Source organism: Tenrec ecaudatus, chromosome 3 (genome assembly GCF_050624435.1).
Source record: "Tenrec ecaudatus isolate mTenEca1 chromosome 3, mTenEca1.hap1, whole genome shotgun sequence".
Taxonomy (NCBI): Eukaryota; Metazoa; Chordata; class Mammalia; order Afrosoricida; family Tenrecidae; genus Tenrec; species Tenrec ecaudatus.
Window position 1 is genome coordinate 118,536,234 of NC_134532.1, and position 72,089 is coordinate 118,608,322.

The 72,089-nt window shown below is 40.6% G+C and overlaps 2 protein-coding genes and 1 pseudogene across 2 annotated transcripts; 2 read left to right on the forward strand and 1 right to left on the reverse strand.

The window, feature by feature from the left end:
- Nucleotides 1-1,316: 1,316 nt before the first annotated feature.
- SLC9B1 (solute carrier family 9 member B1) lies at nucleotides 1,317-29,721 on the forward strand. Its single transcript, XM_075543539.1, has 9 exons — nucleotides 1,317-1,485; nucleotides 2,654-2,796; nucleotides 4,055-4,182; nucleotides 8,325-8,500; nucleotides 10,702-10,808; nucleotides 16,554-16,703; nucleotides 18,914-19,022; nucleotides 19,528-19,664; nucleotides 29,503-29,721. The coding sequence occupies exons 1-9, from the start codon at nucleotides 1,329-1,331 to the stop codon at nucleotides 29,719-29,721; spliced, it is 1,326 nt and encodes a 441-aa protein (XP_075399654.1). The 5' UTR covers nucleotides 1,317-1,328.
- Nucleotides 12,921-14,227, forward strand: LOC142443073 (epithelial splicing regulatory protein 1 pseudogene; annotated as a pseudogene).
- Nucleotides 29,722-50,493: 20,772 nt separating the features above from the next.
- CISD2 (CDGSH iron sulfur domain 2) lies at nucleotides 50,494-68,777 on the reverse strand. Its single transcript, XM_075543976.1, has 3 exons — nucleotides 68,543-68,777; nucleotides 53,908-54,122; nucleotides 50,494-51,495 (listed from the first exon to the last, which is right to left on the reverse strand). The coding sequence occupies exons 1-3, from the start codon at nucleotides 68,643-68,645 to the stop codon at nucleotides 51,406-51,408; spliced, it is 408 nt and encodes a 135-aa protein (XP_075400091.1). The 5' UTR covers nucleotides 68,646-68,777; the 3' UTR covers nucleotides 50,494-51,405.
- Between the last annotated feature and the right edge of the window lie 3,312 nt (nucleotides 68,778-72,089).

Here is a 72,089-nt window from a genome sequence, read left to right on the forward strand (position 1 = left end):
TATGTTAAATTTAGGACTTCAAGGTTCCCAAAGCATAAGCCATATTTCATATATGAATTCTCAAAGATGATTTTGTCACTCAGAGATAAGCTAAGACACACACGCTGCCTTGTTCTCTTCCTGTTTTACGAGAATGCTATTTTCAAGTCTTTTCTTCTTTTCAACAGTTCAGTTCTTCAAAGGTTTTCATTTTGCAGGGTGCCCGGAGGGTGGGGTGGGGTGAAGAGTCCTGATGATGCAGTGGTTAGCACTGGGCTGCTAACCACAAAGTTGCCTGTTTGAACCCACCAGGCACCTGTGACATCCATTTCCGTGAAGATTTACAACTCTGGAAACTCTTTGAACAGTTCTACTCTGTCTCTCTGTCTCCCATTGTTGCTATCCTATGGTTCAGCCCAGCAACCAAGGGCTAATGTGGGGGAGGGAACAGGAACATAAAGGATGATTGCATGAGGTCACAAAAATGGAGGATAATTGCACAATGTTGAGAATCATGGCCCACCCAGCTTGACACATATTTTAGGAGACACAATCCAATCTATGACAGTCGTATTTAGTTTATCCCTCTAATAGTTTCCTAAATTTATGTGGCATATTGCCCTCCTTCAGAAAAAAATAAAATTACTCTGCACCCCCGTGGCCATTAAAAAACTTTTATACAGTAGCCCATAATTCAGGATAAAGTGTAGGGAACTACTCTTGCAGCTCCACTGGATCATTTTAGCACCCCTCAGGAGGATGGGCTAGCCCACTTTGGGAAACGCAGGTCTAATACTTTGATACCAAATATCTGAATTATCTTTTCAATGTAAAGATTCAGCCTACTCCTATTAAAAAACCTGGTCTCCTGACACTGTGATCTTTAGTGAATTTGATAATTGTTACAACAGCTAGTCATTCTCTTGTTCTTGGTGAAAAACTTTTAAAATATAAAAGGAAATGAGTTCTATTATATTGCCACAGCTTTATTGAATTGTCAAATATTATTTAAAAATTCACATATAGTATGATATGTGAAATATATGCCAATAAAATATTTTTAATTTCTCATATAATGTTAAAATATTTTTAAATAGAAGTATTTTAATAAGACATTTCCATTATGTATGTATATATAATAGAATATACTAATAGCATATATGCGTACTTTACAATATGTGTTAGATAGATATCTCTCCAACCATCTAAGTAAATGACACACTATATATACCATTATATAGAGCTGAATATTAACATGATATAAGATAAATAGAATCCCCCTCTATCATATGTATATGTCTATATAAATATAAAGACTTGTTTGATTTATTTCAGGAGTTATTTTTGTTATGATTTGGTGTCTAATGTGGTCATTCTCTGGCTCTGAAGTTCTTCCTGGTGGAAGTTTATTTGGATTTTTAGCTATTTTTTATTGTGCTATTCTTGGGGGGAAACTTTTGGAAGTCATTAAAATACCTTCAGTGCCTCAACTTCCACCACTTCTTGGTAAGTATATAATCGCCTCTCCTTTCTGTATTATTAATTATATGTAAAGTATGAATATCTTTTAGTTGTATTTAATGCCATTTAAAATTATTTCAAGGTAATTCTAGCTATATAGTGCCTTTAATGTGTATTCACTACTATATATGTATATATATAGTTATTTTATATATTCCATACACACAGATTTTTACTAAAAGATATATTTCAAGTAATTTTTAAATCCTCATAATCTGGTTCTCGATATTGTTTTGTTTAATAGGACATTTGTGCTTAATTTTACATGTATTGTAGAAAAATAACACTCAAATAAAGGTTGAATTTTTCTGTAGAGAACTTGATTCACATAGAACTACAAGATTTAACTATTACAGTGACTAGGATACCAAAAAGTTGTATGGTTTTTTAGTAAACTGGCCACTTCCATTATATATAATCATAGATGTATTAGCTATCTAACACCACTGTACTCTATTTCTTCTTTTACCAGTCACTCATTACGCTCTAGCAAAAAAGATAAGTTAACGGAAGAACTGACATCGGATGTATCTCATATAGTCTAAGTACTCCATGTCGTTAGGACACTGTAGTGGAGATTCCTCATCCTTCCGTCTTGCCGCTAACTCTTCTAAGTCCAGACACTTTTGCAGCACTTCCTAGATGGCCATTGAATCTTTTGCTTCCTCTCTAAGACTTCCACCTCTGGCCCAGCTTAACCAGTTTCCCATCTGTGCATGTGCTTTGGCCTAGTTTTCTAACTGGTCTCTGTGTTCAACTCTCCCTTACCCAATTCACCAACATCATTACCTTTAACATTCAAAGTTCTCTGAGTAATGTCCTTCCTAAACTGTGCCATGGCGTCTTTCTGTGCCGGGGGGACTGGGGGGTTTCCATAAGCCAGCCCCTTCCCACTTCTTTTTCCCATTCTCATCCTTGCTCTTTAAATTCCAACAGTATTGAATTGGTTTTTCTACCCCATTTTGATTTATCATTTTCTTATCTCTATGCCTTTATTCATGCTGCATCCTCTACTTATTTGTAACCTGCCCTTCGAGAAAGTAGTAATAGACAGTATGTTTGAAGAGGAACACTAAATATTTATTTGTTTTCTGTCTCTGAAAAAGTAACTGAATCTAATATGCTTTGCTTTTTTGTGTTGCTTTGTTTTAAGGGATGTTATTGGCTGGCTTTACTCTCAGGAATATTCCATTCATAAGTCAATATATCTCCATTAACAGCACATGGTCTTCAAATTTAAGAAACACTGCTCTTACCATTATCCTAATACGAGCTGGGCTTGGACTGGACCCACAGGTAGACTTTCAAATATAATTTGAATCAAGTTAGTTTCAATACAGAGTAGAGTGGAAAAGAAAGTGAGTCATAATATTTGTCATCTTTGCTTCCAGTGACAGCTGTAATAAACTAGGATTACTGTATGAACAAATATTTTGCAAAGATATCAGCATCTTAATTTCTACTTGTGATCACCATTATTACTAATACTGAGAGAGGTCACTACGATAGGAGGTCTCTATGTGAAATAACCTTTCATTATTTGCTTGGAGATAAATATTACTCATGTAATACTTGAATTATTTGCAAACTTGTGGCTTTTCAATGCAGAATTATTTACCTTCCAGTTAGTAAAAGATAAGGTTATTCTGAGAAGTTATTTTTCTTTAGAGAGAATTTCAAAAATATTTTGTTTCATGAATTTTTATCCACAGAATTACATTGCTTAACATTTTTGCATAATTTTAAAAGGTAATATTTTAGCATATTCCTTTAAATTCTTCTACCTAGGAATGGCTAATCAATTGAGGTTTTAAAAAGATGGCTGTATGAATATAAAAGCTACTAAGATGAATATGATAAATGTAGAGATTTAGTTAAAATAATTGCATAAAATTTAAAATAAAATAAAAGCATAAACAATTATAGCCAATAACAATTTAGTATATTCTCACTTAGAAAATTTAGATCCATGAGAAATATTTTTACTGTTATATCTTTTCACTAACTTTAGTTTTTAAAGTTATTTTCTTTTTGGACATTCTGATATTTCCTCTTTATAATTATTCACTTAAATAATTTATCTCTAAAAGTTAACTAATGGAAATAAAACTACTGCCACTATTCTAGTAGCTAGGAAGATTAAATTGCAAATAATTATGTGCTCACAAGAAATAGATCTTCTTAAGTAATGAAAATACAATGAATAAAAGGTTGGTTTATTTTACCTTTTATTGTAAATTAGGGGAAGGCTTCCAGAGCAGGTCATAATTTTATATTCAGCAATTACTACAACCGCGTTTAAAAATGTGATATTTGGTAATCGATCGATGATAATATACAAAATGGGCTACCATAGAGTTAGAAGTCCAAAAGAACAACCTGGTTGATGAGACATTGTTAGTGAAGAAAATGTTAACAGTATCGTTCGGTATCAATATAAACATAAGTAACAAGCGTTTGATAAGTCTTAGTTCTTTAGGTCTAGAAATATTATTTGTGCATTTCTTGTGAGTCGGGGTAAAGTCATCTAAATGTGACTGTTTTTCTATTGCAGGCTTTGAAGCATTTGAAAAATGTATGTTTCAGGTTATCTATGGGCCCGTGCATTATAGAGGCGTGTGCAGCTGCTGTTTTTTCCCACTTCATTATGAAGTTTCCCTGGAAATGGGCGTTTCTATTGGGGTAACTCTTTCTTAGTTTCTTATCTGAAAATATTCAGCTGTTTGGTTTAAAATTATTGAACGATTTAGAATATTGTATGTACATTTCTTTCAAATTATTTTCACAGTGATGGAAACCCTTAGAATAAGGAGATTAGAAACAAAGCATAGCCCCAATCTACCATATCTTCACTTGCACATCTAGTCCATAAATGTGTAGTAGCAAGACAATTCCCTTCTTCAATTTATTCCCTATTTCCCATGTTCTAATCACTCCTCCTTTAGTTTTAACCAATCTAAATGTCTTTTCCTTATATACTTTTTGTTTATATTATATATATGCTCACATGCAGGAAGGCAAGTGAAAAGGATTGCTACAAACTCATAGCCACCTTTATTAAACAAAAGTATCAAAACGTGAGGGAACTCTCATAGTGGAGTGACTACGCATTTGAACTGCAATCCACAGTGTGGCCAGTTCGAAACCCCCAGCAGCTCTGCAGGGGAGAAGACTGGGCTTTCTACTCCTGTGAACAGTTACGGTCTTGGAAACCCCCAGGGGTCACTATGAGTCAGCACTGGCTGGCTGGCAGTTGGTTTGGTTAGCAGAATCTCTGTAGGCAAATTCTCTCAGTAATACACTTATAACCAAGGGTTCCTACACACACACACACACACACACACACACGCGCGCGGTCTAATGCAAATAGTGGCTTCCAGAAGAATCTGCTGCACCAGTCACATTCAAGGTAGAGAGGCCTGTGTGTGTGTATTGTTTGTTGTTCTGAATCCAGTCTAATTCATAATGGCCCTGTGTGAAACAGAACAAACCCTTGCCCAGTCCTGCCTCATCGTCACGATTGTTTTCATGTGGGGCCCGTTGTTGCAATGTGTCAGTGGATCTCCTCTTGGCTTTTCCTTTTTCGCTACCCCTCTGTTTCACCAAGCATGATGTCCTTCTCCAGGGACTCTTGATAACATGGCCAAAGTTTGTGAGAGCAAGTCTCACTTACTTGCCTCCAAGGAGCACTTTGACAGGACGTCTTCCCAAACCATTTTCTTTGTTCTTTCGGTAGCTCATGGTACCATCAATATACTTCACCAACATCATATTCCAATGCATCGGCTTTTCTTCCATTTTCCTTATTCAACGTCCAACATTCACATACATAGAAGGCAATTAAAAATGCCATGGCTTGTGTCCAGAATACCCAAGTCCATAAAGGAACATTCAAACTTTCAATGCTTTAAAAAGACATCTTATGAAGCCTATTTTCCCCATACAATGCTTTGTTTGATCTCTTGACTGCTGCTTCCATGAGCACTGATTGTGGACCCAAGCAAGACAAAATCCTTGACAACTTCCATCTTGGCTCCATTTATCCCGATGCTGTCTATTGGTCCAATATTGTGAGGATTTTGGTCTTAAATGGGTTGTACTACCTACTGAAGGGTGTAATCCTTGGTCTTCATCAGCAAGTGCTTCAAGTCCTCTGACTTTCCGCCAGCAACGTGGTGGCATCTGCACAGCACAGCCTTCCTCGGATCCTGACGGCACATTCGTCTTCACATAATCCAGCTGCGCTGATTTCTTGCTCAGCATACACACTTAAAACATGTAAGAGGATATAGCCATGATTCACACCTTTCCTGATTTTAAGCCGTGCAATATTCCTTTGATCTGTTCACACACTGCTTCTTAATCCACATACTCTGCATGAGCACAATGAAGTGTTCTGGAATTCCCATTCTTCTCAAAGTTATCATAGTTTGTCATAGTCCACACAGCTGAATGCCTTTGCATAGTCAATGAAACACAAGTAAACATCTTTATGGTATTCTCTGCTTTGAGTCGAGATTCATCTGACATCAGCAATGGTATCCCTTGTTTTCAAATCCTCTTCTGAATCCAGCCTGAACTTGTGGCAACTCCCTGTCAATGTACTGCTAGATTGATGGATGATCTTCAGCAAAATTTGACTTGAAGGTATATCAATGATATTGTTCTAGAATTTGAGTATTCTTGTTGGGGCACCTTTCTTTGGAATGGGTACAAATCTGGATCTCTTCCAGTCAGTTAGCCAAGTATCTTTCTTCCAAATTTCTTGGCACAGATAAATAAGTGCTTCATCAGTGCTTCTCAGACCATCAAACTCAAAACTCAAGCTCACTGCCACTGGCTGCCTTCTGGCATTTGGGCAGGAGGCTTGCTGGTAGAACGGGTTGCCTCTAGACCCTTTATCAAGGTTGGGGCAGCTAGGCTTGCCAGCACATGAAGCTGCTAGAGTTTAGTGCTTTGGGACTGAGGCTTACGGTGAAATGAGCTTTTCTCACAAGAGCTATTTATCACACTCGCCCAGGCAGAGCTCAAAAGCCAAGGGCCTGTCTGTAGGTATTGCTGGGAGGAGGCTGTTCTGACTACGTGCATCCTGAGCGTTTCAGATCCTGAATTGTAACCTGTTAAATTCGCTAATAAACCTCATAATTGTGAATATTGTTTTTGAGTTCTGTGTGGACATTAAAACAACTGTCAGACCCAGCAGAGAAATAGTGGGTGTCCTGGGCAAAAGGGTTGTTACCAGCATTGGTAGAAAGATCAGCGGTGAAGAAGGCGTATGACCTCCACTGCATAGGAATCATCCGCAGACGGATACTGATGATGGCAATTCTCTCTCCCCCGGCGAAGTTAGAGATCGGGTACCACCTCCACACCATTTTTGCAGAATGTTTAGTATGCTTATTTTAAGTTACTGATCCATCTTTTCTAATACCTTGACAGCTGATGAAAATTTTATCTTTGACTATGTATATTTCAAAGTTATTAGATCACAAAGATCTATGCTTATTATATCGTCCTAGTTAATTTTTAAATCAAATAGTATTTTCTCATTTTAATGTGTTATCCATCTTAATTATTCTTTGTCAAATATTAGCATTACTCTGTGGTTTTTGGTACACTCTTATTTGCACTGAAATTCTCCACCATTGAACTTTTTAACTTCTTTCTTAAAGTAAAATTCACATTTAGAAGTATAAGATACATATACAACTTACTGGAGCAAGAAAAAAATGGATACTTATGTAGTTACAAACCCAGATAAAGAAATCGGATATTTCCAGCAGCCCAAAAGGGCCTTTGTGTTCTCTCCTAATCACCGTGCTTCCTCCCTTCTCTGCCAAGATAACCACTACCTGAACTCTCAATGTGTAGTGATGAGTAAAGTCATACAGGGTATCTTCTTTTGTGTGTATGTACTTGTGCATGTATTCTTCTTTTACTTCATATTATATTTAAGATTCATCCAACCGTAGTGTGTGTGTCAATGTAGTTTTCCATCTTTTTGTTGTATAGTATACCAGTGTAGAAATATACATATACTTAATTTATCTATTTGTATAAATATGCTATAAATATGTTGTACATTTTATAAATATATTATATTTTTATTTATCTATTGTATTGTCAGGGGGTATTAGAATTTTTTCCTTTGAGGCTCAATATCAATAAGGCTTTTATGAACATTCTTGTATGTAGGTCCTAATACACATGTGCATAGATATGTAATTGTGAATGGAATTGTTGGGTTATTAAAACAAAACCACTGCCATCAAGTAGATTTTCTACTCCTAGTGACCCATTGGACCTAGTAAAAGTCCCTCCTGGGGTTCCTAAGGCTGCATATCTTTCCAGAAGCACAGTGGAGCACCTTTCTCCTGTAGAGCAGCTGGGGGCTCAAACTGCCCACCTTTTCCGTAGCACTTGAGCTCTCATACAGGGAGTTCTTGTCCATGGGAGTTCTGCTTTTGTGTTTAAGCTAGGTTGCAGATTTTCCTATTATTGCTTAATCTCCTTTCAGAGGCTTTAGGGATTGAAGGAGAGGCTGCATGTGTGCTCAGCCCAACCTCTTGAGCCATATTTCTTTAAAATTCCAACCGGCACTAAAGAATGCATGGAAAATTGTATCATTCATTAAACGGCATGATCTCACAAGCAGAGGTTTTATATTTGAAGTTATTGTAAAGGTTATTGTATTTTTTTTCTCCCTGCCCATTCCCCTCTTCCCCGCCCCCCCCCCCCCGTTATTGTATTTCTTGTACAGTTTACTACAAGTTGCTATTTGGATAGGAGGAATGTTTTGGTTTCCTTATTCATCTTTCTTTCAGTTTTGTAGTAGGTGCTGTCTCTCCCGCTGTTGTTGTCCCTTCCATGCTGTTTTTGCAAGATAATGGATTCGGGATTGAGAAAGGCATTCCCACTTTACTAATCGCTGCCAGTAGTCTGGATGACATCTTGGCCATCACTGGATTCAATGCATGCATGAGCATTGTCTTCACCTCCGGTAAACAGGACAAGACAACTACCAGCATATCCTTCATAGCCTTTCTTTTAGGGCTTTGACTATGGTTTCTGGTTTTACATCTTAATTTACATACCTAAATAAAGGGCAAAAAGAAAGCACTATTTGACAAGCATAATTTTTGTATTAACCATGTGTTTCAATTAATAGTTATTACTATATTCTCATACTCTTTTCTAATTTTATAGTTTTCATTAGAAAAATTGTAGCTGCAATGTCAGTAGTACTACTAATATTTCTAAGGGTTATTTTTGAAATAAGCCTTTTGGCCATCCTTGTGAGTAACTGGTAGCTCTATTTGTTAAAGCAACCTAAATACATGAGGAAGCTTCAAAAGTTTAATCGAAAAATGTCATTATTTAACTCCATTGATGCAGGAATTTTTAAAGCCCCTCATACAGATACATGGAACTCAGAGGACTGTATGCATTTTTGGTAGTGGCAGACAATCTTTTATACTACCTCTGCCGCCCACTGCCAGAAAGTCAAGTCCAGCTCACAGTGACCCATCAGCCAGAATAGAACTGTCCTACAAGGTTTCTGAGACTATAAATCTTGATGGAAGTTGATTACCATCTCTCTCTCTCTCTCTCTCTCTCTCTCTCACCACATCTTTCTCCGGAGGAGCAGCTGGTGAGTTTGAACCACCAGCCTTGGGGTTAGCAATGGAGCGCTTCACCTCTGTACCATTAGAGCTCCTTTTACAAGAACCAAACCTAATTATAAGAGACTCAAAGGGAGTGAGTGAAAAACAAAACAAGAAAATACATGCTTAGCTGATTCTTCTCAATCTCATGACTATCTACAATGATCCTTAAAAAGTTTAAGGGCTTTTAATGTTTTGTTATATATATTGGTTATTTCATACAGCTATACTTTGAAATATGGTAGGAATACACATCTGAATTTATTTTTGAGCAGCTAGTTAGCAATTCAAATTCTGTTGTGGACTACATCTTTCTCCAGTTAATGAAATATATTCTTTATCATATTAAAATTCCTATAAACACTGGGTTAATTTATTTCTCCTATTTAAATGTCTACTGAAATATCTTGTTAAGACAAGAACATAAGTGAACTTTCTTGTATGAATCAGTCACATGCTGCTGAGTGCCTTTGAGTCTCTATTAACCCACAGCGACTCCCTGTGACATCGTAGAAGTGACCTGTGGGATTCTTGAGGTAGATCAGGCATCGGGAAGGCTGCTAACCACAAGGAAGGAGATTCAAACCCACCAGCAACTCCACTGGAAAAAGACGCTAGCTGCTCCCCTAGTGATTTCCTCTCAACTACTTGCTTTGGCCGGAAACTTTACGGGACTAGGTTTTGGGGTATTTCACTCACAAAGCTAATGAGTGAATTCAAACCAGTAACATTTCTATTGGCAGTGAAGTGCTTAACCACTGCACCCCCAGGGATCCTAGTTACTTATGGTGACTTATACATGTATGGAAAGCTGAGTCGACTGACCCATGGACTAAAACAATAATTGACATTAGAATAAATATCTTTGCAGTGGTGTTTGTTAAATTGTTCTCTTTTAAAAAGTCATGTTTTTATTTTGTTATAAAGCATCAAAATGTCCTCAGAGAAGATACTGTTACAAAGATCTTACCAGTCACGTCCTGTGCACCAAAGCAGTTTCCTTATCAGTCCCCAACTCTTCTACTTCACCTGCTGTTTTAGGTTGTCTATGGAAGGGGACCATGTCACTTGCATATTATTTCTGCTTTCTGTCATATTTGTACAATGGGTATATCTAGTTTTATGTATATATAGACTGAGTGGAGAGTACATATTTATCCAACTTGTGTTTTCACATATGTGCTTATTAACTAATAATATTAAATATTTTTGATATGTGTAATATAAAAGAATCCCTGGTGGCATGGTGGTTACTGGTCCGGCTGTGATCTGCAAGGTCAACGGTTCAAAACCACCAGCCACTTCAAGGGAGAAAGACGGGCTGTCTACTCCCATAAAGAGTGAGAAGCTTGGGAACTCACAAGGGCAGGTCTGCCCTGTCCACGGGGTCGCTGTGAGTCAGCATCCACTCCAGGCCAGTGAGAGTACTATAAATGTTTGCCCTGCTTCCTGGGCCACGAGGATGTGCTCTTCCGAAGTGTGGGGTTCGTAAGAACAGTTCTCTGTAAAATATTTTCCTTCCTTTGTGCCCTTGCAGGTAATATATTCCATCATCTCCTCCTTTCCTTGATGGAGGTGTTTGTTGGTGTGGTGCTGGGAGCTCTTCTGGGATTTTTTATTCGGTATTTTCCAAGTAGAGACCAGGTAAATAGAAGATTATTCTGCTTTAGAAGTACAGCACCTATGGCAAATTGTAGCTGTAGAATATATATGGGAAAGTACATGTAGTACAAATGGGAAAGCGCATGGAATATAAATTTTAATTTGAAGAAAGCTATACCCAAAAGGAGCCACTACTCTGCTCAGAGCTGATGTTTAACATTGCGGAAGGTCCAGGTCATTGACCCTAGTTGAGAATGAAGAATTTCAGAAAAATGCACCTAACTAAAATACCCCTTTTCCAATCCACTCCTTTCTCCACCATGATACCTGTTGACTCCTGGCAATTATTCCTAATCTTTTTCCTCCCAAAACTTGTCCTCAAACTTTTGGAGGGAAATAGTTCCCAATTCTCTCTGAGTATTTTCTTAGGTTCCCCTATGCATCATACTATGCATCACACTATGCACCACACTATGCATCATACTATGCATCATACTATGCATCATACTATGCATCACACTATGCATCATACTATGCACCATACTATGCATCACACTATGCACCATACTATGCATCATACTATGCATCACACTATGCACCATACTATGCATCATACTATGCATCACACTATGCACCATACTATGCATCATACTATGCACCATACTATGCATCATACTATGCATCACACTATGCACCATACTATGCATCATACTATGCACCATACTATGCACCATACTATGCATCATACTATGCACCATACTATGCATCATAGAGTTGATTCGGGCTCATAGTGATGCTATATAGTGTTTCTGAGACTATACATCTTTAGGGGAGCTTTTTCCAGCAGAGCAGCACATGGAGCTTGAACTCCCCGTTACAGTTGGCAACCCAACACCTGACCCCCAGTGCCACCAACCCAACACCTAACTCACAGTGCCACCAACCCAACACCTAACTCACAGTGCCACCAACCCAACAGCTAACTAACTCACAGTGCCACCAGCCCAACACCTAACTAACTCACAGTGCCACCAGCCCAACAGCTAACTCACAGTGCCACCAGTTCTCCCCTGGGGACCAGATCACACTGACTCCCATAGCCCTTTAGCGTAGACATCGCTGGTACCCAAACCTTTCCTACCCTATAGGACTTGCCATTGCTCCTGTATTTCTGTAACTTCCATCCTCATTTCCCTGTAACAGTCTTTATAAACTAGGGACATACTCAGAAATTTGTTTTTAATACTTCATTGACTATGATATATGGAATTGCTGGCATGAGTCTTTCACTTATTTATAATGAAAGCATTTATAACTAGTCTACAAAACTTAAGCACCAGAATTGTAACACAAGATGAAAATAATTGTAAATTTTGTTACTTACTAGCAAATCTGTTATAAAATGTTAGAAGATATAAAGTAAACATTGTGGAAATTCTCTCTTTCTTTCTATAGAATTGGTCCATAGATTTCATTGGCTGTAATCTTTTCAGTAGCAGGTGGTCAGGATTTCTTTTTTTTGTATCAGCAACTCTTATGGGTTGTTATGACAGTAGATGAGTACATGGGGTCCCCAACCTTCAGAATCAACTTGAAACATTTCCATTCCTGGGACTAGCCCCTTGTTATATATATCATGAACTGATTTTAAAATTCAGTTTAGTTATTGTGCATATTATGTTGAAAGTGTATTCATTGCGTGGGATTGAACATGTATTATTTAATATGCATCACATCCAATCCCAATCAAAACCATATCAAACCCCAAACCCATTGCTGTCAAGACAATTCTGGCTTACGTCAGTTCTACCGGGCCATAGTGTTTCCTTGGCTTAAATATATTTTACATATATATTAATATATACTTTAATATATAGTAAAGATAATTGGGGGGGACTTTTCCAACTCTTATAACAATCAATACATCAATAGTGTCAAGTATATTTGTACATACATTGCCAGCATTCTTTTCTAGACATTTGCTTTCTATTGAGCCCTTGGTATTGCCTCTTCTTTTTTCCCTCCCTCCCCCTCCACAGCATCACAACACCTTGATAAATTACAAATTATTATTTTCATATATTACACCAACTGCTGTCTTCCTTCCCCCATGGTTTCTGTTACTCGTCCTCCTGGAGGAAGTGGTGTGTGGTTATGTGTTCAATCTTCCGGTATGGAGCCTCTCAAGTTGAAGATATGGGAACATAATTTTAGCAATGATTTCAGAGCCTATAATCACAGGTTTCAGATCCAGAGAGCGTACAGTGCAAATGTGAAAGGGGCTCTTGCAGCAAGATGGAGCTTATTGATGACAACACCGTGGTCAGGGCCCGAGGGCACCATGGCAGTCATCGCATCAAGACATTGCAAGATTCTTCAAAGGACTCAATGTTGCCAAGGGAGGTGCCGCACTCTGCCTGAATGCTCGGGGCGGAAGGAATGGCGAAGCTCTGGTTAGGTTTGTGAGTGAAGAACACCGAGACCTGTCACTGCAGAGGCACAAGCATCACGTGGGGACCCAGACCATTGAGATTTATAAAGCGACGGGCGAAGATGTTCTTAAAATTGCTGGTGGAATATCCAACGAGGTCGGCCAGTTTCTCTCCAAGGGAAATCAAGTCATTGTTCGATGCGGGGCCTGCCCTTCACGGCCACAGCGGAGGACGTGGTGGCTTTCTTTGGACAGCATTGCCCCATCACTGGGGGAGAAGAAGGCATCCTCTCTGTAACCTCCCCAGACGGGAGGTCCACAGGGGATGCCTTTGTCCTGTTTGCCGGTGAGGAATATGCGCAGGGCGCATTGAGGAAGCATAGGATGCGCTGGGTAAAAGACCCATGGAACTCTTCGGGAGCACAGCAGCTGAAGCCCAGCAGGTGCTGAGTGGATTCTCCTCGGCCCCTCTCATCCCGCGCCCCCGCCCATTGTTCCCGTACTACCTCAGCGATGTGTGCCTCCTACAAATGTCAGCGACCGTGTGCGCCCCCGGGGCTTCCCTGTGCAGCCACCATTGAGGACATCCGGACTTCTGGGGGAATTCTCCGCGGATATTCCAACTCATGGGGTCCACATGGTATTGAATCATCAGGGCCGCCCTTCTGGGAGATGCCTTTATCCAGAGGAAGTCTGCCGACAGAGCATTTATAGCGCGCAGAAGTGTCCTAAAAAAACGATGAAGGACAGATATGTTGAAGTCTTCCGGTGTTCACCCGAGGAGATGAACTTTGTGTTAATGGAGGGCGCTTTAAATCGAAATGGCTTTTCCCCACCGCCATGGAAGTTACCATGCTTGTCTCCTCCCTCCTACACATTTCCAGCTCCTGCAGCAGTTATTCCCACGGAAGCTGCCATTTATCAGCCCTCTGTGCTTTTGAATCCATGAGCCGTCCAGCCCTCCACAGCCTGCTATCAAGCAGGCCCTCAGCTCTTCATGAATTACACAGCGTACCATCCCAGTGTTTGAAAGATGTGTGGTGATCCTGCTACTGTCCAACACAAGAAAACTTCTAGCGACTTCAGGGGAAGTTTGTCTACACTCAGGCTGCAGTATGTTCAGCAAAAAAAAAAAAAAGAAAGTGTTTGGAAGAGAGGCCCTGTGCCCTATCTTTTGGTGGAGTGAAAAATTTGAGCCAATGAAGCCAAATCCTTTAGGAAGCAGCATGCAGCATACTTGGCTCCTTGCTGATTGCAAAATAGGTATTTAAAGTGTGAATTAAAAATGAGATGGCTTCCAGCTAAAGTGGCATCATAGATGCTTCCTAAGATTTAGGTATTTGGAGAAAAAGGGAAAAAAATAGTCCACTCTCGTCTACCATCTTTACAATGAACTTTGTTATGAAAGCTTTGTGGGGGTTTTGCATGTCCCTCTTTCTCTCCATCTCCTTGTCTTCTGCACAACCATGCCTCTTACTAAATAAGTAATTCAAGAATATGATCTTGGACTATTTAAATCACAAATTTATGAGAAGAAATTAAATAAAACTAAATCCTCAGTCTCTTGACCAATAGTTTTCAGGATATCTCATAGTTAAAAACCAGTCGAAACTATTTTTTATGTAAACACTGTAGAATCTATGAGAAGAAATCATGTCCCCTATGAAAAGAGCATCCGGGTTATCAAGTTTGATCTCTTTGTCAGCAGAAACCAAAAATGAAGCAGCTGCATGTAGTTAGTCATTGTTAGTTTGAACTGTAACTGAAAATTGTGGCTTCATATGTATTATTTTATATTGTGCTTTCATTGATGGTTTAGACCTTAATGAGAAAAAACTGCATAGTTTTTAATAACACAGAAAATGAGACTATTGTAGAAGGCAATATACTAACTGAAGTGAAAGCTTGTATATAGTAAGATAGCCTTAAACTTTTCCCTCTGATGCCTTAGCTGTCAATGAAAACGTAAACACAAAAGGGCTTAAGTGGAGAGCAAATGCTTTGAGAATGATTGGGGCAGGGAATGTATGGATGTGCTTTATACAATTGATGTATGTATATGTATGGATTGTGGTAAGCGTTATATGAGCCCCTAATAAAATGTAAAAAAAAAAAAGAAAAGAGAAAAAAAAGAAAATGATTAGGGCAAAGAATGTACAGATGTGCTTTATACAATTGATGTATGTATATGTATGGATTGTGATAAGAGTTGTATGAGCCCCTAATAAAATGTTTTTTAAAAAAATGAAAACGTAAACACATTAGGAGGATAGTCGGCGTGCTAGACTTAGAGGCAAACACTGATGCAGTTTGTGAGCACGGACTGATGCGGTCAGTGTTCAGCACTATGTGTTTATGCTACAAAGGTGCAGTATTAGACACCGGCTAGTTAGTACTACTGCCTCATGTAATTCCAAAGAGAAAAATGGGATTTGACTAAGTGCACATATTTTTTTAAGTTACTCCATGTTCTTTGCTTGGATGCAGTGTGATGCAGATTTCTGTGGCTGCTGTTTTCCTTTAGTTAGCATTACTTTTGATGAACACCTTGAGTGGAGAGCCAAACATTGCCCTCTTCAGCTGACTTGCAGTGGCCCTGCCTTTAACTTCAGTAGGGAAGACAAAAAGCAAAATCAAAACCATTTGTGTAAAAATGGCACTTAGGATCAGAAAGAAATGCTTTATACGTGACGCCTTTAAGTGCTATCTGCCTGAAGCTTTGCTCGGCAGTGATACTTCCTACAATCCTACTGAATTTTTGTAGAATTGTTACATTTGATAATAAAAGTTGCCTGTTTAATCTCAAAAAAAATTTTTTTAATCCCCAGAAGTGAATTTACTCGTTTTCGTCTGCTTCAGGGTAGGAGGAAGGTGGGGAGAGGAAGGAAAGACGAGTGAACTATTAGGTGTTGATCATTGTGATTGGCTCCCCCTTCTTTCCCTCCTCTCCCCACCTTCCCCCTACCTCCTGGTATCGCTATTCACATTCCTGTTCCTGGGTTCCGTGTGTTGTGAGCTCTATCTCTTATCTGTACCGGTGCACATGTGCCGGTCTAGCTCACAGTGAAAGGCAGGACTGGGGTCATGATAGTGGAGGGCGAGGAAGCCTCAAGGAACCAGAGGAATATTGTGTGTTTCATCAGTGCTTTACCGCGCCCTGAATGAGTCATCCCTTCGCTAAGACCCCTCTGTGGAAGGATGCCCCATTGTCTACAGATGGGCTTTGGATCTGGAAATTATTCAATGTAATATTCTGAGCCATGGTAATAAAGGGTCAGAAATAAAAATTTGGTAAGGTCAAATCTGCTATGCAATATTTCATGTGAGTTAACCTCTACATGTCTTTCTAATTCTAGGCAAGCGTCCCATGGAAGAGAGCATGCCTCATTTTGGTTATGTGTGTTTCCGCTGTCTTGGGCAGCCACCGCATTGGTTTACATGGAATTGGAGGCTTGTGCACACTCGTGTTGACCTTCCTGTCAGGGATTTCTTGGTCCAGAGAAAAGGTAAATATTTTAGCTGCATCAATTCACGTTTATAAGTAAAATAACTGTCTTTTTTATACCTGAATTCACTAGTTACAAAGTCCCTGTGTTCTATGTTTAAGATGTCCGTGAACTTTTATATGACTTTGACAGGAGGTTATGAATCATCCAAGTAAATGCAATGTTATAATAAAAGCCTGGAAATATGCTACTGTACAAGATGCAGTTGAATTATTGTATCAAGTTTTCTCAAATTTTCTCAAAGTGTATTAACATGATTATATAACCTTAGTAACTACATTTTTTCATACATTAAAATTTTAGTTCTATGATTAGTAAGCTTATAAGTGATGGAAATAGTACAGGAAGGTCACATATGCAGTAAACTGGAAAAGATGCATTTATTCCCCTTACTCACAGTTATCAAGCCTCCTCCCCAGAATTAGTCACTTCTGCTAGCCAATCCTCTTCATCTAGAAAGTTGGGTTTAGGGTTCATAATAGTGCTACCATGCACTGGTTCATTCATGTGTCTTTCTGAATCTGTGCAAGTGCTTCTGATGAATAGATTCTGAGAAATGGAAATATTGAGTTAAGAAATTATACATTGTTATTTTAATGGCTACTACCAAAATTGCTTTTCAAAAGATATTATTGTCATCTTTATATATCAAACAATCACCCACAAGGGATATTTATCACTACTTCTGGTCAAATTATAATCAGCATTCAATAAAGAATTAACTACAATTTTTATGTATGGTTAATATTTATTCTAAAATATCCTCATGAAATGTTAGAAGAGACTTTAACATTCTAAAATACCATTTTTCAATCATTTATTTTCATTGGTATTGTTAAAGACATATACAACCGGCCATGCACCTATCTAGCACTTCCTTCCCTGTGCACTCACAGGCACGGGCTCCAGTCTTCCAGCTGTGCAGCTATTGTCTTCCAGAAGTTTTCTTTCCATTATGAGGAAACCACTGCCCCCTAAACTCTCTTTTTCTTTGTCCTTTAGCTTTGCAGTCTAACTTTTCCACTTGCTGTTTTTAGTATTGTTTAAGAGCAAAAGTTGCACAACAGATTAATATCATTAATGTCAATATGTAAAAGGTTGAGCTGGCAAATGTTGTGTGATACATATTTCAAAGAGTCACTGCCACTGAGTCTATTCTAACTAGTTGAGACCACAGGATAGAGTACAACTACCCTTATGGGTTTCTAAGGCTATAAATTTTGATGGGAACCAAAAACCCCAACAGCAAAAAGAGAATCATTGCTGAGACGTCTTATGAACAATCAAACACTTCGTGGGATTTGAATCCTTGCTTTGGAGGTATAGGCCATGGCTGAGGACCATGGTTTCATGGGATTTTCTAGGTAATAGGCCTATTATCATGTTGTGTGCTTCTTTTCCACCTTCTAGTTCTTTACGTAGTTCCTGGGGTCTTAAGAGCTTAGAAGTAGCCATCCGAGGCACAACAATTGGTTTCCGTTGGCCTAGAGCAATGGTTCTCAACCTTCCTAACGCTGCAACCCTTTAATGTAGTTCCTCATGTTGTGGTGACCCCTAACCATAAAATTATTTTCGTTGCTACATCATCACTGTCATTTTGCTATTGTTATGCGGGATGTATTAGGCGACCCCTGTGAAAGGGCCCTTTGACCCCCAGAGGGGTTGCGAACCACAGGTTGAGAACCGCTGGCCTAGAGCAACAGAAGAAGAAGGAGATTCAGGAGTAGTAGGAGGAAGTAAAATGCATGGCTAGTTTCCTGTATGAACAGCTACTTCCTTTCCCAGGAGACCAGAAGAACTGGATGGTGCCTGGCTTCCATTACTGAGCATTTTGATCAAAGGTTCCACAGAAGAAACTGGACCAAAATGAAGAAGAGAATTTCAAATTCTCGTGGAATCTATATTCTTTGGAGCCATTGACAAACCCTCAGAACGATTGTCCCATGATCATCTTTAAACCTTAAACCCCTGTAGTTTCTTTAAGCCAAACACTGTTGACGCCAACTCATAGCAAACCTAGAGGACAGGGTAGAACTGCCCCTGTGGGTTTCCAAGACTGCAAATCGTTACAGAAGCAGAAAACCTCATCTTTCTCCTACTGAGCAACTGCAGTTAGTTAACACACTACACCATCAAGACGCCGACTGTAGCTTAATTAGTGAAATGCAATTCCTTTTATGTATGACAATAACTATATTTCTTTCTGACAGATTAGAGTCCAAAAAATTATTGCATCTCTGTGGAATGTTTTTCAACCTCTTCTCTTTGGTTTGGTTGGATCAGAAGTGTCTGTTTCATCTCTTCCATCAAACGCTATTGGTAAGAATAATTAGAGGCATCAAAAAATTTAAATATGAGAATCCTTATGGAAACAATGAATTTTATAATTATTTTCAGTATGTTTTCTAAGAGATACAATAAGCTTCTGCAGCAGCTCATATTGATATAGAACATATATTTCCCCTTCCTTCTTTGGTAGTCTTTGTTACCAAAGACAGCCCTGAATGTCTTACTTGAATGACCTAGGAAAATAGAGATAAAATATCTTCTGTGCCGAACCATTAGGTATCATCAGAACCGTTTGAATACTTTCATTTATAATAAAAAGTCAGCCTATTACAAATCATCTGTCTTATTTTTCATGATACCACTGCCATCAGATAATCTCAATCATATTAATAATTTTTATAATTTCTCATTAGTTAAAAAAGAAAGACACAATAAGACATTGTGCTTTCAAAATTTTTCAGAATAATATGTCTAGACCTAAAGATCTACTTCATACCAAGCGTGTTTCTACTTATATATATTTTTTACGTTGTAGGTGTCTGCGTTGCTACCTTGAGTTTGGCACTATTGGTGCGAATTTTTGCCACATTTTTATTGATGTGTTTTACTGGTTTTAATTTCAAGGAAAAAATATTTATTGCTTTAGCCTGGATGCCCAAAGCTACAGTCCAGGTGAGAATGTACTAACTCATTCTAATAATTTTCACTTTTTAATAATTTTTTAAAATTCTAAATGCAAATGTTATTTCAGTCACAAAGTCTGATCTCATAACCTTGCTTTCAAAATATTCCACTGATCATACCAAAAACCATTTCTTCATCCTACCCACCGTCTAGGGCAGGGCAGAACAGCCCCTGTGAGTTTTTGAGACTACCTCTTCATGGGTGCAGACAGCCTCATCTTACTCCCAAGAAGTGGCTGGGGGCTTCGAAATGCTGACCGTGTGGTTAGCAGCCCAGTGTGTAACCACTGTGCAACCAGGGATCCTCATTAATCATAAAGACTAAGTAAAATTAAAGACATAGTTTGAAGCCGCAGTTTTAAGAGCAATTTTTCTGAAATCATAAGGTGAACAGTAAATATTATCATTCATGGATTCCACATTTACAAATCTTCTACTTGCTTTTGTTTATAATTTCAAGAGTAAAACTCCCGGTACTTTCAGTCACTGCCAGCCCATGTAAAGTAGCCAAAAAAATCCTGAGTCTTCCAACCCATAAAATCTCAACTGAGTTCAAACTAGGTTATACTGCATTTTCGTTTCAGCCCCATACTGTCAACATGGCTCCTTTACTTGTTCTTCATGTTGTTGTTATGGTCAGGTGATGTCAAGTCGATGCTACCTCCGAGCAATCCCGTGTACAATGCCACGTGGCATCCCACCACAGCGTTTACGTTTGAGCCCGTGTTGCAGCACATCTTGTCAGGGGTCTTGCTCTCTTTCACCACCCGTCGACTTTACCAATCAGATGTCCTTTTCCAGAGACTGGCCTCTCCATGTACACTATACTGACCCGATATGCAACCGGATGAAACACTGCCTGATCCTTTTCTAAGTCTTTTTAAAATGCCCTGCCATCGCATCAATTCTGACTCGTAGACTCTGTAAGACAGACTAGAACTGTGAATTTCTGAGACTATTCCTATAAATCTTTATAGTAGTAGAAAACCTTACTTCTCTCCCACTCAGTCTGAATCAGTCTGTTTAGTGCTACATCTTTTTCATAGCTTTGTGTGCATTTTTGTTGGTGATTTTGCCTATCTAAAACTGTCCTTCAGAATAGTGCTAAGCTCTAAAAGGTCATATTGTTCCTTTAGAAGAAAATTAATATTAGGTAATTTTCGTTCAGGCATTATAGCCTGTTGGCCACGAGTTTACGTGAATGAATAAACCAAGTACAATAAGTATGGTATCTTAAGCACACATAGTCAATTGACCAAAATGTGACCGGAGGCTGACAGGAACCTCACCTGGCTGCTACTTCCCAGCAGCAGTGGCTCCGCACCGCGGACTCGGGCGCAAGTACCATAAACAGCAAGATGCGGTGGTTGTTGTTGTTGTTGCTCAGTGCCTTGAGTGGGTTCCGACCCTCACGACCCTGTGGGCATTGGGTCTTTCCGGATAACATGTCTCATCAACACTGCTTCCGAGAAGTATTCTGGCTGTATTCTTCCAAGACAGCATTGGCTGTTCTTTTGGCGCTCCATCACCCGTGCAATACTCTTCGCCAGCACCGCAAGTCACACGCATCGATTCTTCTGTGATTCTCTTTGGTCAAGATCCCGCTTTCACATGCATAAGAGGCGATTGAAAATACTCTGGTGACCTTAGTCTTCAAAGTATTATCTTTGCTTTTCGATATTTTAAGGAGGTCTTTCCCAGCAGATTTCCCCCCATGCAATGTGTCCTTTGGTCGCTTGACTGCTGCTTCCATGAGCGTTGGTTGTGGATCCAAGCAAAAAGAAATTTTTCATAACTTCAGTCTTTTCCCTGTTTATCATGATGTTGTCTATTGGTCCAGTAGTGAGGATTTTGGTTTTCTGTACAGAGTTGCAATCCATATTAAAGACTGTAGTCCTTGATCTTTATCAGCAAATGCTTCAAATCCTCCTCACTTTCATCATGAAAGGTTGTTTCATCTGCATATCATGGGTTGTTCATAATTCTTTCTTCAATACTGATGCTGCTCTCTGCTTCATATAGTATTTATACTTTAGCATGACAAACTGACAGACAAGTGGAAGAACTTGACTGTAGTTACTAATTCAATAAAATATTTTCTGAAGTACAAAATAAGTAAAGTATTTCTAAATTATTAATTCTCCTGAATACGATGATTTTAAAGTGGAGACAATCTTTTTAATATATATTTTTCCTATTCCTGCTACCCACCACACATTCTGGTAGTGTCTACGCAGATCAGAATAGTTGCAGTAGACTTCCCTGACTTTGCCTGATCTTCTCCTGGAGCAGGACAAATTTCTGTATGATCTGGTTTCTATTTATCTCTACAAAGACGCGATGCTCTCTCTGCCAAGATAGCCTGCTCCCACACCCTCTTCATGTCAGGAGTATCTGCCCAGCCTTCTGCTCAAGTGGGAGTCACATTCTCTGGTTACATGTGCACAGGCCATCTTGTAGTTCCCCAAATTCGGAGTTTTTAGGGTGCCATTGCGGGGTAAGTGTTGGGACGCTATGCGCTAGGTCAGCAGTTCAAACCCACCAGCGACTCTGTAACAGAAACATAAGGCTGCCTTCTCCTGTAAACATTTCCAAGTTTGAAAACCCTATCGAGCCATTCTCCTCTCTCCTAGAAGGTCATTATGAGTCTGAACCGACAAGGTAGCACTGGGGTGGGAGAGAAAAGTTTCTGATTACACAATTATTCATGTGATTGTTTCCCAAGTACTTAACACAGTGCCTAGCTCCCATGAATACTCAGTACATATGCTCAACTTGCCTGCACCAAGTAATGAAGATATGAACAGTGGAGTCTTATAAATGTGCCTTCTGATTCATGGCATTATTCTTTTACTGAAAAATATTTCAATGGTTGTTCATTTTACCTGTCAGCATAATGTCTTGATTTACTCAGATTCTTTTCTCCATTCTTATTCCAAAATAGAAACTTGTTCATTTCCATGCAACAAAGTTCTATGTGCATATCATGGTTAGGAAACAGACTGTGGGGCAGGCCGCCTGTGCTTACAATCCCCCTTCCCTAGTCCTGTATGTAGCCTAGCACCTGGTATTTAAAATATCTCCACGGGTCTCGATTTCCTCAACTTTCTTATGTAGGCTACAATTGTGTGATGGTATGAAAGCATTTTGCACACTTTGTGTGAAAGTGTTTGGCACAGCATAGTGCTCTGTTAACAAGGTTATTTTAACTTTAAGCAATATAAATAATAAGTTTCTGTTTTCAATCTCTCTATACCAAACTGATTCCAACCCATGGAGACTCACCTGTGCCAGGCGAATTGTGCATCATAGGGTTTTTCAATGACCAGACCTTTCTTCTAAGGTGCCTTCGGGAAGTGGGCTTTCATTGCCAACCTCTCCATTAGAAGCCGTGCAAGTTAACCGTTTGCACACACCACCCAGGGACTCCAGTCTCTGCTATAAACCAATTGCCATCAGATCAGTCCCAATGACAGCGACCCTCTTGGACAAAGTAGCACTCTCCTCCCATGGCAGTCCCCAGTCTGTGACCTGCCGGTTGGCAGCTGAGCACTTGCCCACTGGGTCACGAGGGCTTCCTAATCTCTGCTACAAGAAATAAAACATCTACTTTTAAACATCTATTCTCTTTCCTTCCAGCAGTTGTTGTTGTTAGCTTCTGACTCACAGCAACCCTGCGTACAACACAGCACCGCTCAATCCTGATTCGTCCTCATAACCACCGCCCTGCCTCGCTCCTTACGTCACTGCGCCCCTCCAGCTCACTGAGGGGCGTCTTCTCTTTTGGATCCTTGACTCTACCAAGCTGGATAAAAAGCAGAACGCCCCGGGCGTGGCGTCTTTGTCCAGGAACCCATCCCTCCCGATCACAAGTCGGAAGTGGTGAGACGAAGTCTCCCTCTTCTTGCTGTCAAGGAGGATTCTGACCGCACTTCTTCCCCACACAGCTGTTTGTCCTTCTGGCAGACCGTGATAGGTTTAATGAGGCTTCCGACACCGCGATTCAGAGGCACCAACTTCTTCCTTATTCGATATCCATTTTACATGCATATGAACCCATTGAAAACGTGTAACTTTCCTTATGGGTTAATGATTTTCCTGAAGCACAGAAAAGACACACAGGTAGGAGGAAAAAGTGCACCCCACTCGAGTCGCACAGTCTTACTCTGCTTCAGGCCGCTCCCACCTGCCAACTCAGGCTATCCGCTGTGCGAAGACGTCAAACGTGTTGCTTGGATGAACAAGACAAATAAACTGCTTATCCAAACAGAGTCACATTAACAACAATCAAAGATAATGTCAGAAAATAAATTAAATTAATTAGTTAAAATATATATAATGTCATACATGATTTGAAGGAACAAATAATTTTACATTTCAAATCTAGTAAGATTTTTCACCTTTCTCCTTTCTTCCTTTCAGTGCTGCTAAATAGGGTGAGTGGACCTTTGCCATTTCTCCTATTACTGTTGAAAGTTAGAGGGGAAAAGGTGAAAAAATTAGAGGAGAAACAAGTCATTTAGCTCACAAGTTTAAGTTCAGTTAAATAATTGGGTTCTTCTCAAGAAATACTATTAGCTATCAGTCAATAGGTTACTTGACCCCACAGACCGCCTGGGGTTGTCATGAAGTTAACATGAATTTACAAAGACAAAGCTTGAAGGGCGATGTCCATTTGTGCTATAAGTAGGATTAGTTTAGCCTCACCACGACCATCATCACTTATTAGAAGCATATTTTTTTACTGTTCTCATATGCTCAAATTCTCTTCTAAATGGTGATATGCTTTTCACTTGTCTTTGTGTACGATTTATAACCCCCAACCCACCCCCGCATCCAGCATAATGACTTTGTAGTCAACAAAAAGTTATTATATGAAGCCTGACATGGTTTTAGGAAGCTGATCTTAAATTGGGGATTTCTGTTGTTGACACGTTCCATATCAGAAGTAATGTTTATAATGTTATGCGGTTACTTTGAGCTCAATAGAAGATAAATATTTGTATTTAACCACTAGAAATATTAAGGCAATTTTATGCATTTATTAGTAAATTTAAAGAAAAAGAGCAAGCAAGAAATATGCTTTATATTATTTAAAATATGTATGTTTTTCATATGAGCTATCTAGGGAAAACATGTTGTGACCCAGTAGCATGTTATATACATGTGTTAGTCTGGGTAGACTAGAGAAAAAAATTCATAGACACTCTTATGTGTATAGGAAAGAGCTTTATATACAAGAGCAGTTGAATATTGAGAGAATATCCCAGCCTAATCCAGATCAACTCCATAAGTCCAATATTAGCCCTTATGTCTGTTATGAATCTATAAATTCCTTCAGATTCATGAAACATATGCAGTGATGCTGAATGTAGGATGATCACAGGCCAGTGGGTGGGAAGTCTTGTGGATCCAGTGGCGGTAGAAACATCTCAGTGCTGGCAGGGCTCCTCCAGTTCCCAGGGCACAGGGTCTATCAGCATAGTGCCATGTGTCTTGTCAGTAGAGCATCTCTCTGGGAGTGGCCCAAGAGAGAGAGGATGTCTCCTGCCTCCAAGGAATTCCCAGAATCCTCAGCTGCCTCATACAGAGGCCTCATTGGTTATATCTTGATTGACAGGTCAGACTCCACACCTTCCCTCGTAATCCTCTCAAGTTGACACCAGATTATGTAACTACCACAATACATAACCCTAAAACAATAAATAATGTTAATATTTTCTGTCTATAAAAAGAAAGCACACTAAATCATTCATCTCAAACTCTGAAAGTCCAAGTGCTAAATTTCCCTAACATCAACAACAAAAAACCAAAACAACTCACTGCCATCAAATCAATTCTGACTCATAGCAACCTTATAGGACATGGTAGAACTGCACCTGTAGGTTTCTGATACTGTAACTCTTTACAGGAGGAGCTTGTGGTTTCAGACTGCTGACAACCCAACACATAACCACCAAGCCTCCTGAGTTTCCATCAAGAAGGCATGAAATTGTTCAGTAGTCTAGTAGCATAGGGCCTACAGTCTCTTCCTACCCTGGGGGTAGGGGGAGGAACCCCTAAGAACATGTAGCCAGAATGTATCCATCCACAAGGCACATATGTACTGTTCTCCATAAAACAGTGTGCTGGACAATGGAGGCAAGTCATTTTGAAACCACCTGCTACTCCGAGGGAAAGAGAGGAGACTTTCTACTCTCATAAAGATTTGCAGTCTTGGAAACCTATTCTCTGCGCTATAGGTTCACTATACATCGGAATTAACACAATAGCACTGAATTTGGTCTAAAATTGGGTTTGGGTAAAAGACAGAAGGAACAGGAATGTTTTTGATAGATTTCAAACAAAGAATTGGCAAGGTTTAATGACAACACTAAAAAATAAAAATAAAACTCAAAATTATTTGCCAGGTTTGTAGATTTTAGACAATAATATTGTGCTTTATCAGTTTGGGAGGTCAATAAGGTCATTGGATCAGAAAAAGTTAATTTGTTTGAAATGAATAATATTTCTAAATCAATGATGAATAAATGTTGGTGTATTCTTTCCTTGTTATTTTTAATAGGAACATTAGAAAAGAATTTTCACCTAAATTTTTATATTTAATCCTTCATCATGTTGTACAATTAGGCACACTATTGTTTTTCCTTGATCAATAATGTGAACATGTTGAATTATTTATAGAAAAATGTACATATTTTAAAGAATGACTACTACTAGAAAAGTCATATATATGTTCCAGATAAATTGTTTTGTCATTTATGAAATTATAAGTAATATGAGGAAGCTTCAAAAGATTACGGAAAAAAGCCATTATCTTTCTATTTCATTTTTCCACTAACTTCGGAAGCTTTCTCATATTATTCTTAAATATTCAGTTTTACCCCTCCTTCATCCTTCTGAAAAGCTTTGTTATCCATATCTCTCTTCTATCTGAATCCTGTAATCAATTAAAATGAGGTGGGGTTCTAGTATAATATGAAGAAATTCCATATGAATAATTTAGAGGACAGCATTCTCTTGAAAACAATAGAGTCACGTAATTGGATACTGACTGCTTAAAATATTTGATGGGGAAAAACCTGCAGTGGAAGGGAGACAACGGTCGGTGTAAGATATGAAAATAATAATTTACAATTTATCAAGGGATCACAAGGGTGGGAGGGGGGCAGGGAGAGTAAAAAGAGGAGCTGACACCAAAGGCTAAAATAGAATGTAAATGTTTAGAAAATGATGATGGCAACAAATGTACAAATATGCTTGATACAATGGATGTATGGATCGTTATAAGAGCTGAAAAGCCCCCAGTAAAATTATCTTAAAAAACAAAATAAAATATTTGATGTATGAGTCCCTAGATGGCCCTGATTGGATGGCTTCAGCTCTCGCGGAAGCCCCTCAAGACAGGCCTGGCCATGTGCATCTAGTGCAACCAGGGTTCAGGAAAGCGGTGCTGAAACACACAGCACTTGTCTGCTTCCTGGAGGCTTCCTCACCCCCCACCATTATGACCCCATTCCTGCCTTTCACTGAGGACTAGACAGGAGCATGTGCACAGGTACAGATAAGACATAAGGGCCCACAACACATGGAATCCAGGAACAGGAATGGAAATTGCCATACCAGGAAGGCAGGGGGAAGGTGGAGAGAGGAGGGAAGGAAGGGGGAACCAATCCCGATGATTGACACATAACCCCACCCTGGCCCAGGGGGATGAACAGCAGAAACTGGGGGAGGGGATGGGGGGAAGGGAGACAGCAGTCAGTATAAGATATGAAAATAATAATTTATAATTTATCAAGGGGCCACAAGAGCAGGGGTAGCTGACACGGAGGGCTCAATAGAAAATAAATGTCTAGAAAATAATGATGGCATCATTTGTACATATGTATTTGAACCAATTAATGTATGGATTGTTACAAGAGCTGTAAGAGCCCTCAATAAAATGTTTTTTAAATAAATAAATAAATAGAACACCCGCCCCTGAAACCTTACGGGTAAACTTCTGTCTGACACACATAGGGTCGCCATGAGCAAGAAACTAGCTTTATGGCAACTGGAAATAGACACATAAATTCCGAAACTAAGGGACATTATGAGCTGTTTTTTAATAAATGCCTTGACTCGGCATTCTTGAGGCAAACAAGCCTCAAGAAATTTCTAGATTGTTTTCTTTTTATTAATGAATCATTTAATTGAGGTCTTTCACAGCTCTTGTAACAATGTATACATCCAATTTACCAAACACATTTGTACATAAGTTGGCATTATCGTTTTCACATTTTCTTTCTACTTGAGCCCTTGCTATCAATTCCTTGTGGACCCCTGATAAATTATAAATTATTATTATTTTCCTATCTTACATTGTCCTCTGTCTCCCTTTGCCCATGTTTCTGTTGTTGGTCCCCCTGGAGAAGGGGACGTTTATCTGTCTCCCATTCCTCCCCCCACCTTCCCCTTCCCCTTATGGTATCACTACTCCCATTACTTTTCCTGAAAGGTTTATCTGTCCTGGATTCCGTGTATAGAACGTTCTTATCTGTACCTGTGTACAGGCGAGGGTCTAGCCGGATATGTAAGGTAGAACTGGGGTCATGATAGTTGGGGGTAGGGTGGGGGGAGGAAGTATTAGAGAACTAGAGGATGTTGTGTGTTGTGTCTGTGCTATGCTGCACCCTGGCTGGCTCCTTCTTTCCTTGGGAACCTTCTGTGAAGGAATGTCCAGCTGTCTACAGATGAGCTTTGGATCTCCACTCCGACCTCTATCACTTGTATCAGTATATTTGTTTCTAGACTGTTTTCGAATAGGTTCTTTGGGTATGTTTTTAAAGGTGATGAGTCAATATGTTCTGCTTTATATGCCTGTGTTTATTTTTATTTTATATAATCTGCTCATTCTGGCCATTGCAGAACAATAACCATTAGTATCTGAGAATTTCAGGTACCACAGGTGGCATAGTTAGGTAAGGTTGGACTGCTAACCACAAGGTTGGCAGTTCAAACCCACCAGCTGTTCCTCGGGGAAAAGATGAGGCTATCTGCTCCCATAAAAAGTTCACAGGCTTAGAAACCCGATAGGGTTGCTATAAGTTTGAATCAATTTGAAAGCAGCGGGCTTGACTTTGGTAGAAGTTATTAAAATACCATGTTGAGTTATCTCTGAAAGTTTTAACTATTTGAGGTTCCAACCCAAAGCAAACTATATTTAGGGTCTCGCAGTATTACATGTTAGTGTTTGTCTCTTCTGGCTGTCAGGAGAAATGGAATGACTTGGAGGAGGGGACAAAGTCTCAGAAACTCATTCTATTGTATGAATATCTACTGTGAGCCAGGTGTTGCTTGTGTTCTCACATTTAATCCTCACCAGTATCTGTACCATACTGCCTTTGATGTATGGCAATGAGAAGTAGAGCAACAAATCCTAGGGCCTCGGGCCTTGCTATTTTAGGCTGTTTTTCTCTTACTGTTGCCAAGGACCTAGAGTCACGTGGTGAAGACAACGACCTGGTTCAGTTAGAAATTGTGAGGTTCTGAGGATGTGTGTGTCCAAGAAAATGTGCTGAAGTGCAGGGAAACAGAGGGTCCAAGTTAAAAACCAACCACCGTATGTCTGCACACTGAATTGTCCCTATTCCACTCTTTTTCTAAATATATTTAGTAGGTAGAGCATAGAATTTATGGGCATTTCATTGGAAATACTCAGGACTTTTTTCTAATACTGTAATAATTAGCTTAGTTTGCTCTAACAGAGCCATTTACTTTAATTACATGTTAACTCTATTTAACATCTTTCTTTATGTCCCCCGCTCCCTCTCCCTCAAATGCAGGCTGTATTAGGTCCGCTGGCTCTGGAAACAGCAAGAAACGGCGAGCACCGACATCTGGAAGGATATGCACAGAACGTGATGACATTAGCATTCTTAGCCATTCTGATCACAGCTCCAAACGGAGCTCTACTTATTGGCATACTGGGGCCTAAAATGCTTGCACGCGGTGATCCCAAACACTACAAGATGTCTGTGGATGCAGTGTTACTGCATCATTAAAACATGTATTTGCCATTATCAGCCAGATTCTTTTTCTCCTTCATTTTTTGAGCTAAGCAAATTTGATTCCCAGTTAAGAGTTTGTACCTTAAGTCGTCATTGACATTGGGTGCATTCCCACAATGCACATGTCAACACTCTCCCTTTTCCCATTCTGGGTTACCTGTTTCCCTTCATCCAGATTTTCTACCCCTTCCTGACTCCTCTCATCTTTACTTTTGGCCAAGATCTTTGTGAACTGACGTCATTGACCATTTGAAGGAACACCACAAGCCCCTTGGATATTATTGTTTATTTTATGGGCCTCTCTGTTGTTTGGAGGGAAGATGGTTTCTGGGAATTACTTCCATTCCAAGTAAGAAAGGTGACTTAGGGCCCCAGTCTTGAGAATTTATCCAGCCTCTGTCAGACCATGAATTCTAATCCTTCTTGTAAATTTTATTTTTTTTGTTCTACATATTTCTCCTGTTCTTCCCAGGATCCTCTGTTGTGATTCCAGCCAGCCTCATTGACGCTTGGTTCTATTAATAAATTATCTCCCGTGAGAGAAAAATCTAAAGTTATAAATATATGGCGACTACACATTGAACTTAGTATCTATTAATATATGATTTCCATATACAGATTACCTATGTTTTTTAAATTCTGAAGTTTATATAAACAATATTATATGTAATGATCTCTTAATACTTAGATTTTAATAATACATTAAATCTGTAAGTATTCTGGGATAGTTTTAAAGTATCTGTAAGGCCCGATTTAATGTCATAATGCAAACTATCCATAATAGAAAACTTAATGATGTAATGAAGCCAGTTATAAAGGGAAAAAAACCTCTAAATATTGAACTTAACAACATATTCACCAAATAGGAAGAGTGGGACTCTATCATTTTATTAATTCAGTTAAAATGTCACCAGAAAAAGAAAATAAATAAATAACCGGAATAAAATATGTCAACTAAATAACAATGACAAGATTTTAAACTCTGATGTCAATGACTAGCTCAATAAGCAACATGGAAGAAAAGAACTAGCGTTAGAGCTAAGGCATTCCTGCAATCTCTGAAGAGTTGAGGAACTGGCGACCTCTGCAATAATCCGATCATTTTGCACACTTCCTGTCTGGAATTCTTCTACAACCTGCCAACTGGACCTATTAGCTTATCCTGACTGCATTTCATACAGAGAAGACAGGATAATGGCAAGATTCTCCCAGAGTAAGGATTTGATGCGTGAAGGACAGTAGTCCCAAATGAGGCTTACCGCTTTGTCATTCACTCTTTCTTTAGTAAATGTTTTCTTTTTCTGTGTTTTGTCATTCGAATGTAAGTATAGTTTTGTTATTTTAATATATTCATTGTTTTTCAAATGCTTGTATTGATTTTTTGCAAATATTCGGGAAATGCATAGTGGTGTTTTATTTTTTAATACTTTTATATATACAAAGACATACATATATTATATATTGTATACTGTGTATATATATATATCATACAATTTACCTGTTGAAAGTGTAAGAGTCATGATTTTTAGTATTTCATATAGTGTTTGCAACCACCACAAGCAATGTTAGAAGTCTTTCAATCACCCTAAAAAGAACCCTTAACAGACTTCAATCCGGTGCACCAAGATGTGAATGCAACATACTGGCATGAAGCAGGGAACCTATAGAGAAGTCTGAGGGCCTGGCCCCAATCCCAACTATTTGGACAGCCCCTCCACCCCAGCCCCAGAAGAATTCACTTCAGAAGACATCACTGAAACAACTGTGGGAGCGGGACATGTCTGATCGGAGCACTTAGGAGCAAACAAGGAGGGAAGTAGAGTGAAACACATCCTGGTCCACCAAGCCCCAGGACAATATGCCTGCTCAGAGCAAACAATGCACAAAGAGGATCATAGGGCCAGCCTCACCACGAGACAGGACGTCCCTCACTGACCCATGGTGCTATGAGGGACAACACTGGAGACACAGTACGGGGATTGTGCCCAATCTGACCCCACCACACCAGGGCAAAACGCTAAGGGCGTGCAACAGAGCAGCAAGGGGAGCAAAGCAATGACATCCCCAGAGAATACTAAAAATAGATGTTGAGGCCAGGGTGTGGCACCCCATCAGAATCAACTAGAAAAAAAACTCCTAAAGGTCAATAAATGTACCTTGAATTATTTATAGGCTTTAATTTTTTGTTGTTGTTTTCTTTTCTTGTTTTGCTCTGTGCTTGTTTTGTCTTGTTTTTATGCTTATTATTGTCTCTACATGTCTATCTAGATAAAATAGGATAAATAATCTGGAGGAGAAAACAATGGGACCCACAGTTCCGGGGAGACATAGGAGAAAGGGAGGCTGGGGAAAGGAAGTGGGTGTTAAAAAACCCAGGGACAAAGGAACAACAAGTGGTCTAAAATCAATGGCAAGGGGGGGTGGGGTGGTAGGATGCCTGGTAAGGTTTGATAAAAGGCAGTGTAACCAAGAGGAATTACTGAGACCCAAATGGAGGCCGAACATGAGAGTAGGATAAGAGGAAAGTAAAAGGAAATAGAGGAAAGAACTAGAAAATAAAGGGCATTTATACAAGTCTAAATACAGACATGTACACATATAAATATATATATATAATGATAGAGAAATAGAACTATGTACACATATATTATAGGTTTAGTATTAAGGTAGCAGATGGACATTGGGCCTCTACTCACATACACCTTCAACACAAGAACACTTTGTCCCAATAACCTGGCATTCCGTGAGACTCACCTTCCCAGTCGCTGAAGACAAAGCGGGTGCATAAGCAAATGTGAAGAAAGCTGATGGAGTCCAGCTATCAAAAGATATAGTGTCTGGGGTCTTAAAGGCTTAAACAGGGGCCATCTAGCTGAGAAGTATAAAAGTCCACATGGAAGAAGCACACCAGCCTGTGTGTTCATGAGGTGTTGATAGGATCAGGTATCAGGCATCAAAGAACAAAAAGTTGTATCATTGTGAATGAGGGGAAATGCAGAGTGGAGACCCAAAGCCCATCTGTAGACAATAGGACATCCCATTACAGAAGGGTCACAGGAATACACAAGTCATTCAGGGTGCAGGATAGCATCGATGAAGTGTACAATTTTCCTCTTGTTCTTTAATGCTTCCTCCCCACCCACCCCCTGATTATCATCCCAATTCTGCCTTACAAATCCAGTTACACCAGAGCATGTACATGGGTACAGATAAGAGCTGGAAACACAGGGAATACAGGATAGATAAACCTCTAAGGACCAATATTGAGAATAGTCATACCAGGAGGGTAAGGGGAAGGTGGGGGGAGAAAGGGAGAACCGATCTGAATGATCTAACCTATAACCCCCTCCCAGGGGATGGACAAAAGGAAAGTGGGTGAAGGGAGACAATGGTCAGTATAAGACATGAAAAAATAATTCGAAATTATCAAGGGCTCATGAGGGAGGAACGATCAGGGAGGGAGGGGAAATGAGCTGATATCAAGGGCTCAAGTACAAAGAAAATGCTTTGAAAATGATGATAGCAACATATGTACAGATGTGCTTGACACAATGGATGCATGTATGGATTGTGATAAGAGCTGTAAGAACCCCCAATAAGAGTATTTAATTTTTTTAAAAAAAGGAAAATAAATAAATAAAAATGAACCCTTATACCAGTGGTTATCAACCTGTGGGTCGGGATGTTTTTGGGGGTCGAATGACCCTTTCATAGGGGTCACCTAATTCATAGCAGTAGCAAAATTACAGTTACGAAGTAGCAACAAAAATAATGTTATGGTTGGGGGGTCACCACAACATGAGGAACTGTATGAAAGGGTCGTGGCATGAGGAAGATTGAGAACCACTGCCTTATACCTACCCATTAGCAGTCACTTCCTCATTTCCTTCCAATCTCCCCAACATCTGGTAACTACTAATATTTAGGTCATAGATTTGCCTATTCTGGAAATTTCATACATATGAAATTAGGTAATGCATGATCTTTTACTTGGCATATTATTATTTTTTAAAATAATTTTATTGGGTGCTCATACAATTCTTATCACAATCCATACATATATATATCCATTGTGTCAAGCGCATATGTACATTTGTTGCCAACATCATTCTCAAAACATTTGCCTTCTACTTGAGCCCTTAATATCTGCTGCTCATTTCCCCCCTCCCTCCCCACTCCTCCCTACCTCATGAACCCTTCATAATTCATAAATTATTATTATTTTGTCATATGTTACACTGTCCGACGTCTCCCCCCCCCACCCTCTTCTCTGCTGTTCATCCCCCAGGGAGGAGGCTATACGTAGATTCTTATAATTGGTTCCCCCTTTCTACACCACATTCCCTCCACCCTCCAGGCATTGCCACTCTCACCACTGGTCCTGAAGGAGTCATCTGTCCTGGATTCCTGTGTTTCCAATTGCTATCTCTACATCCTCTGCTCTAGCCAGATTTGTAAGGTAGAATTGGGATCATGGTAGTGGGGGGGGGGGTGTGAGGAAGCATTTCCAGAACTAGAGGAAAGTTATATGTTTCATCATTGCTAGCCTGCACCCTGACTGGCTCATCTCCTCTCCACAACTCTTCAGTAAGGGGGTGTCCGGTTGGCTACCAATGGGCTTTGAGTCTACACTCTGCACTCACCCACATTTACAATTATATGATTTTTTGTTCCTTGGTGCTTGATACCTGATCCCTTCGACAGCACGTGTTCACACAGGCTGGTGTGTTTCTTCCATATGGGCTTTGTTGCTTCTGAACTAGGTAGCCGCTTGTGTATCTTCAAGCCTTGAAGACCCCAGATGCTATATCTTTTGATAGCCGGGCGCCATCAGCTTTCTTCACCACATTTGCTTATGCACACATTTTTCTTCAGTAATGGTGTTGGGAAGGTGTTAATCCTGGAATGCCAATTTAATAGAACAACGTATTCTTGCATTGAGTAAGTGTCTGAGTGGAGGCCCAATGTCCATCTGCTGCCTTAATACTAAACCTATAAACATATGCACATAGATGTTTCCCCACACTCTTATATAAATATATATTACATATGTACATTCCAGTCTTTGGAACTCTATAAATAACCTTTGTCACCTAGTTATTTCCTCTTTTTCCTTTTACTTTCCTCTTGTCCCACTATCATGCTCAGCCTCCATTTGGGTTTTAGTAATTTCTCTGTTACCTTGCCCTTGCTAATCCCCACCAGGCCTCTCACACCCTCCTTGCCACTCATTTTGGATCACTTGTTGCTCCCTTGTCCCTGGGTTGGTCGGCACCACTTCCTTACCCCCGCCTCCCTCTCTCCTGTGTCTCCCCAGAACCATTAGTCCCATTGTTTCCCCCTCCAGACTGTTCATTCAGTCTATCTTAATAATATGCACCAAAAATCAAGCCATAGCAAGATAGGCGATGAGTGAGAACACAGTGATGACTACAAAAAAGAAAACCAATTACCCATAGAAGAATAAATTAATTAAAAGAAAAAATGTTAAAAAGAAAGAAAAACCTGTAAATAGATCATGATCTGATTTTTTATCTCTAGGCATGTCCTTCAATCAGGTCTGATGGGTGCCACGCTCTGGCCCCAGAGCCCATCCTTTGTACTCTCTCAGGGCTCCCTGCTCTGCTCCCACTTGGTATATTATTTTTAAGGTGCAAGCATGGTTTAGCATAAAACACAACAACAACAAAAATTACCTGTATACTGATTATTAGCATTCATAAGCATTCAAAGTAAAGTAAGCATTTTAGATCTTGGATATCTCTGTAAAAGTTGCTGTCGGGTGTCTTCGGAGATTCCGACTCGATTCCCCAATTACAAGAGAACAAAGACACTGCTCAGTCCTCACAACGATTGCTCTGTGTGAGCCATTGTTGCAGTCACTGTGTCCATCACCCAAGCTCATGCTCTCTCTACCAAGCATAGCTGAAACTCCTCTCCAGGCGCTTGTCCCTCCTCACACATCCAAAGTATGTGAGCTGAAGTCTTGCCATTCCCATCAGCATTCTGGCTGTACTTCCAGGATATGTTTGTTCGTTCCTGTGGCACTCTTGGGCATATTCAATGTTCTTCGCCAATACCGTAATTCAAATCTACCTATAATACACATGTGTAAATATACACACAGAGATAGCTTGGATTAAACACGCCACCTTGTGCCTTGCTGTTTTCACTGAATACTACCTCACTGGCATATTAAATCAATTAGTACAGCTTTGTCTTAAAATGGCTGAAAAAGTACCCCATAGTTTGTGGACATTTGTTTAACCACGCCTATATTAATGTGCATCTACTTTGCTTCCTTGTATTTTCCACCTCAGATCAATATTGCAATAAACAATAGCAATTGTGCAGTAGGCAAACATACTTGTGTACAAGTGGGCATATACATTGGTGCTTTTATTTCTATGGAATTCTCTTAACAAAGGGTACAATAATTGTATTTTCCCAAATGTGATCAAATTAATTTCCCCAATAGACTGTAACTCATATTTCCACCACCAAAGCATGAGAGCACTTTTTCCCTCCTCCTAATTGGTTGGCATAGTGGATTATGCATTGGACTGCTGACTTCAGGGTCAGCTGTTCAAAACAACCAATTGCTCAGCAGGAGAAATATGACGTTTTCTACTCCCACAACGAGTTACAATCTTGGAAGCCCACAGGGCAGTTCTACTCTGTCTTACAGGGTCCTTATCAAACCATATGCTCAATGACAATGAGTTTGAGACTACAACTGTTTACAGGAGTAGAAAGCCCCAAAGAGCAGCTGGTCGTTTCAAAATGCTGCCCTTTTGGAATGCAGTCCAAGGCATAACCATTACACCACCAGGTCATTAATAGCCTTCTGCAATTCAGGTATACAGAATTTAAGCCCTAGTACCGTTCCCTCCTCTGGAGTGGGATTTTATTATTTACAATGCTTGGATCACACAGGCTGGTGTACTTCCATGTGGAGTTACCTGACAAGCTTTTAACACCCAGACAGTATTCTTTCTGATGGATAGGCACCAGCTGGTTTCTTGAGCACACTGTGATAGAACAAGCACCCCTATCTTCATTGATCCCTTCATGAGGGCAAGTAGCAAGTGTTTTTCACCATGTGTTTTTTACTATTTTATGGAAACAAAGATGCAGTTGAATTTTTAAATCCTCTTGCATTTGTAATGCGAATTTTATTCAATTTATTTAACTTTAAGGTGATTTCTCTTCAACAGCAAGTATGTTTGAGATAAATGTATTTTAAAATGAACGACTGTGTATTTTTATGTTAGTTCCATTTTTGGCAGCTGATATAAATTGAATTGTGGCCTGTGGTCATACATTGTTTTTGTGAGAATTAATACCAGACTAATTTCAAGGAGTTGGAGACTGACGATGTCCCAAATGACCACTCTTCCAAGATACTACTTTGCTCCATTCCTCCCACCTCCTACAGAAACGTGAGGAAATATCTCATGGGATGGTGGGTGCTGTCCATTCAAAACCAGGTTCAGACCGAGCCAGAAGCCAAAAATGCCCACAAGCCACAGCAGGACTTCCTGTTACCCAAGCTGAGTCAGGAAGATAGAGATCTGGTTTTCCAGGTGACGGGTGTGTCGAATTGTGTGCCAGCAACACTATATATCCAAGGAGAGCAAAGTGTGCTCAGGTTCGCATCCAGTTCTAAGGTGGAATCTTAAAAATGTCATCAAGGAAACTAAGAATGTGGCCTGGTTCAAATCCTCTCCTGAGGACAGATCTTAATGATCTTCATACCTTCCTGTTCTTGAGTAGAGAGTGCCCTAAAGGAAAAAAAATTGATACTGGAGTCACAGGCGTCTGAAGGTCAGAATTATGTCACATAAGGAATTATGACTAGGAAGGCCATGTTAATTGGCTGTAACTCATGTCCCACCAAAGTACATGTTGGAATCCTGACCCCTATGCCCGGGAAGGCGCTCTGATGGCACTTTGGGTTAAGCACTGGGCTGCTAATCTCAAGACAGAGGTTCACACCCACCAGCCCCTCTACAAGAGAAAGACCGTCTGCTCCCATAAAGATTTACAGCCTTTAGACCAGAGGATGTACACTGATACAGATAGGAACTGGAAACATAGGGAATCCAGGACAGACGAATCCCTCAAGACCAGTGGTGAGAATGATACCGGGAGGGTGGAGGGAAGGAGAGGTAGAAAAGGGGAATCGATCATAAGGATCTACGTATAATCCCCTCCCTGGGGGACAGACAACAGAAAAGTGGGTGAAGGGAGACAACATCGGACAGTGTAAGAGATGACAAAATAATAATTTATAAATTATCAAGGGTTCATGGGGGACAGGGGAAGGAGAAAAATGAGGAGCTGTTACCAAGGGCTCGAGTAGAAAGCAGATGTTTTGAGAATAAGGATGGCAACAAATGTACAAATGTGCTTGACACAATGGATGGATGGATGGTAGTAAGAGTTGTATGAGCCCCAATAAAATTATTATTTTTTTAAAAAGATGTAAAGCCTTGGAAACCCTCCAGAGCAATTGTACTCTGTCCAGGAGGGTCCCTGTGAGTCAGATTCAACTTGAGAGCAGCACGTTGTTTAGGAATAGTGTTTTTCTGTGAATAGGCTAAGCCAATTGAAGATACATCTAAATCTAATTACTTTTGAGGTAAAACCAGAGCTACAGGAAAGAGGGTGAGACAGATGCTCACTGAGGAAGGCAGCTGACGGTACAAGGCAGGAACACCAAGGATTGCAGGCTGTTAGAAGGTGAACTAGACAAGGAACCTCTCTGTAGATTCACACTCTGCATTTGGACTCCTCACCCTCTGAACTGAAAAACTACCTACTCTTCTTCATAGCCACCTACTTGTGGAACAAGAAAGGCAACTAAAACATATTGCTTCTCAGGTTCCAGTCCATACATGCACTGGTTTATTCCAAACAAAACTTTGTTTCAACATGTCTCCACACTCAGTGGATAACTGCAGAAAAATTTTCTCAGTAATACACTGTGCCTTCCTCTTCATACCCTTCTTGCAGTCTTGTTAAGAACAAAGAACCTTAAACTGTGGCTCCCAAGGGAATCCGCTCGGCCAGTTAAATTGAAGGCAGAGATCAGCTCCTAAAGTTATGGCGACTTTCTTTGGAATTCCAGAGAGGTAGCCTTGGTAGGTTTTGTTGTTTGTGTTTTTCCCCCAAAGAACACAGGACATTCACAAGGGCTTATTATGAAAAAGTTTTAAGATCGTAGAAAACTGCACTGGTGAAAATCAGGGCAGTGGCCACAAACCTGCTCATTATTCAAGGGTAGCAAGGGCAATCATACTTTTTTTGTCCCTAGTTCAAGGACCATTTAAAAAGAACAGGTGAGTCCCTCAGGGATTCCCAAGCTGCCGTGGTTGAGGTGTCAATTAAAGAGCACATTCTTCAGAGAAGGGTCAGAGAGACACTGCCCCCACAAGTGTAGAGACCTACATGGGGAAGCTATGTTGAGAAACAATAGCTTCACACTTTATGCTTGTGTAGCAAGAGCTTATTTACATTCATAATCATTTATAAGAACACGAGGAAACTAAGAGAAGCATTCAGTATGCTTCTGAGACTTGAGTTTCTTAAATTATTTAAATGTGACTGATTCACAGCTTTAGAGTAATAATGTAGAGGAATGTGTGGTGGATAGTAATGGAAAATTACAAGAAAAATTTAAGTGTAGTAAATGGTTGAAATTTTTCACACTGGTACAGGATTCATCTCTGTAGTTATGCAATTTACATCCTTACAGTAGTAGAAATTAGGAATTTGTGGGCATTATGGCTGATCTATGACACTGCTATGAGAATAGAATCTGAATATACTCTGAATGTAATTGGAACAGATTTTTTTTTCCTAAGCAAAACTCAAGCACTTAAACGCTAAGAATGTTAACGAGTAATATCTCCTTGGCCTAAATGTGGCATAAATGTGACTTTGTGAGCAGGTTTTCAATCTCCTTAAAGGCTATCTAGTATAAAACTCCAAAATGGGTAGTAATTGCATATCAAAATATAGGCTTATGTTAAAATGCTGCTTGCTAGACTCATACAAACGATAAGGGTTGCACGTGAACTTCCACTAGAAGGCTATCGTCACAAGCTGAAGCCCAAGCTCGGATGATGCTATCAACAGCACCAGCTATGTTGATAATCGGTGGTGCAGCCTTTGAGCTACAAAGAGATTACATGGCTACTGAGGCAGGGAGGCAGTCACAGATGTGTTACTCACGTGGTTTTTAAACATGATTTTTAACCCAAAGAGCCAAAATTATCCAAAGAAGCTAGAATAATAGAACTTTATCTCACACACTTTGGACATGTTGTCAAGAAAGACCAGTTCCCAGAAAAGGACAGCATGCTTGGGAATGAGGCAGCAAAAAAAAAGAAAAGATCCTTGACAAAATGGACTGAAAGGATCAGTACAACAGCGGGCTCAAACATAACCTCTGTGAGGATGACATAGGCCTGGGTATTGTTGTGCATAAGGTCCCAGGGTCAGGACTGACCTAACAAGGAGTCCCCAGCCAATGCAAATGGTTGATGTGCTCAGTTGTTAACCTAAAGTTGGTGATTCAAGAACATAAAAGGCCCATAGGGGAGAGAGATTGGGGGAATGTTTGGCTTTCCAACTCCAAAAATTCAACCTCTGGAAATCCTGCGGAGAACAATTCTACCCTGACACAAAAATGGGGCTACCGTGAGTCCACATCCATTCGACAGCGATGTAGAAGATGATGTTGCTGGCACCTACTGGAAACCCTTTAACAATTTACATCATCTTAGGTCACTATTGCTTTATTTTGTTTGGCTCATTTTAACAAACCTAATCATGTAAGTAAATTACAGCCATGAAAGTTGAATCAAAAAGCTTTGTGATAAAGCCTTCAAATACATAACTAAGTATCTTTGGCATAAATTTCCCCCATTGTTATGCCACTTTAAATGCTCAGCTTTGAACTGCTTAATGTGGAAACTGGTTGCACATTATTATACTAATCCTTAAGTACCATTTGAATCTTGAGTCAAATTCATCAGTAAATATCAATTGTATAACCACAATGACATCTTCTAGGATTATTAACGTACACAGGACTCTGAAGCTGTTTGTACTGTTTCAGTTCTCATTTTGGGGGGGGGGGATGGAAGGAAGTCATCTCTCCTGTTGTCAGCTGTTACTGATTTGTTGAGAAAAAAGAACTAAGAATTGGGAGTGGAATAAGTGAAATAAAACTAAGCATTCCCTACTGAATCAAGTGCATGCACATTAGTGTAGAATCTTTCTTGATCCGCTCAACTGGTGATTCTCTCAAACCCAAACTCACTGCCATCGAGTCAATGCCAATTCATAGCGATCCCACAGGGCAGGGTCAACTCTTTGTGGGAGTAGAAAGCCTCATCTTTCTCCCACAAGGAACTGCCAACCTTGTAGTGATGCTACAACTAAATTCTAAATGGATGAAGTGCAATTAGTTAGATGTTTTCCTTGGTATCAAATAAAATATTCACCGAACTTTCTAAAGAACCCTATTAAATAGTTTTAAAATTCTCTTTGCAGTTGAAATCTTTTTTGGCAGGGTGGAAAAATACAGGGTTGGGAACGTTTTGTTGTTTTAGGTGAAATTTTACACAGTAAATATTTCTCCATTCAACAATTCATACACAAATTGTTCCCTATGATTATTGTTTCCTGTCCACCCCCCACCACTCTCCATTCCCATCCCTCCAGTTTCCCTGTCCCTCCTGGTATTCCTTTTGCTCTTGGACAAATGCTGCTCATTTCATCTCACAGAGTTTTGATCTTTCTAAAGAACAGTCCACAAGGGTGGTGTTTCCTTTATAGGCCCATCTAGTCGTTGGCAGAAAGGTGAACTCTCTGGGAATGGCTACAGTGCCAAGTTAAAGTGGTGTTAGACTAATAGTATAACCTTGAGGATTTCTCCAGTCTTCCCCCTCCCAGGATCTGGTCTTTTCTGCATTTGCATTGTGTTCTACCGCTGTCTCTATCTCTAACCAGGATGAGAGCGTGGTCCTCATGGAGGTCTCAGGGATCACAGGTGCAAAGGAAGAACTACACGAATCAGCAGTTCTTTTCAGCGGCTTCCCATAAACTTATTAGCAAATCGGGTTACAAAATACAAAAGCAGTTTAATGACTCATATGAGACTGACCTCAAAGCCGAACATCAGTGTGCTTTTCAAAATGCAGCTTGCTTAATTACCCATCTGAGTGACTCATTAATATCTCAAGCCTGATTGACAATTTTGGACACCTAGTGTTTACATAAGGATGGTGCTCATTTGCTGAGCGAAGCAATGAGTAGTTGTCTAAGTAAGCAGAACAGCCCTCAAAGCAACCACATGACATAGTAACAACAGTGCTCTTGAAGTTCCAAGAAAGCCAAGTCATGCATTCAAGAGTTAAGTCATCTTCTGTTCTATCAAGTCAGAGGCAGCTGGTGAGTACATCATTTGTTAACTACAAGTGGTGATGGCAAGTAATAATGTTCACGTAAAGGAGTCATTAAAATAAGAGTTTACTATCAACAAGGGACTCAAACATAAGAATGATTGTGAGGATGGGGCAGGGCTCGGCAATGCTTACCTATGTTGTACGGAAGAGTCGCTATGAGCCAGAACTGATTTGACACTACCAAACAGCCACAACAATTAGTTCTAGGCTTCTGAAAAATTTTTACATGTGGAAAAATATTTCAGCAACATACTGATTCTTAATAAACTTTAACTGAAATAAAACAGATTATTCTGAGTATAGCCTTTTACTTTGGGGGGAGTTTAATAGAGTTTTCAAAATTCTTTAAAATGCTCATGACTAAGTTAAATATTGTTGACTTTATACTTATCTCTACATTTTGTGAGGTGACCTGGTGGCACAGCACTCGGCTGTTAATCCAAAAGTTGGCAGTTCAAACCCACCACCAGTGCTATGGGAGATAAGGCCTGGCTCTGTGCTCCTTTAAGAACAGGCTTCCTTGGGGCCCCAAAGGGGCCGTTCTGCTCAAGCCAACAGTGTTGCTGTGAGTTGTAATTGATTTGATGGATACAACTCCTGTGGTTTTAGGAAATTTTACTTTCTCCTATGAAATTCAAGTAAGGGAAACATTAAAACATGCTACTGCCATTATATGGATGGTTTGCTATAAAGGAAAGCATTCCGTGACTGCAGTAGTTTATTGTGCCAGCCTGGCAGGTGAACACAAGTAGGATTAATTGAAGGGCGGAGAGATAAATGGCTCGGTGAGCCTTGCCTTGCTTGTCTCTCACTCTTTAATCATCAGACCAGCGTGCGGCTGCCTTGCTTGTTCTGTGCCTCAATTTAAAGGGTACACTACCTGTGGGATGCCTAGCCTGTGGACTGTGTCGCTGTAAGTTAAGGTCCCTTTAAGACCACACGATTGGAAAATGTTCATCTCTGGAGCTGGGGGCCGACAGTTGGTGACCTGCCTTGCTGTTTGCTGCCTGAGTATATATAGCCCAGCTCTCTCTACAAAAGAGGGACTGGCAGCTCTCAAGACTTAAAGGATTGCTAGTATCTCACTGCTTTATAATTTATAATTTAACTGTTAATTTCTTGTATTATCTATCTGTATATAATTTAACGGTTCATTTCTTGTGTTATCTATCTATCTATCTATATATATGTACATATATACTAGCAATCTGGTTTTGTCTCTCTAGAGAACCCTGTCTAACACATTTTGGTATCAGGAGTGCTTCTAGAGAAATAAACCATAAATATGAGTTTCTTAAATTGGCTTTCCAACCTGATTAGTCTTAACAGCACTAATAATGCTACTTCAACACCCCAAAACGTAGCTACGTCTGCTACTCTTACTAATCCATAGTGTGAAATAGCAAAGATAATACCTCAAGTAGCACCACCGACAGAGTGCTGGTTAAAGGAGAGGCTCTGGGTGATCGTATGTTTGATATTTTCCAGGAGTTTTTGTAATGATGACAAGTATAGAGAAGCTGGTTGGCTGGTCCTTCTTACAATGGAAAGTGTGATTAAGGAGAGGGATGATCTCAGAGCCTCAAAAGCACGCCTCAGGTGCAGACTAACGGAGTTGAAAACTTCCATCTGTGCTACAAAGGAGAGCCTTCTCTCCTCTAGTAAAAGAGCTGACATTGCTGAGAACCAGGTCCAGAGCCTCATTATACAAGTGGCTGAAATACAATGGCAGCTGAATTGCAGTTTGAAAGTAGTGTTTGAAACCAAAGTAAGGGCATTAATTGGGAAAAGTTGGGACCCTGAAACATGGCATGGGAACATATGGGCTGATGATCCAGAAGAGGAGGATATTGAGCCCTTAGAAACACCTGAGCAGATTATTCAAGTTGATATGTCAGGTGGGGCTGCATCAGTAGCATTGCCTGAGGGAGATGCCTTACAAAATATTGCTGAGAGTACCCAGGAAACACCCTCACCACCCATTATTTCCGCTAGACCTCTCACTAAAATTCTCAGAAAGCTCCTAAAGGTGAGGTTGAGATGATTATTCAAGAAGAAGCATGCTATACTCATAAAGACCTGCTCGAGTTTTCATATGCATACAAGCAGAAGCATGGGGAATATCCCTGGGAATGGTTACTAAGGGTGTGGGATACTGGTGCGTGAAATGTAATATTAGACCAGTCTGAGTTTCTGGATATGGGACCCCTAACCACAGACTCTTCTTTCAATGTCTCTGTGAGACAGGCTAAGGGAGGATCTAAGTCTTTATTTGGTTGGTTCAATGAAGCATGGACTGCCAGATGGCCTAGATTAGACCAACTTGAAGTACCTGACCTACCTTGGTACACTGTAGAGGAAGGTATCCAAAAGCTTAGAGAAATTTGTATATTGGAATGGATCTATCAGGATATTCCCATAGACCAAAAAAAAGGGGTGTCCTGAGGGCATACCCTTTACCACACCATCAGGAGCAAGTTTGTGCAGTGGGCCCCAGCATCTCTTAAGACTCCTGTGATTGCTATTTTATGTGCCCCAGGATTAACAGTGGGCACTGCCCTAAGCGAACTGCGACATTTGCCCACAATGGGGCTGATTGGTCTCCTTAATGGTAGACAGCAGGTGTCAGCACTGAATCAACAGAGACAGGGTGGGCGTGGTTATAATAGACAACAAGTTTTCAATAGTAATCAAAGCAACCTGTCTTGTGTAGAATTATGGCATTGGCTACTTAGCCACGGTGTCCCTAGGAGAGAAATAGATGGGAAACCTACTAAATATTTACGTGATCTGTACAGGCGAAAGAATGGTAGATCAGGTGAACAGCAGAATAGACAGTCACGATCGCTCAGTCAATTCCCAGACTTGAGCCAGTTTACAGACCCACAACCCCTTCAATGAGGGGAGGCCGGGTTCCGTTGAAGGATGACCCTGCTACATCAGCGAAGGTCTATACTGTTAGTCTTATAGCCTTCCCCAAAGGGACCTGCGGCCTTTCACAAGAGTGACTGTTCATTGGGGGAAGGAAATAATCAAGCTTTTCAGGGATTACTAGACACTGGCTCAGAAGTGACACTAATTCCAGGAGACCCAAAATGTTTCAAAGGCCCGCCAGTCAGAGTGATGGCTTATGGAGGTCAAGTTATCAATGGAGTTTTAGCTCAGGTACACCTCACTGTGGGTCCAGTGGGCCCCTGGGCCCACCCTGTGGTTATCTCCCCAGTTCCAGAATGCATCATTGGAATAGACAAACTTAGTAACTGGCAGAACCCCCATATTGGATCCCTGAAATGTGGAATAAGGGCTATCATGATAGGAAAGGCCAAGTGGACACCATTAGAACTGCCATTACCTAGGAAAATAGTAAACCAAAAGCAGTACCGCATTCCTGGAGGGATTGCAGAGATCAGTGCCACCATCAAAGACTTGAAAGATGCAGGGGTGGTGATTCCTACTACATCCCCATTTAACTCACCTATTTGGCCTGTAAAGAAGATAGATGGATCCTGGAGAATGACAGTGGATTATCATAAACTTAACCAGGTGGTGACTCCAATTGCAGCTGCTGTCCCAGATGTGATTACATTGCTTGAGCAAATTAATATTTCTCCTGGTACTTGGTATGCAGCTATTGATCTGGCTAATGCCTTCTTCTCAATACCAGTCTCAAAGGACCACCAGAAGCAGTTTGCCTTCACCTGGCAGGGGCAACAATATACTTTCACAACTCTCCCCCAGGGGTACATCAACTCTTCTGCCCTATGCCATAATTTAGTCCAAAGGGACCTCGACCACCTGTCTAATCCACAAAATGTCACACTGGTCCATTATATTGATGACATTTTGCTGATTGGGCCCACTAAGGAGGATATATCAAAGACTCTAAATTCATCGGTACAATATATGTGTACAAGAGGTTGGGAAATTAAACCAACGAAGATTCAGGTACCTTCCACATCAGTAAAATTTCTAGGGGTCCAGTGGTGTGGGGCATGTAGAGATATTTCTATTAAAATGAAGGATAAGCTATTGCATTTGGCGCCCCCAACGACTTAAAAAGAGGCACAATGCCTAGTGGGCCTCTTCGGATTTTGGAGGCAACATGTTCCTCACTTGCGTGTTCTACTTCGACCTATTTATCAAGTGACACGAAAAGCCTCCATTTTTGAGTGGGGCCCAGAACAAGAAAAGGCTCTTCAACAAGTTCAGGCTGCCGTGCAAACTGCTTTGCCACTGGGACCATATAATCTAGCTGACCCAATGGTGCTAGAGGTGGCAGTTGTAGATAAAGATGCAGTGTGGAGTCTTTGGCAGACTCCTATTGGTGAATCACAGCATAGACCATTGGGATTTTGGAGTAAAGTCTTGCCATCCTCTGCAAACAACTACTCCCCCTTTGAAAAACAGCTGTTGGCCTGTTACTGGGCCTTGGTGGAGACTGAACGCCTCACCATGGGCCACCAAGTCACCATGAGGCCTGAATTACCTATCATGAACTGGGTATTGTCTGACCCACGTAATCATAAAGTTGGACGTGCGCAGCAACACTCCATTGTTAAATGGAAGTGGTATATACGAGATCGGGCCAAAGCAGGACCTGAAGGAACAAGTAAGTGGCCCAAATGCCAACAGTCTTCACTCCTGTCACATTGCCTCCTTTCTCCCAGTCTGCACCTATGGCCTCCTGGGGAGTTCCTTACCATACTTTAAGTGAAGACCAAAAAAGTCATGCTTGGTTTACAGATGGCTCTGCACAATATGCAGGTGCCACTCGTAAGTGGACAGCAGCAGCACTACAGCCCCTTTCTGGGATCTCCCTAAAGGACAGTGGTGAAGGGAAATCTTCCCAATGGGCAGAACTCCGAGCAGTGCACCTGGCTGTTCAGATTACCTGTAAGGAAAAATGGCCAGGTGTGAGACTGTATACTGATTTGTGGGCTGTGGCTAATGGTTTGGCTGGATGGTTAGGGAATTGGAAGGACCGTGATTGGAAAATTGGTGACAAGGAGGTGTGGGGAAGAGGTATGTGGATAGACCTCTCTGAATGGGCCAAGAAAGTAAAGTTAATTGTATCTCATGTGAATGCTCACCAAAGGATTACCTCTGAAGAGGAGGACTTTAATAATCAAGTGGATAAGATGACACGCGCCGTGGAGACTGGTCCTCCTCTTTCCTCTGCCACTCCTGTTATCGCCCAATGGGCACATGAACAAAGTGGACATGGTGGCAGGGATGGAGGTTATGCATGGGCACAGCAACATGGACTTCCACTCACCAAGGCTGACTTGGCGACTGCCATTGCTGAGTGTCCCATTTGCCAGCAACAGAAACCAACATTAAGTCCAAGATATGGGACCATTCCTTGGGGAGATCAACCAGCAACTTGGTGGCAGGTTGGTTACATAGGACCTCTTCCATCATGGAGGGGACAGCGTTTTGTTCTTACTGGAATAGACACCTACTCTGGATATGGATTTGCCTTCCCTGTACGTGATGCTTCTGCCAAAACTACTAATCGTGGACTTACAGAATGCCTCATCCACCAGCATGGCATCCCACGTAGCATTGCTTCAGATCAAGGAACTCACTTCACAGCAAATACAGTGCAGCAGTGGGCCATTCCCATGGAATCCACTGGTCATATCATGTTCCTCATCATACTGAAGCTGCCGGCTTGATAGAACGATGGAATAGGCTCCTAAAGACACAATTACGGTGCCAACTAGGTGGCAACAACTTGCGGGGCTGGGGCAATGTCCTCCAGGAAGCTGTATACGCTCTAAACCAGGGGCCAATATATGGTGCTGTCTCCAATAGTCAGAATTCATGGGTCCAGGAACCAAGGGGTGGAAGCTGGAGTGGCACCCCTCACTATTACTCCTAGTGATCCCCTTGCAGCATATTTGTTTCCTGTCCCAGCAACCCTGTGTTCCTCAGGCCTGGAGGTCCTGGTCCTGAAGGAAGGAACTCTTCGACCTGGAAACACAGCATGGATTCCACTGAACTGGCAGCTGAGAATGCCCCCTGGGCAATTCGGTCTTCTCATGCCTTTGGATCAACAGGTCAGGAAGGGTGTCACTGTACTAAGTGGTGTGATTGATCCTGATTACCAAGGAGAAATTGGACTGGTGCTACATAACGGGGGTAAAGAAGAATATGTCTGGAATCCAGGAGATCCCAAAGGCCGACTCTTAGTGCTACCATGCCCTGTGATTAAAGTAAATGGTACATTACAGCAACCCAATCCTGACAGGACTTATAATGACCCAGACCCCTCAGGAATGAAGGTCTGGGTCACCCCACTAGGCAAAAAAAACAAAAACAAAACACAGCCAGCTGAGGTGCTTGCTGAGGGCAAAGGTAATAAAGAATGTGTAGTAGTAGAAGGTAGTTCTACCTATCAGTTATGACCACATGATCAATTGCAAAAGCAAGGTTTGTAATTGTCAATGTATTTTCTTTTTATGTGATTATTGCATATATTTCCCTTGTTCAGGTATGATATATCAGGTATAATTTGACTCAGTGTATTTTCATTTACATGTATGATAGATGATTGGTGATGTGTGATTTCATTAATATCTGGAAATTATCTAAGTATAATGGCTAAAGAATTGTGTACAGGTGCCAGGTTGGCAAGGGGTGGATTGAGATAGTTTATTGTGCCAGCCTGGCTGATAAACACAAGTAGGATTAATTGAAGGGCAGAGAGATAAATGGCTCGGTGAGCCTCACCTTGCTAGTTCTGTGCCTCCATTTAAAGGGTACACTACCTGTGGGACACCTAGCCTGTGGACTGTGTTGCTATAAGTTAAGGTCCCTTTAAGCCTACATGATTGGAATGTTCATCTCTGGAGCTGGGAACCGACAGTTGGTGACCTGCCTTACTGTTTGCTGCCTAGGTATATATAGCCCAGCTCTCTCTACAGAAGAGGGACTGGCAGCCCTCAAAGACTGCTAGTGTCTTACTGCTTTATAATTTATAATTTAACTGTTCATTTCTTGTATTACCTATCTATCTGTATATAATTTAACGGTTCATTTCTTGTGATATATATATATAAAGAGAACCCTAACACATCCACCAAGATTCCCAAACTCCTAGAGGAGGAATTTTTCTAAAGCCTGTATTCAGCTGGGGGAATTAAATAGTTAATCTGACATAAAGTTCTTGAGGATGTTGAAAAGCTCTCACTCTCTCACACACACACACACATACTACTCCTATTACTACTACTACTACTACTGCCCCACCCCCAGCAATGTTGTATTTCTTCCCCCAAATAACAGGTAACAAGAGGAAGGTAAAACAATTTTGGAGACCGATCAGGTAAAAATCTCTTAAGGTCAGACTATATACCTAGCCTTAAGTTGAAAATTCCTGCTGGTGGTCATGAAAAGGGAAGAGCACACAACAGAAACTTTGGGTACTTCATGTAACAGTAGGTTTCATGTAATATAGGTGTCATACTAAGCAAGCAGCAAGCAGACAGGCTGGTATACGTTGTTGTGTGCCTTTGAGTCACTTAGGACTTATATGACAGAACTGCCCCACAGGGTGTTCTTGGCGTAATCTTTACAGAAGCAAATTGCCAGATGTTTCTTCTGCAGAACGACTGGCTGGGTTCAAACCACCAACCTTTTTGTCACCAGAGTTGCTTACTCTGTAGTGTAAGGAAGCCTGGTGATGCAACTGTTAATCTGAATATAAGAGCGTAGGCCTTGCTCGACTGGGCTTCTTAGAGCTTCCTTTAATTTAGACAAAGAAAGTAAAAGTGATTTGGCATTTTAATGTATATAAACGCTCAACTAAAGCTTTAAGAATTTTTCCTTTTGGTACCGTCTTCATCAAAAAAGGAAGCACAGTGAAGTCCTGGAGATCACCGAGACCCCTGGAGCATCTGCAGGGAACAATGAGCACCAGTGAAAAAAGCTTCTCAGAACAACCAACCTCGGAAAACAACGACAGCATCCGCCCAGACCCAAATTCCAAAGTCAAGAAGGGTCAGGAACGATGATCACATGGAAACCAGGGGCCCAGGAAGTGGGAAGAGCACTGCCGCTCAGAGGGGGCTGTGTCCAACATCACAAACAAGATGTGTATAAACAGAAAGGGAAACATTTGCTCTGGACGCTTTCCCCCAAACCACACTGAAATGTTCACACACAAAAATAAGGTCCAGTGAACTAAAAATACTAAAATTTCAATGACAAACTTCAGGCTAGCTATTCAGATGCAAATTACAATGTAAGATAAAACTAAACCGACTCAACAGGAAGCTAAAAATTATAAAAGCTTTAAAGATTTTCCAGTTTATTTTGAAAACTATTTTTTTGTATTTTGTTTTTATGGTTTACACTGCTTTAAACAGAAAAAGTTCACATAGATACAATTTGAACATGAAATTACTTTCGTTTTCATATGAATTTAGATTTATTTGATTTCTAATTGATTTAATTCAAAGTACTGCAGGCAGGCTGTGAGCTGCCAGCCATCCCCACTCCATTACTAAGTCACAGCTCCAAAGACACAAAATATACACATAAACAGACACAAATAAAACTTTTGTAAACTAAACAAATCTTTTATAATATAAATAACTGTTCCTGGTAGGAGCTTTTTATATCCAGTTTACTTCTTTCCTGAAATGGAGATATCCATATAAATTAGACAGGAACCTCTATAAAGGTAAGAGTTTACACCACAGTAAACACTCGGGAAATTCAGGATGGCAATATTTATCTCCTAAAAATAAAAAAAATGAATTATGAGAGGGCAAGAAGAAAAAAAATCACTTCAAATGCCCCAAAACAAGCAATTGAAAAATAATATAATTATCGGTGTAGGGGAAAAAATTACTATATTTTGTTGAAAACATTGATATCTAACAAGCAGTTCTAAACCCATTGGCAATAATTAGCTTATCCCAATTCAGTGTTGAGAAGTTGCTGGTTTTATTATTGAAAGATAAATGAATTCTTAGAAACCATAATGAGACTTCTACAATTTAATTTTTATATAAATGACAGTACCAAATATAAACAGTAGTGTAGCAAGAAAATAAATTGGCAGAAATAATTATTCAATCAGTAGTAATAATTAAGACCACCATTTCAAAGATTTCCTCTAGACAAAGAATGAGAAAAATTGTTACAAGATTTTACAGCACATAATTCAGTTCTTCCCATTTCATCACTGTTAGACTTCTTTCTTCTTCAGTATTAATGGGCCCACATTGTCTCCTGTCAACTCATTGTGTTTATTATGTGAACCATCACAAGCAGGAAACTGGAAAGAGAAAAAGAATTACATGTTACTTTAACAATACGATTGAACAGAAATGTTTGAAATACTCATAAAGCATAGTACTTTTCTTATGGAAACTAAAACCAACCGACATCCACCATACACTTTCCCGCAGGAGGAGCTGTCAGGAGCCTCCAACGGACTGAACAATGAGATTCCATCTCGCCATCTTTGAACTGGTTCTGAGTTGACTACCTTTTTAAAGTTTTCATTATGATTACCTTTAATATTGGTATTTTTACAAGTCATAACACTGATCTCCTGCAAGTGAACGTCTGGGAAAGTAAACTTTGTGCTTCAACACTGTATGTGGTGCGTACTGCTGATGGTAAGGTTTGAGAGGACAGGAGGCAGTCATGTGAACTTAAATTATGTGGTACATACTGCTGATGGTAAGGTTTAAAAGTAACAGGACGCAGTCATGTGAACTTAAATATAGCTATAGTCGACCCTCTACATTGTAGTTTGCTTCAGCTGCAGATTCAACCAACTACAGGTGGGAAATATTTGGTGGGATAAAGCAATCAAGTAGTTAAAGCAATCCCTCAAAGGCTAAAAGAGGGTATAAAAATCCAATTTATACTGAATTAAGTATAAATGCAGAAGTTATGTAAAATATACAGGAGGATGTATAATACTGTATGCACATACAAAGCCTACAACATTTGGTATATGGGACTTTGGCACCTGCAGATTTTGACATCTGAGAAGGATTCCGGAACCAATCCCTGCTGGTACCAAGTGACAGCACATTGTACATCAGAGACTACCTGCATATTCTACATCTAATCTAAGCTCAATTTGCTACCATAGCAAATATGACAAATAGGTAACTATATTACCGTATATACTAGAGGATAAGCTGAGTTTTTTCAGTGCATCTTTTATGTTGAAAAAGCCCCTAGTTTTTTGTGGTCCAGTATCTGGTGTCAGTTTTAATCAATACAAAATAAAGTAGGTTTAAATAAAAATCAACATAAACTCTTCTCTGTGGAGTCCAAATTTGAGCTCATTCCCTTTTTCACAGATTTTTAAAATTTTAATTGGAATTTAAATTTCATGTTTTCTTACTACACTCAAACTGCAAGTTTTTGGAAAAACATTAAAAAGACTTAAGAAAAACAAAGTTCCTCGCAATCCACCTAGAAATAGAGACAAATTAACCTTTTATGCATTTCTCCTTGTGTATTTAATGTGTGTCTCGGAGAGCAGGGGTGTTTGGGTCCTTGTTGGACTGTTAACAGCAAGGTCAGCGATTTAAACCCGCTGGCAGTTCCAAAGGAGAGAGGTCTTTGCTCCTACAAAGATTTAAACTAAGTCTCGGAACCCGATGGGGCAGCTCTACTCTTCTGCTCTGCGGGGCAGGGTCACGGTGAGTCAGAACTGACTCAGTGGCAATGGTTTGGGGAGGGATGCTCGTCCTGTAACTTGTTCTTCTTCTACATCGTGAACTCATGACATTAAACAGTCTTTCAAAGTATGGTTTCTGTGGCTTAGTACCATTCCATCCATTTGTGTAATTCTATATTTGAGTCACTCCCCCCTAAATTGTTCTAGTTTGCCTTTATAAATTATGAACATTATTTTACTTCAAAGTCCAAATATCCTACAAACAAAGTAATACTAGAAGCAGATTTCATCAACAGCTTTGAGTAATCATTTCAAACTCCTTTATAATTTCTACATTAAAAGTTTCTAAAAATAACTCTTTATATATATCATCTCAGTGAATCCTCAATAATGCCTGTTGTATTAGTAAATGAGCAGATTTTCATAAACTGATGATCAAAGAAATAAGAAAATTAAGTAATTTGCCTAACCAGAGTCATATTCTAAGTATTCAACACCAAATTGGGACATAATTTATTTTGACTCTAAAGTGCCAGCTCTTTTCTAAAAGTCTTTCATTTTTTCCCTCAAAGATTACATGTATTTTAAAAGCAAAGGATTACATAACTCGTTAAATTTTTTCAACTCCTGACCACTTGTCGCTTGAGAAATTTGCAACATGGTAAAGTTCTGCCGAAAGCAACGAAGAGTCATTATGCATTTGATTTTAATTAATTTTTGTCACTGCAGGTTCAGAAAACTGTTGACTGTTGCCCAATCCTCCATATTCAATAAGCAATCCCACATGGGATCCCACAATGGAAGAAGCTGTGCTCAAACAAAGGCTGAGCCATTGGGAAATAACGGATTTCTGTGCTTTCTTGTTGTTATAACTTTTCAAATACAAACAGTCTCAATTGTGAAATTTGAACTTTGGGAAAATAGACGCTCAATACTGAGTATTAGAAACAAATTTCTTATCTTCCAGAATCTCAAAACTGGGATTTCAGAAGGAAAACCATTCAAGCTCCACAGTTTCTTGTAAATGTAATTAAGACGTCTTACTGTCTTGGACCGCCAACACCGACAATACGCTGCTTTAGTGAGACACAAATCCTCGATGTTTATTTCATTCACAACTTTGGGATTCTCCTTTTGTATTTTAAGATTAATCAAGCTATCCTTCTGCTGTTTTTTCTTCGAGAGGAACGGACGGACAGCAAGGTAGCCCAGGAGTGCAAGCACTCCCAGGAAGGGCAACAACCGAAGCCATTCTGAAACTAAACAGACACAGGTTGGTTAGAATTGTAGCTCGTAAAAGAGCATGGCTGCTTTCCTTGAGATTCTTTATTTACCAGTTCTCATTAAAATGAAAGAGCCACTCAATCTAGCAAGCTACACGTAGGACCAACACCTTGCTTCATTAAGGGTTAATGTGAGATACTGGGTGTTAGAAAACTGAGTTTTGAGAATTCCCATTTCAAATATCTACCTCACTGTCCCCATGAGGTATACGATCACCATAATGAATGCAAACAAAATCCAATGTGCCATATAACTTTATAGTTTAAAAAGCCTTTTCACCTTTTTCCCCTTTGTACTACGGCTAAAATCCATACAACAAAATAGCCACAAAATTTCAACAATGATTTATAAGTTAAGAGTCATTGGCTGGTTTACAAAGCAGATCATAAATTTTATATTTAAAAATTCATGCACATCTTGCTTCATCTCACTTATTATTGCATCTCCCAAAGTGCCACCACTTATCCCACTGCCTTCCAGTTTCCTGTTTCCATTCCTCTTCTTTCCTACCCTGCTGGACTCTGTCCTTTAGATCTTAAAGGGTTGATTATTCTAAGGTGTTTACCTCATTGTTATTATTCCCCTTTAAACTCAAACTCAAGGACATTTGAGTCAATGCTGACTCATACTGAGTCCACGTGGGCTTCCGAGAGTGTTCACTCTTTACAGAAACAGAAAACGCAGTCTTTTCTCCAACGTAGTTGATGGTGGTTTCGAACTGCCAACCATGTGAATAGTAGTCCAACACACAACCACACCACCACCATGGCTCCTTTTGTTCCCCTTATACACTTGTTGATGGTTTTGTCAGAAGGGTGGGTTCACTTCCAGATCTGAAGTGTAACTGAGGACCATAATCTTGGGGGTTTCACCCGTCTCTATCCAACCAGTAAACTTGGGTCTTTTTAAAATGATGTTCAATTGTGTCCCATATTTCTCTCCCTCTCTATCTAGGGACTTCTAACATGATCCTTTTCAAAACAGTTGGTAACAGAAGTCAGGCACCATCTTCTAAGCTTAATTTTAATGATAATTACACAATACCTACAATGATTAATTCACTTTCTTTTGTGTCATTTTAATACCTAAAGAAATATTTGAGCATGTAAGAGCTACTATTTAAAGAATGGAAACATTCATATATTGAATGGTCTCATTATAAGATACACATCATTCTCTAAATATTGGTTTAATGTCTTCTGGAGCACTGTTTTAGGTGATGTGAATTACAAGTGACATAAAATAACACACCAGTAAACTAAGATAACCATGTCAGCTTGCATTTATCAAATATCTGTTAATAAACCTGTTGCGAATCCTTTCTGTTCTTAAAGAGTTATTATTTAACTTACTTCACTGAGTCTTGATTCCCTGCTAGGCATTATATACAAACAGCTTGGTAAAGAAAAGAAACTAAAGGGGTCAGATCAAATCCAGGGATACATATGGTAGCCCACTAAAAAGGAGGGGGGGAGTTAAAAAAATTAAAATAAATGGGTCGCAGAGGAACAGGGCACTAGCCCACCTAAAGGGAGTATATTGTTTATATCTCCACTGGGAAAGAGGGACCAGATTTCAACCCAGTGTGCCAAGATGTGAATGCAACATACCGGAATGGAACAGGGACCAGTGGAGAGGTATGAGGGGCTGGCAACAATCCCAACTTTGTGGACAACTGCCCCTCCCCCCAGAAGAATTTATTTCAAGGACAGCACTGAAGCTGCAGCTCAGGGAGAGGGACACGTCTAATCAGGGCACACGGGAGCAAATGAAGGGGGAGGAAGAGAGAGTGGAGCACATCCTGGCCCACCAAGCCTTGACGACAAGATTCCCACTCAGAGCAGTCAATCCACAGAGAGGACCACATGGCCGGCCCCACTATGAGCCACGACATCCCTCACTGATGCATAGTCATACAGGGGACAACACTGGAGACACAGTGTGGGAATAGCACCCAATCACCCTGAGGCAAAACACTGATGGTGTGTAACAGAAAAGGAAGGGAAAAGAACAGCCAAGTCCCCAGGGAATACCAAAAACAGGATGGAGCCAGGGCGTGCACCCCATCAGACTCAACTGCAAAACACTCCTAAAGGCCAACAAACAGTCCTTGAACAAACTACAGGCATTTCATTTTCGCTGTTGTTGTTGTGGTTGTTTGTCATTGGCTTTTGGTTGTTGTTATTTTATTTTATTTTGTTGCTTTGTTTTGCTCTGTCTTGTTTTATGCATGTTATTATCTCTTCACGTCTGTCTAAATAAGATAGGCTGGATGAACTATCTGGAGGAGGCAACAACTGGACTGACAGTTCCAGGGGGACATGGGATAGGGGGAAGTAGTGTTAACAAACCCAGGGACAAGGGAACAACAAGTGAACCAAATTGGTGGTAAGGTGGGTGTGGGAGGCCCAGTAGGGCATGATCAAGGGTAATGTAACTGAGAGGAATTACTGAAACCCAAATGAAGGCTGAGCATGATGGTGGGACAAGAGGAAGGTGAAAGGAAACAGAGGAAAGAACTAAGAGGCAAAGGGCATTTATAGAGGTCAAAATAAAGGCATTTACATATGTAAATATATTTACATATGAAGATGAAGGAATAGATCTAAGTGAATATATGTATAGGTTTAGCAGATGGACATTAAGGTAGCAGAAAGACATTGGGCCTCTACTCAAATACCCTCTCAATGTAAGAATACTGTGTTCTATTAAACTGGCATTCCATGATGTTCACTTTCCCAATTCGATCGCTGAAGACAAAGTGGGTTTATAAGCAAAAGTGATGAAGAAAGCTGCTGGTGCCCAAAAGATAGAGCGTCTGAGGTCTTAAAGGCTTGAAGGTAAACAAGCAGCCATCTAGCTCAGAAGCAACAAAGCCCACATGGAAGAAGCACACCAGCCTGTGTGAGCATGAGGTGTCAAAAGAATCAGGTATCAGGCATCAAAGAACAAAAAATCAAATCATTATGAATGAGGGGGAGTGCAGATTGAGGACCCAAGACCCATCTGTAGGCAAATGGACATCCCCTTACAGAAGGGTTATGGGGAGGAGACGAGCCAGTCAGGGTGCAGGGTAGCAACGATGAAACATACAACTTTCCTCTAGTTCCTAAATGCTTCCTCCCCGCGATCCCCAACCCACTATCATGATCCCAATTCTACCTTACAAATCTGGCTAGACCAGAGGATGTACACTGGTACAGATAGGAAATGGAAACACAGGGAATCCATGACAGATGATGCTTTCAGGATCAGTGCTGAGAGTAGCAATACCGGGAGGGTGCAAGGAAGGTTGGGTGGAAAGGGAGAGTCGATTACAAAGATCTACATATAACCTCCTCCCTGGGGGATGGACAACAGGAAAGTGGGTGAAGGGAGACATTGTAAGATATGACAGAATAATAATAAATTATAAATTATCAACAGTTCATGAGGGAGGGGGAAGTGGGAAGGGAGGGGGGGAAATGAGGAGCTGATGCCAAGGGCTTAAGTAGAAAGCAATTATTTTGAGAATGGTGATGGCAACAAATGTACAAATATACGTGACACAATGGGTACGTGTAAGGATTATGATAAGATTCGGACAAGTCCCCAATAAAATTATTAAATTAAAAAAAGAGAAAAGAAATTTAAGAGATTATGTGCTAGTGCATTCTAATACATTTTAATGATAAATGAATAGGCTATGCTAAGAATGCCGTTGAATTATCTAATATGCTGTTGGTTTACACAACTGTAAATGGTAGGTACTATTACTAGTCCCATTTTACCAGTATGTAAACTGTAGCTTAATCAGGTTTAGACCAAAATCCCTAAATCCAGTCTTTTCTCAAACCACGAGGCATCAAATTCAACAGATCTGAAATGAAATCGACTCCTTTCTTGGTATAACACCTCCTAAGTGATCATTGTTATGAATTAACTATTGTAAGAAAGTCTGGGTTATACCAATTCTTCTCAAAGGATTACTTTTGATGTGACACCATGGGGATAAAGCCCAAACCAGTTTGTTATGTAATCTCAATGTTTAGCACCAATAAGAGTCCCTGACATGAAAATACAGTAAATAGTAGCTTTTATTAGTAGACTATGCAGACAGGAAAGTATTAGTAACTCCTTTAAAAAATTATTTTGCCACATCAACTTGCCTATGCTGTATGGTAGGAATTGTCAGTGATATATCTTTCAGTTCTCAGAATGAAGCTCTTCTTTAACTTGTCTGTCATGTTGGTGGTTAGAAAATCATAACCAAGAGACGGATTCTCTGATTGAATTAAAGTTCTGGAGAGTGCACAGAATTGTTGCAGAGCTGGAAGAGATCTATCTCCTATCAGAACTGTCCAGTAGGGTAGCCAACATCCAAACAAGGCTATGTAACTTTTAACGAATATAAGCAAATCTTTACATTCAATTTCTTATGACACACTAGTCACACTTACAGAACTTATAAGCCACCGTGGCTAGTTAGGTATTATGTTTCCATCAAAACAAAAGATTTTACACAGTACTGTTATGAAGTATTGGTTCTACAAAGCACCATTTTGCTAGCATGAATATAACACCAGTTTATTCCCTAAGCAGGTTTCTTGTGTCCTTGGCACCAAGTGCCTTCTCTTGGCAATGCCTTGTTCTCCGCCTGGTGTGCCTAATTTATATGGACCGTCAAATAGCACTTCCTACAGATCTCTTCCCTGTTTTCACAAAGCTCAGTGAATCGTTTCCTCTGCACTTCCTTATGTGTCTGTGATCAAAATCCTGTTATTACCTGCGGTTTGCAAAATAGCCCCCTGCATAGGACTTCAAGGAAAAAAGTTGTGATCTACAATCCGTGACACACAGCGATGATTCATAAGAGGTTTACCCAAAAAAGCCCAGAATATTACACCTCTCCCCAAACTGTGTATTTAAATTTTTTACAAAACAACCTATCACCTTCAAAGTACTCTCCGTCACACTGAATACGATTGTCCAATCTGCAACTGCATTCTCGAAAACACTTCTCAAACGCATCTGGTTGGATGGCTGACGGCACCTCCCTTGTTTTTTTCTTCACCTCTTCTACGTCATCAAATCACTGTCCTTTCATGTCCCTCCTCATTCGTCGAAACAAAAAAGTCACACAGAGTGAGGTCAGGCGAGTAAGGTTCATGGCACAAGAGAGGCATGCTGGGGTTTGTTTGTTTGTTGCCAAAAACTGGCGCAATGAGATGGCTGCATGATCAGATGCATTGCTGTGGCAGCAAAACCAGTCCCCGTGTGGCACACTGGACACAATCTTTTCGAAACCTCTAAACAGAAGGCTTCATTAACGGTCTGACCAAGTGAAATGAACTCCAAATGCACTAAGCCCCTCACATCAAAAAAAACACACACACAAATGAGAACTGTCTAGATCTTTGATTTCATTTGATGAGCTCTTATTGAACAAGGTGACAATGGCATCTTCCACTGGCTTGATTAGTGTTTGCTTTGGGGGTCCTAAGAACAGCACCATGTCTCCTCACCAGTAACGACCTGGAAAGAAAGGTTTGGGTCACTTCAGAGCTGGTCTTTCAAAGCACAGCATGTTAACTCGATGCTCTTTTTCCCTGGTCAGTCAAAACCCAAGGCACAAATTTCGCAGCGACCCTTCTCATTCCCAAATTTTCCATTAAAATTTGCTGAACTAAGCTCCAACATAGTCCAGACAGCTCCCCATCTCTTCCGTGGGCCATCATCAGTCTTCACGCACAAGTGCACAAATTTTGTCAACACTTTGTATGGGAAGTTGACGGACCTCCAGAATGACGTTTGTCATTAATGGACAGTTCACTATTTTGAAATGAGAAAACCACTCATACACTCAAGTTTTTCCCATAACACTGTCCTTGTAAGCTGTGTTCAATATCACAGCAGTTTCTGCGGCATTTCTCCATAGCAGGAAACAAAATCTCACAGCCACATGCTGTTCTCTTAAATTGGTCATCACAAAAAATGAAGTTCAAGCAAAACTGCTTTTACTATGAAAAAATTCAGTGTTACCAGAGAGAACCTTCCCAGGTGACGCCACCAGGTGCACCAGCTCAGAACAAGTTGCTCAATGCTCCCCTACCAGGGAAAAATGCATATATGAAAGCTCTGCCCAGTGGAGCTTTATTTCTGGTTGATCTTCTTGTACCCCTGGTATATTTTTATCAAATGACTTATGAATTAATGTAGATAATGTCCAGTCACTTTCTCACTCACTACATTATATTGTAATTATTGGAGGCACTGTAGGTTAGGCATTGGGCTGCTAATTGCAAGGTTGGTGGTTCAAACCCACCACCCAGCTCTGGGGAGAAAGAAGAGGGTTCTACCTGGTAACTATTTACAAAGCTTCAGAATCTCTATACAGCAGCATTTCCCAAAATCAGGGGTAACAATGTCCCCTCGAGTCACTGGAACAATGGAGGGGGTGAGGCAAAACTGATAATTACATGTTCCTCTTTATCTTGGATGATGGGTTATAGTATAAAAGTTTTCACTGTCAGGAAAGCATTAATTTTTTTTTTCTAGAAAGGATGCAGTCGACCCAATAATATTAGGAACTTATGCTATACAGGGTCCTTATGTGTCAGAATTGAATAAATGAAATGGAACTTGGTTTCAGTTTTCTAAGTTTAAGTAATAAATTCATGGTTACTATGGGTCCCAGTATCTAGTGTAGTATCTTATTAAATAGTCATTTGATTATTTAATGTAAAATAACATTAAATATTATTACGATATATATTGGCATCTGGGATAACTGCTATAAATTCTAATACATTGGCCTTCAGCTCATGGCTTTTAAATGTTAACAGTGTAAATTAAAATACAATAAGACTTAAGGGAAAAAAATCAACCATCCTTCTCATTGTTATCAAGACAATTACAACTCCTAGTGGCCCCGTAGGACATTGTAGCACTGCCCGTGGGCTTGAAAGACTATAACTTTTTATAGGAGTGAAAGCCTCGTCTTCTCCTGTAGTGTGGCTAGTGCTTTCCAACGGCTGACTTGGCGGTTCAGCCGCCCAACACATGAGCCACTGTGCCACTTGCCCGCTATTAAAGATATGAAAATTAAAAGACGCCGTCCAACCGCTAAGCAGTACTTCATCTTGTAGGGACTGCAGACTAACAAAACAGGTTGTAGTGTCGTGGAATATATAAGCAATACAAAGAAGAGATACTCTGCTAGGATGAGCAAAGACTTAAAGAGAGGAAGATGGATTAAAGGAAGGGCATAAAGAACAAAGTTTGGGAGGGAATGAAACAAGATGACGTATTGGAACGAACCCACTGAAATAATACAGAATTGGGAGCACCCCTGAAACTGCCCACAACAGAGCATACAGTGACTACATGCACATTTTTGAGAAGTCAGTGCATGGCTTTTCACTGGGATCTAGAGTGGGGCTGCGATCAACAGCCCCTTTCTCAAAACATGTTCTTGTTGGTCAGTTCCAACTCATAGCAACCCTCTGCACAACAAAACGAACGACTGCCCAGTCCTGCACCCTCCTGATGAAATCACTGTGTCAATCCATCTCCGTGAATGCCTTCCTCTTTTTTGTTGATCCTCTACTGTGCATGATGTCCTGCTCCAGAGACTGATCTCTCGTGACATGTCTGAAGCAACTGAAATGACATCTCTTTGTCTCATTTCTAAGGTGCTCTGGCTGTACTTCTTCCAAGACAGATGTGTTTGTCCTGTTAGCAGTCCATGGTAACTTCTTCACCCACACCATAATTCAAATTCAGGGAGTAAAACGCACAGGAATTGGTGAAAGAGTATATGGTCGGAGCTTGAAGTAAATGGAGTAAGTGAAGCTCATTCTTGATTTCTAGTTTCATTATCTAGGTGAATGGTGGTACTAATCTCTAATCCTAAATACACACACACAGTGTAAGAAAAGAAAGGGGTGGGAAGGGGACAAAGAACCACTAACTACATGCTACATGGATATTACTTCTGGTGAAGGGAATATACATTATGGGGGAAAAGAAAGATGCTGAGAGGTGCACAAAAATACAAGGAGTCCTGGTGGCATAGGGGTTATGCGTTGGCTGCTACCTCCAAGGTCAGCAGTTTGGAACCACCAATCACTCTGTAGGAGAAAGATGTGGCTTTCTACTGCCATGAAGAGTTAGTCCCAGAACGTCACAGTGGCAGTTCTAGTCTGTCCTAATGGATGGTAAATAATGAAACATATTATATATAATAATATATTATACACCATAATAAACACAAACAAACATCTATTTGGAGACTGAATTAATAGGCTTGAAGGCTAAGAGAGTAGTTTCAGAGAACATCTAGATCAATTGATACAAAAAGACAAGGTCCTACCCACATCTTAGTGTGGTGAGTGGCATCTGGAGTCTTAAAGGTCTGTAAGTGGCCCTCTAAGATACAATTATTAGTCTCTTCTCACCCTGCACAAGGAGAGTGAAGAAAACCGAAGACCCAAGGAAGCAATTAGCCCAAAAAAACAAATGGCCCTGTAAACTACAGCCTCTTCTAGACGGAGCCCAGAAGAACTAGAGGGGCCTGGCCACCACCACTGACCATCATGACCAGGGGCCCAAGAAAAGGTCCTAGATAGAATGAGAAACAACACAGACAAAACTCAACTTCAGAAAATTAGACCTAAACTTAATGATCTGATAGAAACTAGGAAACCCCTGAGACTACTGTCCTCCCTCCCTCGGACATGGAGCTGAAGCCAGTCCTGAGACCGCCTCTCAGACAAATGACAGGCTGGCCTCTATTATGAACAGTAACACCAGCGGTGTGCGCGCGCCTTGGAAAGGTTAGCTGTTCAAGACCCAAAGGACAACATGTGCTCAACAATGAGAAGTAGGGAGGGTCAGGGAAACCAGGTTAATAGTAAGGATGGCCGAGAAAAGTGGAGGGGGTGACACACAGGAGAGAGAACAACACATATCATGGAACAATTTATATACAAATTATTTAACGCAAAATTAACTTGTATAAACTCTAATGTGAGCACAATAAAATTTATTTTTAAAGCAAGTATCCCAACAAACAAACAAATCTAACTGAAGACTGTGTTTAGGACCAAAAGGCCTATAACATTTAAATTAATGATCAATTTTTTTAAATTTCATTCATTATTAAGAACAGAACCATGTTCCAGTGTCCCAGTAACTAGAACATAACCTGCCCTGAAGTGCTGAGCTGCTGCTAAGTGCAAGGTCAGCTGCCCGGAGGATAAAGATGAGGCTATCTGCTCCAGTAAAAAGGTATAGCCTTGGAACCCCTGCATCGGGTTGCTGAGTCAGAATAGGAACAATGGCAGTGGGTTTTTATAGTAGTTGCTCAATAAATATTTGATGGCTTGAGGAATTTAAAATAGGAAGGGGAGAGAGTTTGACAACTACAGAAATCTTTTCCTACATTTTCAAAGGACAGGGTTACTATTCCTCAATCTTTCTGAAATAATCTTATACACTATGGTGAACTGAAATTTCTTAATAGGGCTCTTCTATACATGTCCCTGTGATTCCCAAGAAATGGTTAGGTGAGACTATGCAAATAATGGGTGTAAAACACTAATGGGGACCGGGAGGGGGGAGATTGGCCAGTTTGGGTTACCATTTCTCCACATTTATGAGAGCATCTCAAAAGCAGGAAGGAATTCCTGGGACCACCAATGGAGCACTTTCAAGACGCCTGGCTGAACTCTTGAGATGCTCACCTTCCCAACTCGATCGCTGAAGACAAAATGGGTGCATAAGCAAATGTGGTGAAGAAAGCTGATGGTGCCCGACTATCAAAAGACATAGTGTGTCGGGTCTTAAGGGCCTGAAGGTAAACAATTGGCCATCTAGCTCGGAAGCAACAAAGCCCACATGGAAGAAGCACACCAGCCTGTGTGATCATGAGGTGTTGGTGGGATCAGGCACCAAAGACCCAGAGCAAAAAATCATAATGTGAACGAGGGTGGGAGTGAAGAGTAGAGGCTCAAAGGCAATCTGTAAGCAATTGGACATGCCCTTACAGAAGGGTCATGGGGAGAAGACAGGCCAGTCAGGGTGCAGTATAGCACCGATGAAACATACAACTTTCCTCTAGTTCTTTAATGCTTCCCGCCGCCCACTATCATGACCCCAATTCTACCATACAAATCTGGCTAGACCAGAGCATGTACATGGGTACAGATAAGAGTTGGCAACACAGGGAATCCAGGACAGAAAAACTACTCTGGATCATATTGAGAGTAGCGATACCAGGAGGGTAAGGGGAAGGTCGGGGGGAGAAAGGAGGAACCAACCACAATGACCTATCTATAACCCCCTCCCAGGGGGATGGACAACAGACAAGGAGGTAAAGGGAGACATTGGACAATGCAAGACATGAAAAAATAATAAGAATTTACAAAGGGTCAAGTAGAAAGAAAACGCTTTGAAAACGATGATGGCAACATATGTACAGATGTGCCTGACACAAAGGATGGATGTATGGATTGTGATAAGAGTTGGAGGAGCCCCCAATGAAATGATTAAAAAAAAAAAAAAAAGATCCCTGCCTGAGGTGGCAGAGGCAGCAGATGCCGTGCCATGCTGAAACCAGAGACCAAGGCAAGTAACCCCTGTAACCGAGCAGAGGATCAACACTGACAAGAAGAGACTGGGAGGCAGAGCAATAGGCAGGCTTCCTGGCTCAGGAAGACAGAGGCCAAAGGACCATGTATGTGACTGAGAGGCTGAGAATGAGAGACCAAAGCTTTTCAGTGGCTCCTTCCTCCAATGTGGGGGCTCAGACTTCTTCATTGTCTGTTCTTAGTCTGGAAAAATCACTGACCAATCACTAGACAAAGAGTGTATCTTTACTGTTTTATAATCCTGCTTTGTGGTAAACAGTCAACTTCCCTAATAAACTTCCAAAACCATGAGAGTTAGCTGAGAGTTGTGTGTGGCCATTACAATGGCCTTTGTGCCATTTTCACACAGAAAGTATAATTACTTAAAAACTCACCTTTAATCCCATCACTTTGTCTTTTTAAAAACTGAGGAAATTTTCTCATACCAATTTAAATTTAAATGAAGAGGTCTGTTTAGGTCTAAGAACTTGACCATTAAATGCATCCATACAGCCACACAGCAAATAATATGTAAACGTTTCTCACTCCAGAGAGTATCCCCCTGCTCTTCTACTCCCCACAACTGATTTAATTAAAGTGTCTTCCACACAACATCATTTTTAAAATTTCCCAAAGTATCAATAATTTGTTCCTTTTCAAACTTATGTTTTCCACCACATGGATACGCCATGACTTACTACTCATTCTTATGTTGGTAGGTACGGGCCCATTTTTAGCTATGTAGATGTGACTACTATAAACATGTTAGTACAAGTCTTCTTGTAGAAAGATACTGGCAATTCTGTTCCACTTCTCATGATCAAGACAAAATTGGCCCCTTCTGAATAAATACAACTCTCTTTAGAGCAATCAGCTTCAATGTATGTATACATCCAGGAAAAAAATCATAATAAAGTCTTAGAATGCATTCCTTTGTGTTTTATGAGTAAAAAACCTTTATTTTAAAGAAGTCAAATAGCTCAAGTGTACAAGAACTACTTTCAAAGTGTCATGGCTAGCTTTTAAATCTTGAAATAAATGACTAAATGGCAAGATTACTTTTGTTCCACTATTAAGGTCTACAAGCTAACTGAACATGTTTTTCTCTCTTTCTTATTTAAAACAGAACTATTAGAACACACTGTACTTCCAAAAGACAGAATCACATTAATTTATTTTAGAAACCTTACTCTTAGAATACCTGACCTAAATAAATTGTGTCTGATCACTAAGAATTAACTATATTTAAATACTGCCCGGAAACCCAGACTCTCCGTGTGTTTACTAAGAATGCAGAGTCATCATGAGAGAGTTAATTGCTTAAAAAAACTGCAAAGTCAAAACAGGGAAGAAATATAGCACTAATATGATTGTATCCTCCTTTGCTCTTATTTGCAAGGATGGAAAATGAAAATATTTTCTCAAGCTTTTAAATAGCTGCTGAAAAAGGACTCATATTTTTGGTCCAACACATTGTGAACTCCATGCATATCTCATTCAGAAACATTAGAATGTTACTATTGTAACTTCTTTTGAAGAGATTAGTAGTGAAAAATGGCCACTTACGTTTTTCTTCCATGGTACTCTAAAACATATTCTGCACTGAGAAACACGACCTCCTTTTATTCACAATGCATTTACTACAATTAGACTTATTCCTGAATAAATAATAAATTCCTGAATAAATAAATAATCAAGGAAGGAGAGAACTACAGTGTAAGCACTATGTAATGGGACAAAGCTATTATTTCTTGGAAGACGGGGTCTAGTGATCTACTTCCAAAAGTCAGCCATTGAAAATTCCATGACTCCCAGCTCTGCTCTTACATTCACAGGGTCATCATGGGTGGTGAGCAACTCAAAAGCAACTGGCTATTGTTAGTGCTTTGTTAAGATTTCAGAAGGAAACCTCACAGCCATCAAGCCAATACTCATAAGGACTCTACAGGCTAGGGAAGAACTATCACTGTGAGTTCATGAGACTAACTGTGAAGTGATGAGTTCTATACTGCCTAATCAGCTTAAGGTACACTTAAAACACAAAACTAAAACGGATAAGAAAGTTAGCTACTATCAGAATCAAGTCATATAATTCAGGTTATACTGGATTTAGGTAGGAATCGGGATATTTTTCTTTCTTGAATGTTAAAAATTCATCAGTTGATTTATGCCAATCATCAACATGGCACATTAGCAACAAGGAAGAGATGTCACAAAACCATCAAATCACTTTGACCTGGGATGACCACTTTCATGACTACACTTTCAAGGGTATAGGTTATAGGAGAAAAATGCACCTGATATGGAGCTACTTCCCACTAGTACGTTAGGAATAAAAGCATATAGTGATGTTAATATGTTTATACAGCTGTTAGAATAATATAATTACACTGAAATATGTACATTTATGTAAACGAAAGAGAAAAGTCTACAAGCTTGACATAATTGCTGCAATTCTATTACAATAAACTGCTGACTCAGAGCTGACTCTGATTCAAATCGCCCCATATTGCTTCTCAGCCTTTTGGCTAAGATCAAGTGTAGTAGAATTGCCCCATAGCACAGGGGCCACAGATCACCTGATTCCCCCCACAATGCAAGAGAGTGCCTGGCGGGTCTCAGCAGAACAGCACTGAACACCGCACGACTCTCCACGCTGGCCCCAATTCAGTGACCTCCGGCGGTACATCTTTACAGACCTTTCTCCCTTCGAGAAGCTGGGTTTGAAGTGCACTTTTTGGTTAGCAGTCTAATGCTTAACCCACTGACAAAGCAGGGCTTCTCTGTATTTAATTCAACATGGTCTTAGCTCCTCACCACCTTACTCGCTGAGTCTGGTTTACCAGCATCCCCTCTTTACTATGGAATACTTAGAAACAAGCAAACGGCTGGCTGCATTCCGGATGGCGACTGTCAATCAGTAACAGAAATCTTAAACTGTGGGGTTTGCAGTCCATCCTTGTTTCCATTTGTGAGCTCTGGCCCCACAGACCAGTGTTTGGATGCTTTCTGGATAGTTTATCTTCTGTCCAACCTGAGTCACCTCAGCCGCCCAAGGCCCAGAGTAATGGAAGTGACCTCAGATGCCCTGGGACTAGATCGACTGTCCCCTGAGGTTATTTTCTGGGCCTAATAAAACAGCCGCATGTGTGTTACCGTGGTGTGTCCGTATTTCTTTACGACACTCGCTCCCTTCCACGGGAAAGATCCACCGCGGAGCGCGCGCTGCCCATCAGACCCACTGCATGGGAGGCAGAGCATGCTGCTCCGTGTACTTCGGGCCGAGGCGAAAAGAACCGCCAGATACGCAACCCTCAGCGACCCCGCGGGGGGAAGCGTTGGTCTCGGAACCTCATGGGGACAGTGCTACCCTCTCCTCCAGCGCCACTACGAGGGGGCATCCCCTCGATGGCAGCGAGTTTGGGCTTCAGATGGCGAGGAGTTGGCCTGCTGTAGAGCCCAGCAGCATAGTGCAGAGGGCGCCAATCCGGGCGGATGCGGGGCAGGTGCAGGGGGTGAGACTGGCCCGCTTCCTCGGCATCTCGTCCGTGAAACCCCGTCCTTCGCCATGCAAGGGCACGGCGAACGGGGCGCGAGGGCCGCCACGCGCCGCGAGGTGGCACCGCACGCTCTCGGGAAGCCCGGGCACCTCGGCCCGCTCACCTCCCCAGGCTCGGGGTCAAGGGTCACCGGCCGCTGGCCCCGCCCCTGGGCCCGACGTGTGGGCCCCGCCACCTGCCTCCCGGGACGTGAGGACGGGGCTTGGCCGATGGGGAGGGGGTTACCTGTAAGCCGAGCAAACCCGGTAATGCTTTCCGGCACCGGGAGCCGCTTCAGATACGCAGGGAGCTGCACCTTCACAATGCGCGCCACGCTCTCCAGCACCATCCTCGCCGGCGGCGTCCGCTCGCCACCCGCCACCCGCGCTCCCCGGGGAACTGCCGCGCCTGCGCCCAGAGCGGAACGGCTGGCGGCCCGCCGGGCTTCTTGGATCCGGTGCCCTGCGGCCGGCGGGAAGGGGTGGAGCTGCGGGCCTGGAGGAGAGGTGACCTGCCGGGCGCCGATTGGCTGCGAGCGAGTGACGCGCGCGCCCCGCCGGCGCTGAGGCGCTGCGCGGCGGCCGAGGGGCGGGGCCTGGGGCTCGTGGGTGGTGCTGCTGCCGGCCTGGGGAGTGATGATTTGAAGATGACTCCAAGTGTATCTCCAAGTTTTGCAAGTGTATCTAGTGCGATAAAAAATGAGAGCGCTTTGTAGCCCGAAAGGGCCTTTCGAAAGTGTGTTACTCTTTTCTTGCGCTCCTCCTCCCAACGGGGGCCTGGGTCCTAACGCTGCGCCCGGTTCTCCTGCTCACCCTTACAGGCCCATGCTGAAAGAGGAGAAAACCCCGCAACTCAGAAATCCTTAAAGCGCTGGTGCTAGTCAGTGCATCGCGACTCTGCTCCCAGGCCCTGAGGTTTGGAAGCCTGTTGTTTTTGTCCATAGATGTGTTAAGTTCCTTACACAGACAGTTTTCCCCTACGGTTAACCAAAACCTTGCCAAGAGTATGAAGCCTTCTGGTATTGTGTTGCAGGACTTGTACTTGAATCCTGACGTGTGCATGAAGGCCTTTGTACTTATTGTCACTTGAAAAAAAAGGACTGCAAAATAGCTTTAAAAAAAGCTATTAACATGGAGAGCAAATTCTTTGAAAATGATTTGGGCAAAGAATGTTACAGATGTGCTTTATACAATTGATGTATGTGTATGTGTGAATTGTGATAAGAGTTGTATGGGCCCCTAATAAAATGTTTTTTTAAAGCTATTATAAGAGAAAATAATATTAAGGGTTGGGGGAAGTAGATAATGGGGAGCTGAGATCAAGGAGTTCAAGAAGAAAAATGTTTTGAAACTGGTTACAATTGTACAATACTGCTTGATGTGATTGAACTCTGGAATGTTAAGATAGCTGTAGGAGCTCCCAATAAAATGATGAATTATAAAACAAAACAAAAATGATTTTGAGGGTGAAAGGAGCATCAGTTCCCAGAAGCACCTTCCTTGTTCACATTTTCGCTGATGTCAAAATACTTGAAGGAATGCACTTGCTGACTGCATGTGCTGGGTGGGTGGTGGTGGTGGTGCCGCCACATTGAGTCAGTTCCAGCCCATAGGGACCCTGTGAGCAGAACAAACTGCTGGCCATGCACTGTGTTCACAATTCCCCTATGCACCCACTGCCATCCATCTCATGCAGGGAGGGCCTTCCTCTTGTTCCATTGCTCCTCTCCTTTTCCGAGCATGTCCTTCTCCATGGACTTGTCTCTCCTCACAACATGGCCAAAGTATGTAACACTAAGTCTTGTCATCCTTGCCTCTAAGGAACACTCTGGCTGTACTTCTACCAAGAGAAATTGGTTTGTCTTTTTAGCAGTCCATGGTACTTTGAGTCTTCTTCTCCAGCACCATGATTCAAATAGACGATTTCTTCTTCAGTCTTCTTTATTCATTGTCCAAACTTTCACATGCACCTGAGGCCTTTGAAAATACCATGACTTGTCTTGGGTCAGGCACACCTTAGTCCTCAAGTAACATCCTTGCTTTTCAGCATCCTAAAGAGGTCTTGTGCAGCAGATTTATCCAATGCAGTGTGTCCTTTGATCCCCTGACTGCAACTTTCATGAGCAGTGATCGTGGAACCAAGCAACACAAAATCCTTGATGACTTAAATCTTTAATCCATTTATCAAGATAATACCTACTGGTCCAGTTGTGAGGGTTTGAGTCTTCTTTACATTGAGTTGTAGTCCACACTGAAGGCTGCAATCCTTGATCTTCATCAGCAAGAGCTTCAAGTCCTCACTTTCAGCAAGCAAGTTTGTTTCATCTGCATATTGCAAGATGTTAATAAGCATTCCTCCATCCCTGATGCCACTGTAGTCTTCATACAATCCCGCTTCGGTGTGTGTGATGTGATATATTAATATTGTGCCTCGTTGTTTATAGTTCTGAACACAAAACCAACAGATGGAGTCCAGCATTTCATTTTATGTGACTCATGTATCAACTCTATGTCATAATTTTTGTTTTCCCCTAGATATTTTCATTTTAAAGCCTGGATAGAAAGGGTTTTTCATTTCTGGATTGTTTAATATTTATGATTTCCCTTCACTAAAAAGGAAAAAAACTGGCAGTAAAGGAGTTAATTTAAATTTAGATAAAACTTTTCTAATATTTTACCCTATTCAAAATTGCCAAAGTAAAATTAAAATGGAAATTCTAGAAAGATGTATACATCGAGAGTTAGGACCATGAGCAATGTAGAAGAAAACATACCAAAGGATGACTAAAATATTAATGTTTACATTGATTTCCTTCAGCTGTCTGTTACTTTACCTTTAATTTTCTGGGAAAAGGGACTGGGAACTTGTTCTTTGAATACCCTAAATTGATGAAATTCAAACATCCTTGGGCCTTTTTTTTTTTTTTTGCTTGTTATTTTTAACTCCTGCTGGACTATTGGGAAGGTTACACATTGGTCTGCTAACTGCAAAGTCCAAAGTTAAAAATCATAAGCGGCACCTTAGGAGAGAGATGAGGCTTTCATCCGTAAGGAGTTACAGTCTTGAAAAGTCACAGGGACAGTCACTGTGAGTCAACTCGATGGCAGTGAATTTTAAGACTATTGGGGGGAGATGGTTGAAGGAGAGGAAGACCTCCTTTATAAGTACATTAAACATGTTTTTTCTTCTAAGTAAGTCCTTTGTCCATCTTGAAAGAGCAAAACATGCTGCACAGAACTTGGTACTTGGTTGTATTTGGAAGAGATTAAAAAATACAGTAATCAAGATGTATAAGAGTAAAATGTTTAAGTGCCAAATGTACAGTTCAATGGAACCACCACCTAGTTAAGAATATATAGAACACACCAGAGACTTCAGAAGACTTCTGTGTGCCCTTCTAACTGTGTCCACTACTCAACCACCACCACTATTCTGTTTTGTTTCACAAGTTCTTGAACTTCTTGCATAATTTAATTTACAATGTAGATTTTATGACTGGCTTCCCCACTGCTGTTTATATGCATGCCTTTTTGTGGTTTCTAAATAGAGGGAATGTTTTTTTTTTTTCATTTTGGCCTTAAAATAGAGGAAGTATAGATGTATAAATGAGCTCTATAGATGTATAAATGAGCTTCTCTACATATATTATTGTAGAAAAGGAAATAATATCTAATCATGCCCCACAAAATTCCCTATTGTTTATTAGGAAATATTGTTTATTATGTTTCCTTTACTTTGAAACTTAAATTTTATTTTCATATCTATGAAACTTTATTTCATTTCATTTCTACAA

What these genes read in the sequence shown, in the direction of transcription:
- SLC9B1 (XM_075543539.1), top strand. Translation starts at nt 1,329, where the DNA reads ATGATTTGGTGTCTAATGTGGTCATTCTCTGGCTCTGAAGTTCTTCCT. An exon ending in TCAACTTCCACCACTTCTTG is followed by an intron (nt 1,486 to 2,653) that starts GTAAGTATATAA and finishes CTTTGTTTTAAG; the next exon opens with GGATGTTATTGGCTGGCTTT. An exon ending in GAGCATTGTCTTCACCTCCG is followed by an intron (nt 8,501 to 10,701) that starts GTAAACAGGACA and finishes GTGCCCTTGCAG; the next exon opens with GTAATATATTCCATCATCTC.
- CISD2 (XM_075543976.1), bottom strand. Translation starts at nt 68,645, where the DNA reads ATGGTGCTGGAGAGCGTGGCGCGCATTGTGAAGGTGCAGCTCCCTGCG. An exon ending in CGGGTTTGCTCGGCTTACAG is followed by an intron (nt 54,123 to 68,542) that starts GTAACCCCCTCC and finishes GTGTCTGTTTAG; the next exon opens with TTTCAGAATGGCTTCGGTTG. An exon ending in GGTGTTGGCGGTCCAAGACA is followed by an intron (nt 51,496 to 53,907) that starts GTAAGACGTCTT and finishes TTCTCTTTCCAG; the next exon opens with TTTCCTGCTTGTGATGGTTC.